This window comes from Euprymna scolopes, chromosome 46 (genome assembly GCF_053919585.1).
Source record: "Euprymna scolopes isolate OS-2025 chromosome 46, ASM5391958v1, whole genome shotgun sequence".
Taxonomy (NCBI): domain Eukaryota; kingdom Metazoa; phylum Mollusca; class Cephalopoda; order Sepiida; family Sepiolidae; genus Euprymna; species Euprymna scolopes.
This window is the reverse complement of record NC_136527.1, coordinates 51,127,554-51,199,642: the sequence shown is the minus strand read 5'-3', so window position 1 is coordinate 51,199,642 and position 72,089 is coordinate 51,127,554.

Genomic DNA, 72,089 nt, shown 5'->3' with positions numbered 1-72,089 from the left:
TCTTTTTATTTTTTATTTTGTTTTCTTTTTATTAGGCTTTTTCTGGGGAGGGGGCAGTGCGTTCTATTTAAGTAAACGAGACCACAGTTTGTAAAGCACCAGGCGCCATCTTTTTTTCTCTTTTGCCACCCAACACTTCCCTGCAGCAAGTCCACCCCTCCTCGATCATGGCACCGCTCACACACACATCTACACAATGCACAAATACGCGGGCGCTTGCTACTCTGGTGAGTATTACACTTCCACCTGATCTGATGATCACACAGAATGCACTGCAGGGTTGGCCTCCTAGTCCGTATTTTTATTTATTTATTTATTTTAGATTCCTGATTTTTTTTTTTTTAATTATTGTGTTTGAAACATTTAAGTCTAAAGTTAATCTGATGCTTGTGCAGTTTACCAAATACATTAAAAATAAAGATATTGGTGAACAATAGTTTATCATATTTTTTAATAGATTTCCTATTTTTTAATCATGTTAAATTTCTAATTCGTTGCACGTGCACTTTAATGGCGGAAACAGATAGGTGAACGTATTTTTGAAAGCATATCATATTTTTTTAATCGATTTCCGATTTTTTTTATCGTGTTTGAAAGATTAAAGCTTTAAGTTAATCGATAATCTTAAATGATTACTTACCATGGGCGTAATTCGGCGCAAGTGAATAATTTTCCACGAATTCCAATTAAGACAGCAAAACATTGAACCGGAAATGTAAATATGGAACGAAACGTTTCGTTTTTTTCTCCCATTTTTCTCAGTTTTTTATTAATAAAATGAAACGAAACAGATTTATTTTTATTTCATTTTTTTTTTGTCTCTTTTTGTTATCGAAATGAAATTTGTTTTGTTTTTCTTTTATTTTTTATTTTTGTTTTCTTTTTATTAGTTTTTTTTGGGGGGGGTGTTTCTATTTATGTAAACGTTGCAGCCTCAAATTTAAAATTACTAATACTGAGGTTTTTCTGGCCGCTGAAAACGAAAACAACGTTTAAAATTTCAGGAACCAAATAGTTTTTCAGACATGAAAAAATTATCGTGTGAAAATGAGGGAAGTCCCTTTTCTATATTAATTTAACGTAAAATGAGCACCCACTTTACGGCCACCTCTTACTCAAGCATTTTATGTAGTTGTTCACCCTGTCTAATTTCAGGTGTGCCCTCTGTTTTCTTGTGATCTCGCGATCTCGTGAGACCACCGTTTATAAAACACCAAGCGCCATCTTTTTTCACTTTTCCAACCCAACACTTCCCAGCAGCAAGTCCATCCCTCCTCCATCATGGTACTGTTCACACACACATCTACACAATGCACAAATACGTAGACGTTTGCTACTCTGGTGATTATTACACTTCCACCTGATCTGATGATCACACAGAATGCACTGCAGGGTTGGTCTCCTAGTCCGCTTACTTCTGCGAAGGGAAACATTCATAGGCTCTGGTTCTGATTCAGGTTCTGATTCAGATTCTGGTTTCGGGTCTGGTTCTGATTCTGTTTCCGCAGTGTCAGATGAACTATAATCATCACTCTCTGGTCTGTTGATTTCGTTCATCAGTAGCTCATCACTTGAGGATTCATTGTTCATCACTTGAGGATTCATTGCTCTCCTCTGTAGTCGTATGATGCACCTCAGAAGCCGGGCGAAGGTAATGCACATAGCGAGGGGTTCCATCAACTAGGACTAACTGCTGGCTGATCACCCCAGAGATTTGTCCTTGCTTGAATTTGGTGGTGCACCGGTTTCCAGGTGACCTCACCCAAGCTGGATCCCCTTTTGTCTAACACGCTATGTGTATATGGCATTAGCCGGCGCTGTTATAGGTAATTTCCCATTCTTTGGCGTGACGTTATACAAATACGTGGCCTCCATAATGGTACATTACTTTCTAACAGCAATTCTCTTAATGCTACAATGGCTCCTCTCAGCAATACCATTCCATGATGGCACATGAGCGCATTGTAACCATAGTCGGACGCCCCATTCATTTAACAGTTGCCGAACTTGTTAGTTGCAAAAAGCAGCATTGTTATCTGTCAAGATCTCTTCTGGCGCACCCTGCTCAAAAAAGATAAATGACAACACTTGCCGAGTCCTGTCTAATCATGTGTCGCCATACCACAAAACGTGTGGGTCAACAATCGATAAGAGTTATAAAAGGTTTACCACTGTAATGGGTAATGTCCATCACCACACGCTTCCACACCTTCTTGACGTCCAATCGTCCTTTTTGCCATTGTTCTGGTACAGGACCCATAAACTGACATCTGCCTTTCTCAGTGCTGGGTCCACATGCCTTACAAAATACAATGTTCTCTTGACACCTGGATGTCCGCTCTATGCATGAATCTTCTGTATTTGACATGGGCTAATCACATAAATTGCAACTGCACGAGATCAAGCAGTGTACCCCACGCCCATCTTCACAGTTCCATACCATCTGTGAGGTACACAGGTTAGTCGCAGCCAACATGCGTCTTCAAACACATTCACTTCTTGCTCTAATGCGACTCCCAATGCCAATGAACCAACATCGACCCACACATTTATGTGGGCTGCATCAACACACAATTTTCCACGGACCTTGCTGAGTTTCTCCAGGGTCTCAGTAACCATCAGAGTTAGAAGAGCATCGTCAAGCACATCGTTCGAACCTGTGGTTATCAAATTCTCTCTGTGTTTGATGACACCCACAGGTACACGGAGTCAGCGACAGGCTGGTAAGTGTCCAACAAGTTTCCCACACCATGATAAATAAGTCCACCTCATAACAACGTCAGGCATGCCTGGAATCCCACTGCCACGCCTCCATTGTAGGGTGCAGTCTTCCTCACAGATGTCTAATCCCAATACGCACGCTCCATTCCTCAGACGTTCAGGATTCTTGCACTGCAGACCAAACTGAGCCGATTTTTCTTGACACACGATACAGATTTTATGTCCTCATTGATGTCTTAACGGTCTTTTCTTGAGACAACACCGCATTTACAATGGTCTTCATGATCTGCAGTGCCACATTCAGAGCAAAGCCAAGTCATGTTAGGAAGTACCTCTGATATCGAAACCACACCGTCTAGAACGGCTACAGCGTCTCATCTACTCGCACCTGCAAATATGCCTCCTGCAGGTCTAATATCGACACATTAGAGCCCTTCTGGCACCATTCCCTAAGTTTGCTGGCGCACACGTCAGCATCGGCAGTGTAAGCCTCAATGTACTGGTTGAGCTCACGATAATCCAGCACTGGTCTTACTTTTGACTTGTTATGCTGGATAACCACCATTAAAGGTATCAGACCCTTGGGTGGCCCAAGCTTCTCGGGGTAGGGGATCAACTATCCATCTCTGCTCTATGCCTCAAGCTCTTCCTCGTACTCATCACGAGCCTAGTCAGGTATACGTTATGCTGCGACGCCATTCTTTAATTCAGTTGGTGCCCTTCCATGATGCAGTTCAGGCTTGCTGGCTATAGTCATAGCCCACCTTAAGGTCAGGGCGATCGCTGTGGATTGCAGCACACACCGGGTTTTTTTTAAAAAAGTGCACGCCCCCATCTCTTTTGCTGATCACTCCGCCCAGTGCCTTGATAGCATTGTAGCCTAGCAATACCTAGCAAATCCCCTAGCATCATAAACGCATTAATTTCCGCAGCCACACCAGATTCATGTGGACCTTCATAGTTCCGGCTCCACAGCTTGTGTCTCGCCGCCTATTGTGGTGATTTTAATGTTCCTTTTAGTCCAGGTCCGACACAATCTGGCACTCATGATTGTATGAGCAGCCAGAGTCGAGAAGAACTGAGCACTCGGTTCACGTACACAGTTATCGTAGGTTGCACATCATTTAGATCTTGTCTGGGGAGCAGGTTGGCACAGACATCCTGCCCCCTGACGCATTTCCTGCACAGTTTTGGGCTGGGTGCCCTATGCCGTCACATTGGAAACAACGAAGTGGCCCCCACCCTTTGTCAGTGCAGCTTCTCGCAAAATGACCTGGCTGACCACAGTGGTAACATCTTCCATTAGTTGTGGGGCTCACACTGGGAATCTCCCCGCCCTCCTTCTGGGCTGCCTTTGTCACCATCACAGCTGGTTCCCCCAGGTCCTCCTCATCTCTGCAGATAGCACGGGCACATTCCATCAAGTGCTTTATAGGCATTGCGGACACACTGGTAGAGGCTCTTAATAATTGCTTAACACGTGTGGAAAGGCCAGCCACAAACGAACATGCCAATGTCCTCTCCCACACTCCATTGTGGCAATTTTCTTCAATTCCGCAAAGAACCCATCAACGGTTTCTCCCGGCATGAGCTTCCTGGAGGCGAATCTTTCATAAGCCATGCAAGGATCCATTGCAAATGCCTTGTACAGCGCATTTTTATAGTGGTTACATCAGCCTTCGCGGTGGCACTAAGTTGCTGAAATACATTCAGAGCGCCCCCAGACAATCTCAGAGGAATCACAGTGTGCACTCTCTTTACCTCACAGAGATTGCAGGTCAACTCGACCCTCTCAACCCAGTCAACGACAGACGTGGACCCATCAACTTCTGGAATCAGTTTTAGATCAAACTTTTGAGTCGTTCATTTTTCACAGCAATAGCCGGAATAACTTGTATCGAATTAAACTTCAATCGTCACCAACGCTCGCAATAGTAAATCAAGAACCTCTTGAATGTAAACGACACTTCCTTCCTCTCACTCAAGCTTGATTTTTATGTAGTTTTCACCCTGTCTCATTTGCATGTGTGCCCTCTGTGATCTCGTGATCTCGCGAGACCACAGTTTATAAAACACCAGGTGCCATCTTTTTTTTCTCTTTTCCCACCCAATACTTCCCAGCAGCAAGTTCACCTATTCTCCATGACGGCACCGTTTGTACGCACATCTACACAATGCACAAATACGTGGTTGCTTGCTACTCTGGTTAGTATTACACTTACAACAATGACCACTATTAGGTGTATAAGAATTTGGGGGAATTTTTGACACCCCTACCACAACACTGCGAATAAAATATTTTTAAAAAACTCGTAATTTTTCTGTTTAAAGTGGTTTGTTTATTTTCTTTATGGAATATACTTCCAAAATAAACTAATAAAGTTGTTTAAAAAATAATAGTAATATTATTATTTTTTTAAACAGTGTTTACAAAGTGCCTGCGTGCGTTCAGCCAGTCATTTTTTCACGTAATGAAATCAATTGAATTTTACGAGTTAAATATTTTTCAATTGTTAAAATTTAAAAATCTATCAACATTTTTTTATTGGTTCAATTTTTACGATATTTTCAGGGTCAATGTGAAATTTTATGCTCTTTCCAAGAAACGAATATAATATTCTAGACAAGTTTTTTACCCCCCCTTTTTAAATGTCTATAACAATGCAAATAATTAATTTTCTCCTCTCGGATTTATATATCACAAATTGAAGACAAAAGATCAATAAATAAAATTATCTAATTTAAAACAAAAATGAATAGTTTTGTGAAATTTACCTGTAACGTCAAAAGTTTAAAACCTTTTTTAAACCACGTTGATTTGTTTAAACGTGAAACCTCACATTTTTAAAATATTGTCCTGAAAAAATTGAACACATGCAACAATGTTTTTTTTAGATTAAAAAAATTACTGCATAAAGAAGTAATAAAATATATTAAATCAAAAACTCGTGTATTTCTTTAATTGAATAAAAAAAATGGAAAATTGGTCGAGTGGATTTTATTTAAACGGCAAAAACTGATAAGGTAAATGTAATCATTTTGCAAGTACGGTGACCCATGTCTCACGCACAAGGCATGACGCCTCACGCATATGTGTTGTTTTTACGTTTTTGAAATTATCGCCCTGTTAGCAATCCGTATTTGAGAACTGCAAGAAAGCAACGAAACACCGCTTCGCTTCGCTAACACCGGGTAATAGCTTACAGAATGGCGATCTTTTCCAATGGTTGCTTTAAAATTCTTTTATTTAAGAAGTACACGGAATATAAAATATAAATATAGACAAATTCTTAGAAATTAAAAATAGAAGCACCCATTGATTAGTATTTTATATATGTAAGTGATTTTTTGAATTTATATATATATTTATTATATTTCGATTTAGATAAAATTTGTTGAATTTCGTGAAATTCTTTTTAAAGAAAACCGATTCAAAAAATATTGTATATTTTTCGATTAACACCTCCTTTTTAATTGCGACTTCTGACACTCCTAGAGCTTATATACAGCATTTGGTACAGATCCTTTTGTTGCATGGTAACAGTTGACTATCCGGCGACTATATTCCACTGAAACGGTGAGCGTTTACTTAGCTGATTTACGGAAGTTATCAGCACCGTTTAGTGATGTCAACGACAAAATGTTAAGCTTTGCCATTTTCGCTGGGCTGATCTAAGGATGTCAGTAGGCTTTTGCAAGCGTCATCACGTATTGACAGATTAACAACGGAAGCACCCATTGATTAGTATTTTATATAGGTAAGTAATTTTTTTTGAATTTATATATATTTATTTCGTTGAATTTCGTAAAATCTTTTTTAAAGAAAACCGATTTAAAAATATTGTATATTTTTTTTATTAAACCTTTTATGACTTTAAAATTTGCTCCTTGCTCCTTTTATTGAAAAAATAGGGTTTAAATTATATTATTCGAAAGGTAGTGAGTCTAATTAATACCTCCTGTTTAATGGCGACTTCTGACACTCCTAGAGCTTATATACAGCATTTGGTACAGCTCCTTTTGTTGCATGGCAACAGTTGACTATCCGGCGACTATATTCCAATGAAACGGTGGGCGTTTACTTAGCTGATTTACGGAAGTTATCAGCACCGTTTAGTGATGTCAACGACAAAATGTTAAGCTTTGCCATTTTCGCTGGGCTGATCTAAGGAGGTCAGTAGGCTTTTGCAAGATTAACAACGGTCGAGTAATTGGCCAAAACGCGAAACATCGTTAAGGAACCAGAACCAACTACAGCAGCAGCCGGCACTAGTCATGCAACATCTAAACCCATGGAGACAATATAGATTCCTTCCCAGCTTATGCGTGAGAACCCTGTCTGCTATAAATTTGGGGGCCCCAACCATTTTGCTAAAAGGGCCGGAGTCAAGGTTTATCCACAAGCACACAGAACACTACAATGTTTTCGCTGCATGTTCCCTGGGACTGTCACAATCTGCACTGAGAAAGGTATCACATCTGAAGTTGACGTCCTTGTGTTCGTTACAACTCTACTTTCAACCGAGTCGTTGTTTGGTTCGTTCACCACACTCTTTTCTTTTACCTCTTCTTTTACACACATCCGTTCGCTTTAGTGACGAAAAATCGTCTGTCCTTCCGCTTTCCTTTCCTCGCTATTTATGGAACCAAGGTACGAGATTCTCCGAGATTCCCCGAGATTCCACGACACTTTTTTCCCACATAAAAGCCTGCGGGCGCCATCTTGATTCTCAATTTGTGCTCTGCAGGCACAAATGCGCAGCCGGTTTAATGGTAAGCCACTACTTTCTCCACATGATGCAAGAAAATCCCTTGGATTCAACTTATTACTTGGATTTAACGCAATAAGAGCTCTAGGATGTGTCATGATTAGACCAGGCGGAGGTATATCGCTTGGTAGAGAGAAAGAAGTCTGTGCAGCTTTGTCTATTGAGGAAAAGGAGTTCTCTGCTGTGTTTGAACTGCGATGTGAAAATTGACCAATATCGAATCACCAGATCAGTTATGCAATACCATTCCAGAGTATGCCGTTACAACCAAGAATCGGGCTGCATCTGAAAAAGAACTCCACACGTGGATTTATAACTGTGATGTCCACAAGTAAAGGGACATAACCCTAAGAGTTATCTACCCCTAGATGCGCGCTCTCTAATAAAGTAAGCTCGAACAGCTGTTATCTGGCGACCGGTCTATTGTTAACATCTATGTACGTGTTGTCGTTCTTTTATGCTGTTTGATTCCCGCCAGACAGGAGCCACAACATTATATCTGGCGACGAGAGATTATTTTTCGTGACGAGCTAACGCTACATAATTTTCGGAATTTAATACAGTTTTAGCGTACATACGGACCAAACTACAACCGTCGTTCGTTGGAAAAAATGGATAGACAGGTTGGAGAATTATTTGTCGCTATGGACATTCACGACAATAAAAAAAGAAAGCAACACTTCTCCACTATGCAGGAGACGAAGTTTTCGATATTTTCCATGACGTCACAGACCAACAAAAGGGCATAGACGCAACCAACATTTTGGACAACGGCAAATGTAGTTTCAGGTGAAGATGAAACTACAAAAATTCATTGACAAATCATTTTACGCCGCAAAAGAACACGTCCCACGACATTTTCAAGTTTCGACAGGCCGTGAAAAACCCGGACGAAAGCTTCGACTCATACCATGCATGGCTACGGACTCTAGCTTCCACGTGCGATTTTGAAAATAAAGACAGAGAGATCCTAGCCCAAATTTTGCAGGGGTGCGCATCCTCTAAAGTCAGAAGGAAGGTGCTAAGGGACAACTCTACGCTAAAGCAAATCCTGGATGAAGCTAGGGCAATCGAATTGGCTTATATGCGTGCCACAGACATGGAATGTAATGAACTACACGCTCTTTACAGCAACGAGAACCGCACGCGTCTAACACGTGAAAATAACGAAAATTTCAACACCAACGGCAGTAAAGACATTTGTTGTGAACACGCGCAGCAAACGTGTCACTATTGTGGATACTCTTGTACACGCCCGACTTGTCCAGCCCGAGGGAAAGAATGCAAGAATTGCCACAAGAAAAACCACTTTGCGAGAGCATGCAAAGCAAAGCCGGTAAGAATAATTCGTTTCACCAATCCTCCTCCGGTATCCCCCTCTACGTCTAGTTACGAGTCTGTGTATTTGGTGAAATTTACACCGTCAATTAAGATACCAAAAGTTAACGCCTTTGTCAATAATTCCTCTGTAACCTTTGTGGTAGGCAGGGGTGCTAGTGCCAATATAATTGCTGGACACATATATGATGGTTTAAAACACAATCCACGCATAAACAAAACAACGACCCAGATATTTGCATACAGATCTAAACATGCCACACCCATCCGAGGATTTATTAATGCGAGCATAGAATTTTGTGATAAATCCTGTAGGGCTAAGATATTTGTAGTCGACAGCGACAGTCCTTTAGCTGGACTGCAGAACCTCTTGAGTGGTCATTCTGCTTAAGCACTGGGGATGATAACGTTTAACTTCACGTTCCATGTGATGATCCCAATTCAAGACGAGTTCCCCACACTTTTGTTTGATGGAAAGATAGGAAAAATTTCCGGAGTTATCATTAATCTCCACATTGACTCCTCGGTTTCCCCAGTAACACAGCGACACCGCAGGATACCTTTCCATGTGAGAAAAGACCTGGAGACGGTACTTAAACATCTCAGAGAAATAGATGTGATTGAAGAAGTCACTGGACTTGGTTAGTCCGGTTGTGGTAGTTCCCAAGAAAAATGGTAGCATATGAATTTGCATTGACATGAGAAAGGCAAATGAAGCCATTCAACGGATAAAACATCCAATGCCAAATGTAGACGACTTAATAGCAGACTTAAATGGGTGTAGAGTTTTCAGCAAACTAGACCTCTCCAATGCTTATCATCAACTAGAACTGGAAGAGTCCAGCAGATATATAACGACATTTGCCACACATGCAGGTTTATTTCGTTACAAGCGTCTAAGTTTTGAGGTGAATGCAGTCTCTGACCAGCCATCACATGACATCAGCTTGACGAACACCCTGAAACAAGAAGTAGGAGCCAAGCTGAACAAAGAAAATGCCTCTTTTTTGTACGGAAACTGACTTTCTTCAGACACATTTTCAGTGAGAATGGACTGTCCCCTGACCCAGAGAAAATCTCTGCTGTTACAAAATGCAAATCTCCAAGGAACGTCAGTGAAGTCAGATCATTCTTGGGCATGACACAGTATGTGGCTCGATTTATTCCACATTATGCCACTATTAGTGGAACCACTGAGACGGATCACAAAAAAGGATACTAATTGGAGATGGACAGAAGAAGAAGCAGCTGCAAACAAGGTAAAGGAAGCTTTGACTGGAGCTGAGATGATGGCGACTTCGACCCGAAGAAAGACACCGACATCCTGGTAAATACAAGCCCAGTTGGATTAGGTGCAGTTCTGACACAAGATGCGAAGGTTCTATGCTATGCCAGTCATGCCCTAACAGATGTAGAACAGCGATACTCTCAAACTGAGAGAGATGTTAGCCGTCATATATGGAGCTGAACATTTTCATCTCTATTTATATGGAGCGAGATTCAAAATCACCACCGACCATCGTCCTCTTCTTGGGATTGTGAAAAGTCTTAAACCAACACCAAGAATTGAACGCTGGCGCATTCGTCTCATGCCCTTCCAGTACAACCTGGTATACCGTCCCGGGAAAGATGACCAAAACCCTGCAGACTATCTGAGTTGTCACCCATAACACATACCATCTAAAGACAATGTAGCAAAAGCCAAAATTTGAATTTAAAAGAAAAAAAAAACGGAAGAAGTTTCGTTTCGTTTCTGTTCTTACATTAAGTTCCGCTTCTTGCTTGGCCTTCGGGACAAGATCAAAGTGTAGTATCTGTTCTTCAGATGCTGCACTTCTATTTCTTGTTCTCTTTCGTTGGAGGAGAAATCCTTCACGACTGAGACAATTTTTTATTTTCTCCACGTTAAAAAACGACCGTGGGGAGGCATAGTAAATAGGTACAACTTTAAAACGAACTATTTTTCGTGGCGGAAGCCGGTAAGAAACCTGTCAATTTACCTTTTATTTTATTAATTATCTTTGAAATAGACTCAGAAAACTAGCATTTATTCTTAATGGGAATTTTTGGGTTTTGCAAGGAATTTATTTAACTTATAAACTTTGATGAATTTGTCAGTTTCTTCCAACGTGATAACAGTTTTCATTATAACTTTTTTTTTCACCTGTAATTTTTTACATTAAATCTCTTCAATTAATTTTTTCTCGTATAGATTAACTTTAGATTAATCGGGTTTGTATTACTGCATAATAGATAAATCTTGTAAACACAATCGGAAATCTATATAAAAATAAATAAATAAAAGTACGAAATGGCGGCTTAAAAATCTACCAGTTTCCGCCATTAAATTGCACGTGCAACGAATTAAACAATTAATAAAGATGAAACTTGTAATCTGTTCTCTCTCATGTAAATATTAAAATGTTAAATAAAATAATACTAATTTTATCCGTGATATTCACTAAATAGATCGGCTCTATTTCGAAATGATTTATTTTTTATTTTTCCTCTTCAATTTTGTTTTCTGCGAACTTGCTCTTCCGTTCGTCATCTTGAATGTTAAGTTGAGCTTGTAAAGTCAATCACATTTGAAAAATCGTTTCCTTTATAAAAGCAGATAAAGTTAATCGAAAGCAGATTATAAAACAAAAACGTAAGTATTACTACATGGCGCAGTGGCGCACGTATGTGTATTTTTTATTTTCATCTTTTTTTCATCGGATTATTATCGAATGGTCACTAATCTATCAGATTTTGTTTTCAATACTGACTTAAACAGAAAAAAAAGGCCAATACGTAATTCTTTATGTTATCAGTGGTGGCCAATTCTGTATGTGTTTTCACGTACAGAATTGATAACCTTTTTCTTGATTTTTGTTTTTTAATGTCCTTATTGAAACATGGAATAAAAAAAGCGAATAATCCTAACGAAAATGTTGATTTATTGTTGAAAAGTTTTCGCTGTCGATTGTTTTTATTTTCAATATTGACTTAAAAAAAATAACTTCTTTATCGTTTACCAAAAATAAATAAATAAATAATTTTATAAATTTAATTTTATATGTTTTTAACGGTTTAACAAGTTTTTAAAAAGTCAAATATAAAAAAAGGTCAATGTCTAAAATCTTTAAAAATTACAAATATTCTTTACAATGACGACTTGTATAGGTTTTCAAGGATGCTGAAAATGAATAAATACTTCAAAAGTGGTGCAGAGAATTAGTTTTTATCACATGAGGAAATTATTTTTTCAAAAAGTCAGGATCACTTTTCTATATAAATTTAATGTGAAATGAGCACCCACTTTCTGGACACACGGTAATATCTGGGGGAGGGACTGCCTTAAAACCGTTTTGATAACTTGTTACTTTCTTTCAACCTTAACAGTCATCTTTACCATGACGAATTCTATAGGTTTTCGGGTATGCTAAAAACGAATATCACACTTAAAATTGTCGCAAACAAGGAGTTGTATGGATATTAAACTAAGTAATTCTTTATGTTATCAGTGGTGGCCACCAATCATAACATAAGGAATTACATTGCTTAATATTCGGAAAACTCGTTATTGTCTTGTTAACTCAATTTTTTCTTTCCAAGAATAAGTTTCTTTTTTTGTTGTTAAATGTCTTAATACGGTGAACACCCGATGCATGGTGAATATCATCTGATAATTTAAAATTAACATCGGTAGATAACACTTGATGCTTGAGTTTATAAACAAGGAAAAATTGATTTCTTTTGTCTTTCTCATAATCTTTTCTTTCATAACTCATTCCTAACGCTTCCCATTCTCTGTCTAAATGGTTAACCAAAATCATCTTCCAAAGTGGCACATATGTAACAAACCCCGAGAAAATAATATTTTTTTCAAAATAGAATATAGATCTTACCCAACCTAAACAATTCCCTCTCACTGGTTCCTCTTCCCCACTTCCAAACTCCAAGTCAACTCTAGATCTTTCCGAATGGATCGTATTATTTTGGTTGACAACACAATTAATGAAAATGGGAGATAACTGGTGTCCTAAATATTTGCAATTTTCGCTGTCATGATATGTCATGACTCTCTGTTCCATCAACAACCTTTCCCGTTGATGTTGACTTCTCCATATTGGGATATCAGTTTGTTCTGTGGCTCAATCACTATCCAACTCATTGGACTTTGCTTTATCAACGTTGCCAACAAATGTTCCACATGCGCCTTCTGGTGGTTCTTAAAAAAAAACAGATCTCCAATCTTAAAATCTACTGACTTTATTTTCTTATCCTTGTTCTCTATCAGTTTTTTCCTAACTTCCTGAATGTTATTCCTTACCAAAGTAAAAGATCGATGAATCTCTTTTAGAGCGATCTCGTGTTACTCATCACCATAGTATAATCTACAAGGCATTAATATATTATCTAATGGTAGGATCACGTCTCTATTGTAGAGTAAATAGTATGGTGATAATTTTGTCATTTGTTGTTTAGCTTACATGAGATCTGACAGCTGCCAACATTTCGTTTATATATATATATATATATATATATATATATATATATATATATATTGCTTAACTGTCATGCATCATCCTATGAAATCTTTCTATTTCTTTCTTTGTGTGATAATAAAATGTTGTCACATGATGTATGTTGAGGTCCTTCAATGCCTTCTTCATCACTTTGTTACCATTTTCCAGCCCATTATCTGTTAACAGCTGGGTTGGTGCCCAAATCTGGGGAGAATTTCATCCAACAACAGATGCACCACCATTTCTGGCTTCTTATTAGGAACCACAAAAGTCTCCAGCCAACCAATATACAATATCAATGAAATCACTATATATTGGTTACACGAAAATGTCTTTGGGCCTGAAAATATCCAATGCCAGTTTTGTGAAAGGAAAATGAGGCTGATTGCACTTCTGCATTTGAGGTTGTAGCTTCCTCTGATCTCTGGTTTTGCACATTTGATATATTTCCTACGTATTCATTCACCTCCTTAAATAAACACGACCAGAAATATTTTTGCATAATTGTGTGAAAAGTCTATAACCTTATCAATAGTTTGTTGTCGAGTTGGGACAAGTAATACACTATCTTGTCCATCACTATGAACTTTTTTGTTTTTCATCTTTGAATCTAAACATTTCATTATCTTCCTCTTGTTCCCTAATTTAATAAAACCCAACAACGTCGGATGGTCGGGCGATACTGATGAACCCTCAAGCTTCTTATATGTTGAAAACTATTTTGGCTCAAACAAAATGATACAATAATTGCTATCATCTATTTCCACCAGAATTCTCATTGCCTTGCGTAACACTAAGTTTATGTTTTTTTGTTTTTAACATCTTTACCCTCACTCACCTAGATCATTTGTGACAGACATGCCCCAAGCGCATCACTGAGGCATCTGTGTACAATCTGCAATCTTTCTCATGATCAGGGTAAGCCAGTGTAACCATATCTATGAGCTTTGGTTTTAGGCTATCAAAGGCAAAATGACATGTGACGTCACATTAAAACCCCACATATTTCATCATTAGATGAACTAACAGCTCTGCAATCTCAGAAAACTATTTCATAAATAGTCAATAATATGACGTTATACCAATGAAATAATATGACGTTATACCAATGAAATAATTTGACGTCATACCAATCCAAGCTCTGACTTTTCTCACACGAGTTGGAGATGGGATTTTATCGATTTGACTTTGTCCAGTTCTGGCTATATACCCCGTTCACTAATTTGAACCCCAAATTCTGTACTTCTCTTAAAACTCCACACTTATAGCTTTCACCCTGAGCTTGTACTTATGTAAACTGGCTAGTAGTATCCTATCTATGTGATCTAAGTGACTTTCCATCGTATCTTAGAATATTAAAATATCATCCAAATACGGTAATGCATAATCTTTCTGTCCCTGTAGAACTATGGACATTAATTTCAGGAAATTCCGGGAGTGTTTGCAAGTTCAAATGGTATCACATTAAAGTGAAATAAACCCCAGTGGCAAGTGAACAAAGTTTCCTCTTTATCGTTCTTACTCAATTTTACCTGTCTGCACCCTGACTTCAGATCTAAGTGTAGGAAGTATTTGGCTGACCCAAGTGGGGCTTATATGTCATCAATGACTGGTAACACTCGGGCATACTTCTTCGTGAGTTTATTTAAAGCCCTAAAATCTATGCAAAATCTTTTATTACTGCTAAGTGTTGAGACATTATGTTGAACAAAGATGGCGGTAGTAAATCAAATCGCAAAGAATCAATGCAGTCATGATCTCAAGTGTTGAGTATTTCTTAATAACAAAGCTTGTTCCTTTTAGATAACGAAGGACTTGTTTTGCATGAGTTAAGTCCTTAATTGTCAGTTTTGATAAGTTTTTGGATAGCTTTGTTACAGTGTAAAATATATCAGGCCTAGTGATGGTCATCAAATGAATTAGACTTTCAATAATTTCTCGTATAATCGATTGCCTGTTAATTTAGTTTCGATCTCTATATTCTTATTTATATCAATCTCAATGGTAGTGGTTTACAATCTCACATTCCAAACTTCAGCAGGATTTTTTCAATGTACTATGATTGGTTCATTGTTATAGTTTCATTTTCACAGATAAACTTTATATCAAGGAACTACGACAATTGTCGAAGATTAGTCATTTTAAACTTTTTGTTTAACTTATTTTTAACATATTTTAAAGTGTTGTCTCAAAATTGTTGTGAGTAATATATCCTTAATACAAAAAACAAAGTCAATCAGAGCATTTAAATAAACATTTATTTACATCCATTTGATGTATTTTTAAATTGTATTGAGCGGCAAGTTTCAATAAAATTCTAATTCTCGTTAAAGCTTGTTTCCTTCAATAACTACAAGAAACCTTCTGTACCACAAATAGCAATGGCCAACAAACATCTTTTTACTCATCTCCCTTCATAATGCCCCCGCAAATTATGTCCCTGATAGTATCCCCCTACTTCAAAGTGGCACTGTGCCTTGTTTGGGGTGAAAATTGAATAAAAAAAATTGTCATTGGTGAGAATGTGGCAAAATATTCGATTTGAAAGTTTTAATGCATTTGATGAGGTTTCTGCCCTTTTAATCGTCTTACATATTTTTTAGAGATGTTACTTTTTTATATAGAGATATCATTTTTGGTTTCCCTTTTGATTAATAATTTCTCTTAATATGTTCAACACTTTAAGTCAATCATCCAAGTCATCTCTTATAATCAGAGACAGACTTCTGTCGCCTAAGCATTGAATCACTTCTGCAAAAATAGTCACATACTTTTTGATAAATTCAGTGTCATTAGGATTCTCTTGTGAAGATTGAATAAGTTTGTGTAGTTTTCGTATCTTAAATATACCAGGAATTTCACTTCCCACATAATCTGTCAAGTGTTGAAACATTGACTACATTGATTCTTTGCCGATTTGATTTACTACTGCCATCTTTGTTCAACATAATGTTTCAACACTTTACAACTACCAGCCTTCTTTTCTACTTACACTATCGGAATACTCCATGGGATATTCAATCTTTCAATTACATCTGCCTGCATCATTTCAGCTTAATCGAAGTACATCCTCACCCCATTTTTCTTAAGTACTCGCAGCTTTTATCACACTTATGTTGAGATTCTCTACAACAAACACGTCATGGTGCAAAGACTGACTTTCTATCTTTACCCTTAATCGAGCAAGCCCTTCTGCAATTAATGGGGACTCATTAGCTGTTCTTAAATTTTTATCACATAATTCAGGTTCCTGTCTAAGTGCTTTAAAAACACTGCTATTTATTACTGACAACTCTGAGCCCATGTCCACCAGACTTCTATAATTCTTTCCCTCAATTCTAATCAAAACAGAATATGATGCGCCCATGTTATCAAGTATGGCATCGGTATACCCTTGTTCAGCTGGGTGGCATTGCATGAATGAAGCTCTCCTGGTTTCCCTGGATATGGTTCTTGCAGAATTTCTGTATGTTGCCCAGCTCAACAAAATAGTAACACCTAATTATCTATCTGCCTCTTTCCTTCTCTCTAGTTTTAAATCCTAGTCCCCTACTCTTTTATTTTCTCTTTCTCATACTGCATCATATGTGTGTGCCGAGCTAAAGATGGAGAGTGTGAACCGGGAGGTTGGTAGAGTAAACAATGCTTGTGCGGTGCTCATTCCTGGCTGACTGTAGGCCTCTCATCCTTTTCCTTTATCTATGTTTTATATATATGACATGCTTTTTGCAGATACTCTCACCTTCGACACTTGCATGCGTCAAATAGTGAGCCATGTTATTCACTAACAGTAAGGTTAAAAAAACATTGAAAAGCTGTAATATATAGAGAAATTGAAAAATCAGTTATGGTGGAATATATATGGATGGAAAAGGGCAACCCTCTACCATCTATAATACAAGGGATAAAAATCTGTTTAAATGTGTGTATGTATATATGTATGTCTCGCAAAAAAGTTCAAGAGCAACGGATTTTCTTTTCGATTGTCTAGCTTTAATTTATACCTATGTCACTTTCGATGGGCACAACATATAACACATTACATTTTTTTCACTTTCTTTTCCTCCTTCGCGGTACAGGTTTGCCTGCCTGCCTACTACCACTTTTTTGTGTTCACAATTTTCCTTTGTTTTTGTTTTTGCTCAACCAACACTTTTACACACACCTCAACTTTCTTTTCCACCTTTGCATCACCAGTCTGAGCCTGCCTGCCTACTACAACTTAATTTGTTTTGCTCAACGCACACCTACAAACACCGGGCAATGCTGGGTACCCAGGCTAGTTATGCAATAAAGAAGAAATTATAGATGGAGGTACACAATGAAGCATAATCTGCTTAAGGGAACAGTGCATATTCCGATGATCAACTACTAAGCATATCTAGTATAATATTTAACACGATATAGAAACCATTTATTATAAATACTGTTAATATATATATATATATATATATATTATAAATAATGTTAATATATATATATTAACATGTTTATATATATATATATATATATATATATATATATATATATATATATATATTAACATGTGTATGTATATATTTAGTAATAAGTAATAAAAAGTGTCTAGAAAAAAATAGTTCCGCAAATTCATACTAGGATTGTCTGCCAGGGCCATAGTGCTATTGTTAGAGTTCTAAGTAAATTCAGTTGTAAGTTACATACTCCTGAATGTTGAAGTTTCAATCCTCAGTGAGATTTAAGATAGAATTTAAAATTACTTAGGAATTTTTACCCAGTCATCACTAACAATCCAGGGGCATGCTAATCTCATATACTAAACAAAGGGTTCGATTCAGAATGATGTAAAGATTTCTTAGTTTAAGGGAAAGATTCGACAAAAAACACCTGAATAAGATGGAAGGTAAAATAGAAACATTATGAAAAAGATGAGAACATTATTCTGAAGAATCCAAATAATAGGAATAAAAATCTAACTTCACCCACAAAATGAAAAAAACGTGATTATTTTTAGTTAAATTAAAAAAAATAATTTTGTTAACTAACCAGTATTTAATAAAACTATACTCATTTTTAAAAAATTCATTAACAATAAATGTTTTGGACATTTTTATAAAAATCAACATAATACAATTTTACCACATGAAATGTATTTTTAAAAATTCATTTTATATTTCCAGAACTTACAACAATGAAAAGAAATCCATTAATGGATAAGAAGTACTTTTCTGCATTGATGATTTAAAAAGGTTTAAAACAATTATAAATTTCTTCATTAAATGTTTTTATGTTGAAAGTTATTAGCGTGCCTATCATCATACACTTCATTGGATTTTTACTTTTTGTGTAATCAGATGCAAGCAAACATGAGAGACACACCACATTCATGTAAAGTATGTGGTTCTTCTTTTGCATGGAAGTCACATTTGTTGAGTCATATGAAAACACATACGGGAGAGAAACCACATTCTTGTGAAGTATGTGGTTCTTCTTTTGCATGGAAGTCAAATTTGTTTAATCATATGAAAATACATACGGGAGAGAAACAACATTCTTGTGAAGTATGTGGTTCTTCTTTTGCACAGAAGGCACATATGTTGAGTCATATGAAAACACATACGGGAGATAAACCACATTTTTGTAAAGTATGTGGTTCTTCTTTTGCACAGAAGGCACATATGTTGAGTCATATGAAAACACATACGGGAGAGAAACCACATTCATGTGAAGTATGTGATTCTTCTTTTGCCCGGAAGTCAACTGTGTTGAGTCATATGAAAACACATACGGGAGAGAAACCACATTCTTGTGAAGTATGTGGTTCTTCTTTTGCATGGAAGTTAACTTTGTTGAGGCATATGAAAACACATACGGGAGAGAAACCACATTCTTGTGAAGTATGTGGTTATTCTTGTGCATGGAAGTCAAATTTGCTGAGTCATATGAAAACACATACGGGGGATAAACCACATTCTTGTGAAGTGTGTGGTTCTTCTTTTGCACAGAAGGCACATGTGTTGAGTCATATGAAAACACATACAGGAGAGAAACCACATTCATGTGAAGTATGTGATTCTTCTTTTGCCCGGAAGTCAACTTTGTTGAGTCATATGAAAACACATACGGGAGAGAAACCACATTCTTGTGAAGTATGTGGTTCTTCTTTTGCATGGAAGTCAACTTTGTTGAGTCATATGAAAACACATACGGGAGAGAAACCACATTCTTGTGAAGTATGTGGTTCTTCTTTTGCACTGAATTCAACTTTGTTGAGTCATATGAACACACATACGGGGGATAAACCACATTCTTGTGAAGTATGTGGTTCTTCTTTTGCACAGAAGGCACATATGTTGAGTCATATGAAAACACATACAGGAGAGAAACCACATTCTTGTAAAGTATGTAGTTCTTCTTTTGCAAAGAAGTCAACTTTGTTGGGTCATATGAACACACATACGGGAGAGAAACCACATTCATGTGAAGTATGTGGTTCTTTTTCATGGAAGTCACATTTTTTGCACCATATGAAAACACATACGGGAGACAAACCACATTCTTGTGAAATATGTGGTTCTTCTTTTGCACAGAAGTCAACTTTGTTGCATCATATGAAAATACATACAGATGAAAAGAAACTGGAACCTTTAAAAGATCTCTATCATTCCAGTAATTATAGGAGCAACCGGACTTATGAAAAAGAATTTTACAAACTATCTTACAAATATACCAGGTAAACCAAGTGCAAAGGAGATTCAAACAATTAGACTTAAAGGGACGGTTAGAATCTTAAAAAGATCTCTCGGTTGGAGTGTCTAAAATAGCAGGTGTATGTTTGGCATCTGGTAGGATGCCCCATCCCTGGCTTAAACAATATGATAAGAAAAATGAAAAAATAGAGACAAACCACATTATTGTGAAATATGCGGTTCTTCTTTTGCATGGAAATCAAATTTATTGAGTTCTATTAAGACACATACGGGAGAGAAACCACATTCTTGTGAGGTATGGGGTTTTTCCTTTGTACGGAAGTCAAATTTGTTGCGTCATATGAAAACACGCACAGACGGCAAACTATATTCTTTTTTAAGTATGTGATTGTTCTTTAGCATTGAAATAAAATTTGTTGCGTCATTCAAAAACAAATGGAGGAGAAACTACATACATGTAAATTTTTTTATCAAAATCACACAAAAATGTTGTTAAAAATATTCCATCACATAAAATTGGAAAAATAGGCCAAACAATATCGTGACAATTATTTTCTCGAGTCATTCGTCAAGTAAGGAAGGCTTAAAAGAGGATGTCTCCACTATGATCAGAACATAATCATAATAACTGCTAACGATCAAAATTTATGACCAATTTTTCTAAGATGAGTGATCTAAGCAATGACAAGTGCAGGTTGACCTACATGGAAATAGTGAGTGAATGATTTGACATCGAGCTGTCAGGTTCTTCTAGAGGAAATCTACTATACAATGGAATATAATGAAATGTGTAAATATCTCCACATGACGATCTGTAAAATGTTGAATATTGAATACTGATGATCGTTGGGATTTGATGTGATAAGAAAATATACCAAAAATTAGATTCCCATCTTGAACAGAAAATTTTAAAAATCGTGTAGAAAAATGCTGAAAAATCCTTCATTTTCATAGCATTTTTCACAACGCTGTAAATTTCACTATTTTTATAAAATATTCAATTAAAATTGATGTATTTATATGAAGTACATTGAAAGAAAACTAAATACATGAATTATAATTTTAATTATGAATCACAGCTTGCAAAATATCTCAACTTTTACTGCATTGATTAAACAAAAATTGTAAAAAAGCTAGTTAGCAACTAAGTTTTTTTAATTTCACAATTCTAAAAGATATGTGGAGATGTATTACACAATATAACAACTTGATACAAGTTACAGAACCATGTATTTTAATTTTTATTAGAGGCAATAATATAAACTTATAATAGAACTAAATTGTTCTGTACAATTTCCTTTTGAGGAAAATGAACGATGACTGTAATAATGTGTTTGTCTTGCTTCCTGCCCATATACAACGTTTTGAGAAAAACCAATCAAATTTGACCATTGTGTGGCTGCAAAATTGATAGCAGTAATCTTTTTCATTTTTTGAGTTGTTCAAAAATAACAATTATTTGAAAACACTTATTTTTTATATTTTTGCGATGTAATATGAATAAAACTAACTATTGTTTGGGTAAATTAAGCAAACTAATAAAATTTAATGGCTATTTATTTACCTAATGGACAAAATTGTTTGAATGCCCTCTTCCCTCACATCCAATTCATCTGAGTTTATCATCGATATTATATTTTCCGGAAGTAGTGCCAAAGCACTATATTTTGAACAGTTTAAAACAGTAATTTGGATTTCAGTTAACTGTTTTGTTCTCTGAATCATATTAAAATATACTGATGTTGGTTAAAAAAGTATTGTCGGTTTTGATCTCAAACCAACTAACTGCATACACTTAAACTATGATAAATTTGACCAAAATGTTTAATAATATCTTACACAATTGTTCATATAATGATAATAATATCTTACACAATTGTTCATATAATGATAATAATATCTTACACAATTGTTCATATAATGATAATAATATCTTACACAATTGTTCATATATATGTTCATATAACGCTTAGTTTTTGCTCACTTGTTTTGCATCTTCCAGCGATCAAGGTCTTTGTTTTATGGACGATTTAATTATTGCTATTGACTTGCCGTGATCTCCTGGTTGTTGAGGCCTGATCCTCATTTTGAATAAACTTAACAAACAAAAATTACTTTAAATAAACTTACTAAAATTATACGTGTAGTAAAACACAATGAAGATTTGCTGATTAAAAGAAGATACTTAAAAATAGTAATATTTTTAATAAGATTTTTACAGTGTAGGAAAATAATGAAAATGCGAGACCAAAAACGTGTTTGCATTATCGACGCTTTAAACAACATTTTTATGTAATTAGGTTCGGGCAACAATGGTGGAATAAAGATGGGGACATAGTTTTGAAAGCCGATTTATCATATTTGTTTTTTAGGTTTCCGACTACTTTTTGATTTGATTTGAAAGACTAATGACGAAAATTAATTTCCTAAAGGAAAAAAAATATTTGTACACCTGAAAAAAATTTTATCGGAAATGTTTTCATCGCAAGCTAACCAATTCAGCTAAATTTTAAAGTTAAATAAATTCATTGAAAAAATCATTTGAAAGATAAATATAAGTTTTCAATGATAATCAGTAAAGTCTTAAGACATTGAATTAAATAAAAACACTTTGTATGTACAAAAAACTGGCTTAATTAGCTCCCAAAAACAAGAGATTATCGCTTCACAGAATGTCAACAAAACTGAAGTCTCTGAAGATGGATGACATTAAAGCTCAAAATCTAAGACAGTCTAAACGTTGTTTGAAAATGATGGCAGGTAGTTAAAGGGAGGTAGGGGTGCTAGTTATCTTTATTCCAGCCGTACATTTATATCGTGAACGTTTGTATGATTTTTACCATTTTTTTAAATTTAATTATTATTTTTTATTTAATCATTTTTCTATGTTAAAAATGTTATTGCTTTTAAATTAAAATATTTTGATTTTATTTTTCAAGATTATATAAAAGTTATGTTATGGCGACAGTTTCACATTCATGCTAGCAAAGAAAATATTAGAATCGAACATATAAATATTATTCGAAACCTGTAATTTAAAAAAGTAGAAATATTTGTCCATGGCAGACCTGATTTTATGTCTGTTAGTGTATATTTCTTATAGCCTTTTCTTTATCAAGAAGTAAATCCTCATTTGCTGTGATGTGTCCTAGTAATGATGAAGATGTTAGTCACACATTAATGCTTTTGTTTTGCATTCTACATTCGCGACATCTCTACAACAGATTTCTGAGCTTCATATCATTATCCATCAATGTTTCTTCCATGGTTTTACCCTTTCCCATTGCCAGAGGATCCTCTGCTTTATTGACAACCCCTTTCAAGCCAGCCACATTTTTATATAGTACTGAAATATCAATGGAGTCAAAGCAATACCAAATGGTAACATCTTCCAATGAAACCAACCATATAAAGTAGCAAATGCTGTCAAGCTACTACTAGCTTCATCAAATTTTAGATGCCAAAACCCAGCTTAAGAATCGAGAAAACTCACGGCTACCAAGAGTAAGAAGAAGGTCAGTTAACTGAAAAATGTCTGCAGGCAATATAGGTAAGATTTGTCAGACTGTCAGTACTATATGAGGGTCATTTGCAAAATAGTAATATAACATTTTTAAAAAGAAAAAGGAGCACAGTTTGATTAATACTGAAACTGAACTTTATTCAATATCAAATATAAATATCTATGGAAGATTAAGTAATTTTAAAGCAATATACAATTTAATACTGATAAAACTGAATTATGAATTTAGGGAACAAACAATTAAAGAAACATTAAATACAAATATTGTTTGGCCTTTGCAAAAAGATCACAGTGTAGTATCTGTTTTGATGCTACTCCTTACCTTTTCTGTCCTCGGTCGGTTGGGGGAAATCTTTCATGACCAAGATTATTTTTGTTCGTATCCAGAGTGCCCCTTATTGTGAAGATGAATTTTGTCCACAAGATTATATGTTGAAATATTTAAATAACTATTACTTTAAATATAGAAATTATATTTAAAGTTTTGGTTTTCTGTTCTTCTATGCCCACTCCGCCCCCCCAGGTGTTTCATCAAAATATTTAGCATGTAAGTTGTCTCACAGGCCATCATCAGTGATCGCTCACTGGCAGTAACCTGTGGTGTTCCCTGGAAACCAAGTGACAACAAGTCTCTCCAGATTTCCAGTGTTCTCCACCTCGTGACCACTTGAGCAGATGATAGCATGTTATCGCAACAGCCGTTGTCAATGATTTTTCGTTGGCATCGGCCATTAGTGTTTCCTGCGGTTTGGGTGATAAAATGTCTCCCCAAGGCATCAGATTTGAACTGCACGCTTCCAGTGGAGATTTCGTTAGTACTCTCCAATCTTGGTCTTTCTATCCTCCCTGACCCTTCACAACTAGTTGGAGTGGCGCCAGTCGATGTCATCTACACCAGTTTTTTATATTATTATTACTATTATTATTATGATGATAATAATAAGGGTTCTTGTGCAGTGTATGCACGTGTATTTGAAGTATTATTTCCAAGTTTAATTCAATTTTGGGTTCGTAGTACTGTACACATAGATTCGAAAATAAATGTTATCAAAGGCAAGATAAGTTACTTTTCTACATATCTGGAAAGGGATTTTAGTGGTTTTATTCACTTTTTTAATCTATTTGTATAGTAAAACAAACCCGCCATCCAAATTATTTACAGTTAAAATGTTATAAAAAACAAAAACTTGAAGTTTTAAATATATTTCAAAGATATAAATTACGCCCGGTGCTAAAATATTGAAAATTCACTGATCCTAAAAAAAAAAGATTGCCGTGAAAAATGCTAACTATATTCGGAAATACTCAGTGAAAAGTTTTATTTATTATTAAAAGAATGAAGTGAAAATATATATAAATTGTTTGTTTTGCAGTACAAACAAAATAAATATAAATGAAATATTCGACTTTCTCCGATAGAAATTAAAGGTTCAAAACTAATTCACTTACTATATTTTGTTAGATTAAAATTCTCCTAATGTCCAATCATAATAATTATTATCAAATGTAGAAGTGTTCTTTCACTTTAGAACATACACGGACAATCGGTAACACATATTGGCAGCCATAGGCAATCGGTAGCCATATTTTTTCCCTGTTAACATGACCACGTGGTTGAATAGCGGAAGCTGTCTATACCTACAAGTTAACCAGGAAGTGACGTTACGCTGTGCATCGGCCTTCTTTACTCTTGGTAGCCATGGTGTAACTCCCCTGCCACTTTTACATGGTACAATAGCTCGTCCAGTCTCTGCCATGCAATTGCTTTCTTCCACTCTTTATTTATGTATCGTTTCATCCGCACTACATCTCCGGGATACAATGGGTGAAGTGGTTTGACTTTATGGTTGAAAGAACGTTCTTACCTTCTGCTGTCTCGACTCACCAATTTTTAAAAGATTTTTGGGCAATTCCGGCTTGAGTAAAACCTATCTAGTTGGGAGAATTGTTTTTGTTCTTGATATCAACTTCTGAACTGGTGATAGGAGACTTTTAGCTGGCGTATTCCTGTGATCCAACATTGCAAGGTATGGATCAGCCGTATCTTCCCTTGCTTTCCGGAAAAGAGCCTTTGCCATCTTTACTGCAGATTCCCCTTTGCCATTCGCCTTGCTATTGTACGGACTGAAGGATATGTGTTAAACACCACTTAGATTTCCACTTTTCTAAACCACCAGTGCGAATGCACTAACCCATGGTGTCGGCCCATTTACTGGTTCAATAACTTTATTTTCTACCAGTTTCTCTAACTCGACCCTTAGCTTGTCTTTATGTGCCACCCGTATTCTACCTCCTGCTGCAACATTTGGGTTTACTTCAGAATCCACCTCCAAATGAACCTCTCCCGGCAACCGACCCACTTCCTCCTGGAATACATCTGTGAATTCATTTTCCGAGTATTGGCTGCTGAACTCATCCACTTGGAAAATTTTGGCAACAATTTTGAACCTTTCATTGTTGACCATAATGAGTACCATCTTTTGGATGGCATTTGTCTCGAGTTAAAGATGGAAATCTTCTTTCACAATGACAAAATTGACTGTATATTTTGTCCAGTTTTGGAGTTCATCATTTTAACTCGGCGACTTAATCTCTGCTGGCTTCCACATGGCAAGAGTCTTTTTTGAATGTTCCAGTCTTTTTCTCATCACGTGCTTCTCATTTAGTATTTTTACTGATGTTCCATTGTCAAGCTGAAAGACAATTGGCTTTCCTATCATTTTACTGATGTTCCATTGTCAAGCTGAAAGACAATTGGCTTTCCTATCACCATCATTCTCGCTTTTATCACCTCTTCACTTACAGTATAAACCTTTTCCTTAATTGTTACGCTGTCTATATGTCCATTATCTGAACAACTATTACTCTCGTTTTCATGGTCATATTGTTGTGTTTTGACAATCTGCACTTTTTTAACAGCTGAGTGTTTTTTCCCCGTTACATTTATAACATGTCTTACCAAATGCAGGACATTACTCTTAACTCGACCAATGTCGCAGTGCACACACACACACACACACACACACACACACACACACACACACACACACACACTCTCTCTCTCTCTCTCTCTCTCTCTCTCTCAGTGTGTGCCGATGTCTTTCTCTTGGGTTTGAAATCAATTTGGTTCACTCCCTCCCGCCTTAAGATTCTGGACTGTACTGTAGCTTTTTCAGACAGCTTACAAATGCCAATGCACTCCATCTCCAACTGTCTTATTTTTAATAACTCAGCTTGTGTCTGGGAATTGTGTATTCCCAGAACTGCCTGATCTCTGATGAAAAGCAATTGTCACAAAAGTTGCACGTTTTTATTAACATCTGATGCGCTGTAATAAAAATTCCACCGTCTCTGAATCTCCTTGCTTTCTTGTGTGAAACATGTACGGCCCATACATTTCATTTGTTTCCCCTATGGCGTATTTATCAAATACCTGAATTATTTTAGTGGATGTCATTTTAATTTCTCGTCAAATACGTAATAATATAATAGTTATGCCATGTCAGTTTAAACAACTTCCGGTTCACCGATAAATTATCCTCCAATACATAGGGGTGGTAGTGGTCTTATACCACCGGTCTATTATTTTCTTCCGCGCCGACTTCCGACATTTTTTCTCTGCGTGACGTCATACAAATTACTTGAAATACGAAATAAGCATTACTTATCTATTTTGCAATGGTTTTTTGTTTTCTTACATAAGCATCACCACATATCAAGGCCAAGAGGCCACTCGAGGATAGAGATTAAAGTGTGTACAGTAGAACTTAGACAATATATTAATCGTTAGTAATGGAAATTCGGTAAGTTTGTTAACAAGTGGAACGGCTCATCAAGAACTTGTTTACGTTAGACTTGAAGACAACCATATTGTAGTCAGCTAGAAAGCAGGAAAACGGAAGACAATTCCACAGGCGTGCAGTTCTAAGAAAGAAGCTTTGTTCCTGAAATCTACGTTTAGGTTAAGGCACAGATAAAGAGTGGGGGGAATTATTGATAGAGTTTTCAGCTAGACGAGTGTTTCTTGTGAAAGTTTGGCGAGTGGGGACCATAGACTGAAGCTCAGTCGAACACTTTCCATGAAAATAACGATACAACAAAGACAAACTCGCATCATTTCTTCTGTGAGACAGAGGTTGCAGGGAAGAGAAAATGGTATCTCCAAGGAGGCTACGAAGTCTATTTTGACCTCTATCAAGGCAGGACAAGTCCTTTCTAGCAGCTCCTGTCCAGATGTGGCAACAGTACTCCATCTTTGGACGTACTTGGCTCTGATATAGATAGAGAATACATCAACAGTGAAATATCTACTGGATCGATAGAAAGATCCCATCATTTTTCCAGCGGTCTTGGCAACAGATTTCATGTACGTGTTCCATTTAAGATCAGGAGTAAAGGTGAAGCCCAGAAGCTTGTCAAAACTTAAGGCCACCTCAAGAGAGCCATTCATTTCAATTGATGCCATATGGGAATCAGAACGTTGATGATGTAAAAAGAGAAGTTTGGTTTTAGCTGCATTAAATGTAACAAGCCACCTCTTTCCCCATTGTACCACGTGCTTAAGATCAGAGAAAAGAGAATCGGAGAGAACTTGGTCGTTTACTGTCTTAGATGTGCTATCATAGATGGTAGTATAATCAGCATAAATGTTTACAAATAATGTAAAGATGTGATTTGGAAGATGATTAATGTAGATCAGGAAAAGAGTTGGGCCCAGGATGGACCCGTCAGGGACTCCAGCATTAATATTGTGAGCTTCTGATTTTTACCCATCAACTACTACTCTTATGAACCTATCAGAAAGAAATGATTTAATTTAATAATTGAGAAGACATTTCCAGCTATACCATATCTAGAATCTCGTGAAGTAAACCTTTATGCCATACCCTATCAAAGATATATAAAGAGCAAGAATGTTTTTCTTTTTCCTCTTTATTGCACATCCTTTTATATCATCGCTGCCACCATGTATCATGATATGTACTTAGCGTGCAAGCAGATTAAATACAACACAATAACCGATATGCTTCGACATAGTAGCGTATTTATTTTTTCATTGCTCACAAGTCACTGCCAAGGGCCCTAACTCTTAACAGTGAAAAACCTGGTTTAGTTCCTCTCTTTGCTATTAATTTTAAAATGACAAAACAAGAAAAGTGTGAGTAAATGTTCATAAAAAAAATAACTGTATTGGATTATTTGTTGATAAGTTGGGGGATCAGTTCATTCAATCGTGATGGTAAACCTTCAAATTTAGTTGCACCTTTAATACGAGTTGAAACTCCAGTGTTTTTTTATTAACAAATCTGCAAAAAAATTGGTCAAGTGTTACTCATTTATTCATTCATTTTCCGACAAAATTTATGACAATTTTTCATAGATTATCTTCTCAGCTATATTTTGAAGAAAAAATTAATTTTCGTTCAGTTACACAAGTTATTAAAAATAAAATTACTGTTCCAAAATTCTCAGAATTTATAAGGAATGAGGAAACAATTTTTTTCTGATTGGCTGTTGGTTGGTGATGACGTAAGAAGATATTAAAACAAAAACTGTTGCTAATAATTCATCATTGTCCCGATCTATCAAATGCTAACTGACCTCTAGCCTTGGCAAAAATTGACTGCTGAATAAACACACAACCCAGAGAGAGAGAGAGAGAGAGAGAGAGAGAGAGAGAGAGAGAGAGAGAGAGAGAGAGAGTAATACGTGAAACAGAAAGAAAATATTGTTTCAAAGCAAAGTCTGGAAAAATCATGGATTACATAGAAAAATGTGGGCAGCGCAGCTGTGCTCAAATGCTAACTGATCTTTGCCTTTGATAAATCTAACTGCTGAATGAACGGCATAATCCAGAGAAAGAGAGAGAGAGAGAGAGAGAGAGAGAGAGAGAGGGGGTAATAAGTGAAACAGGAAGAAAATATTATTTCAAAGTAAAGCCTGGAAAATCATGGATTACATAGAAAATGCGAGCATGAAAAGTAATATGGTTAAGATTAAAATTAGAAAAGTAACAGGACTAGTTGTTAAAACTTTAAATAAAAAACAAGATATTCTAGTAAAAATATAATAAATTTATGACTTAAAATATTACAGCATAAGGAATTGATTATATAATGTTAAATTGAATTTTAATAAAATCCCTAATGCTGCAATATTTAAAGTCATAAATTTATTATATTTCTTATTAGAATATCTTTTCTTTTTCTTTTCCAGTTTTAACAACTAGTCCTTTTATTTCCATGTTCAATCTTAACCGTATTAATTTTTGTTCGCATTTTCTATCAGTGCGGCTATATATATATATATATATATATATATATATATATATATATATATATATGGGTTTGTATTACTGTACACATAGATTCGAAAAAGTTGTCAAAAAACAAATATATAACAAATAAATGTTATCAAAGGCAAGGTAAGTTACTTTTCTACCTAACTGGATATATTTTTTGTGTTTTTATTCAATGTAACATGTTTATTCAGCTCGAAAAACATGCAGTGTTTACCGATGTATTGGAAAATTCAAAATGGCGGCCGACTGTCTCTTTAACACGGTAAGTTTGGGAAAAGATGTTATAAATAATAAACTAGACAAAATACTATTAAAACCCAACCGAATATATGTCAACGTATGTCACGGTAAGATATATTGAGCGAATTTCTAAGAGTATTTTGTCTAGTTTATTATTTATAATACCTTTTCCCAAACTTACCCTCTCCGAGAGAGAGTCGGCCGCCATTTTTAATTTTCCAATACATCGGTAAACACTGCATGTTTTTCGAGCTGAATAAACATGTTACACTGAATAAAAACACAAAAAATATATCCAGTTAGGTAGAAAAGTAACTTATCTTGCTTTTGATAACATTTATTTGCCATATATTTGTTTTTTGACAACTTTTTCGAATCTATGTGTACAGTAATACAAACCTATATAGATATATATATATATATATATATATATATATATATATATATATATATATATATATATATATATATATATATATATAGCCGCACTGATGAGCTACGAAACAGTAATGTATGTGGGTGGCAATATATATATATATATCAGAAATGCACGAATATTTTTTAAGTGGAAATAAAGTTCGAAAATCGATTCAATTAAAAGTAGTTTACTTAACAAAACAGCAGAGTTAAGTTTCAATATTAACTCTTAAATTGTTTTTTTTTTTCAGTGAAAAAAAGAATACCTTAAAATGTAAATAAATTACAATAGTTATAACAGTTTTTTTCTTTTTTCTTTTTTAAATAGTTGTGTATTTTGCATGTGTTATCTCTTAGTTTAGTTCCTTCAACATTTAACTTTCTTTGGCCGGGCATTTTTCTTATAGAGCTTCCCCTGACTCGACACCGGCAGGTTGACCGGTGTTTTATTCCCTAATTGTACCTATTTACTATGCCTCCCCACGGGACAGAGTTAGACACCAGGATCGTTTTTTAACGTAGTCAGCAGTCTTTTTAGCCGCACGGCGCACCTCTGTCTTTTATCTTCTGTTTTCGTTCGTCGTTTTAAACCATATTTCCGGTAAGAAACATTATATATCTCCTTCTTAAAAACACTTTTTAATATTTTTAATGTAATTTTTTTTAAATATTATTTCATCTTAACTACGAACTTTTTTTAAATTTTCTTTACCCACATGTCCGACACCTTTTAGCTTCCAATCTTTTTTTTTTTTTTTGTATTCTCAACAATGTGTTTTGTTTTGTTTCTTTCATTTTATTTATTTTTTACCGTATCTACTCTCAATTTTATTTTGCTAAATATATATCTATATATGCGTTTGTTAATTAAAAGGATTAAAAATAACAAATCGAATTTACTAGGGGAGATAATAACTTCCGGTTCCGGTGAATGCCGAAAAATATCCAATAAATAAAACGCTGTTTAGTAAGTCGTTATTTGTATTTTAAACTAATTATTTTATCGTGGTCTATTTTTTGTTTATTTATTTATTTATTTATTTATTATTATTATTATTATTATTATTATTATTATTATTTTGTCATTTCATTTAACTTGATATGAAAATGGATGATAAACTTTGGCACTTATAAATGAATTTTTTTTTTTTTGTCATTTCATTTAACTTGATATGAAAATGGATGATAAACTTTGGCACTTATAAATGCAATTGTTTTTCGGAGATCTTCAGTCCAAAACGTATACGCACAAATTCGCACAATATAAACTTTTTTTCAATATTTTCATTTTTGAATGTCTTCATTAAACTGTACAAGTACCAAAATAACTTTTGGCTTAAAAAATCAACGACAATAAATGCCGCTTTACTTGTGTATTTATTGAAACATGAAATCAGAAAAAAAAACAACTTTTGGCTAAAAAAAAATATGCCCGCCTCACTAGGTGGCTATAAAGTGGGTGCTCATTGTACATTAAATTTATAATGAAAAGTAATCGCTACATTTTGAAAAATTAAATTTTTCATATCAAAACTTTTTCTCTGTGCCACTATTGAAGTATATATTCGTTTTTAGCACCCTTGAAAAACTTAAAAGTCGTCATTGTAAAGATTTGGGGAGGGGGCGTATTCTTGACATGAATCAAAACAACTTATTTATCATTTACTAAAAAAAAAATCAATATTTACCATTTTTTAGGAGTGCTCTTTTTCTAATACAGCGTTCTAGTATATCGATCCCCCATTTTGGAAACATCGGCCTTTTCAGCTAAATTTCAGAAATTTAGCCTTTTTTTTTAGCCGTTTTGACATTTAATTCTTGTTTTAATTAAATGTTTGTATTCTAGTCGATTGGTTTCAATATGAGGAATCAATGTATTAGAAACTGTTTACACACGTAAGTATACCAGAGAGTTTTCCTTTTAATTTATTTGGAAATGAAGTTATCAAATTTTCTGTTCGTTTGTTTAAAGAATGCTGATAATTAAAGAAACTTATGTTTTAGTTTAAAGTTTTTTAAAAAAAATATTAAAAAAAACTTTACATTAGCGTTGACTAAATTTTAAAAATATATAATCGTGATTCTTAAACAAATTACAATATTACGGTTGTGTTGAGATTTTCTGCAACAAAGACTGGTAGACTGACTTCCTATCCCTAATATTGATCGAGCAAACCCTTTTTTCAATTAATGTGGACCCACTAGCTGTACTTAAACGAACTGTTTTATCATATATTCAGGTTCCTGTCTCTGTTTTAAAAACATTATTACTGACACATCTGCTCCCTTATTACCAGAGTTGTATAATTCTTTCCCTTTGTTCTAATTGAAAAAACTTTGATGTGCCCATGTTACCGACTATGTTCATCAGTATGCTCTTGTTCTATTTGTCCGTCATCGCACGAATGGAGCAAATCATTTCTCTGGATACGCTTCTTGCAGAATCTTTGTATGTAATGCACCCCACTACAACAGTAATACATAACTATTTACAACAGTAACTCGTGATTATTTACCTGCCTCTTTCCTTTCTCTCTAGTTTTAAATACTAGTCTCCTACTCCCTACTTGGTTTCCTCTTTTACCTCTGTTTCCATATGTTTGGGGACTGAATGGACCCATAGCCTGGGGTCACCGTCTTTTCTATTTCCCAAGAACACTATTTTCCTTAGAAGAGATTCCCTTCTGATCAGTCTTGTTACTGACCTTACTGCCTAGTTCAATTATATATATATATATATATATATATATATATATATATATATATATATATATATATAATCAGTTTTTTTAGCAGAAACACGAGGGTAAAACAATCGAATACCACCGACCTTATTGCCTTGTTTTTTGTTTGTTTTCTGTAAGATTAAAAGACCCTTCTATATCGTGTGTTCACAGTTCATCCAAGCTCCTTTATTCTTTGTTAGAAAACTTGAGAAAAATCGGCACCAAATGAGACATGTTGCACAGTCGATTTTTTGTTAGCAAAAAACTAGTATGCTTCGTTTTTGTAAAAAGAAATATAAAAACAGTTTTTGTTTCTCTACTTTCTCATATGTGTGAGCCCAGCCAGAGATAGAGAGTGTAGACCGGGAGATGAGCAGGTGGAGCCATGCTTGTGCGATGTTGACAGCAAGCTGAATTGTCTTTTGCTCTTTTCTCTTTATATGTGACCTGTTTTTGCAGATATGACAACAAGTAATTTTAGTCTGTCTCTTTTACTTTCCAAGTCATGTGATTCCACATGTGGTTAACATCATTAAAAGACTCTCATAACACCCAAAATATTTCTTGATATCTTTAAAGAAAGTGACAGTCTGTTTCCTACAACACAGAGCAAAAGCAATATGTACTGCAAAAAATCATGACTTAGAGATTCCATGTAAATGTGGAAAATCATAGAAATGTGAGCCACGTCATTCATTAAAATTATAAAAACAGTGAGAATGGTTGTGATATGTGGAGAGATTGAAAAATCAATTATGGCAGAGTGATGAATGGAAAAGGAAAATCAGCTACCCTTATCCGATGAAGTAAGAATTATAGATGGAGAACAGTGGAGAGTAAAATGTCTTAAAGGAACAATGCATCAACTACTAAGAATTCATTGTATAATGTTTAACACAATATGGGACCCATTAATGATAAATAATAGATTATATATATATATATATATATATATATATATATATATATATATATATATATAGGGTGTCCACAAAGTCTGGCTACATAATCTACACGGTGCCCACAAAGTCTGGCTACATAATCTACACGGTGCCCACAAAGTCTGACTACATAATCTACAGGGTGTCCACAAAGTCTGGCTACATAATGTATCCAGACTTTGTGGACACCCTATATATATATATAGATATATAGATATATATATACCCTTTTATCTATTTACCTGTCTTATAATCTTATTAATATTTATTATTAATAGTTTATTTTTTAATGTATTAATATAGACGGAAACTGTATTGTTTCTACATTTTGTTATTGCAGACGTAGTACTTTCCACTGGAGAGACATACATTTTATAGCTGTCCTGCTTTTAAATCTCTATGTGCTGCTATCGTTAGAGTACTTGGTACAATCCAGTTATAAGTTGAAGTTTCAATCCTCAGTGAGATTGAAAATATAATTTCAAATTAGGAATTTGTACCCAGTCATCGCTAACAACATGCAAATCTCATGTACTAAATAGATTATATAATTCAGAATTTTTTATAGATTTTTAAGTTCAAGAGAAATGTTCCCAAGTTCGAGAAAATACATCTGAATAAAATCTGAGATAAATGTTGTAAAATGACAGTCAAGATGAGAACAGTATTCTGAAGAATTCAAACAATATTAATAATCCTTATCCCTTAAATCGAGAAACGTTAGAATTTTAGTAAAACATTTGGCAAAAAAAGATAAATTAATTCTGTTAACAAATCTTTATTTCAAAAACTATTCTCATTTTTAATTTCATTAATAATCAATGTTTTTGATAATTTTAATAAAAATCACCATAATTCAATTTTCTCACATATAACGTATTTTTTCAAATTTATTTTATTTCCAGATTTTGCAACAATAAAAGAAACTTATTAATGGATAGGAGGGGCATATCTTCATTGATAATTTTAAAAGGTTTAAAATAATTATCAATTTCTTCATATAAATTTTCTAAAGTGGAAACTTATCAGTGTACCTATCATCATACACGCCATTGCATATAATTTTGTGGAGTCAGATGCAAGCAAACATGGGAGACAAACAGCATTCTTGTGAAGTATGTGGTTCTTCTTTTGCACGAAAGTTACATCTGTTGAGGCATATGGTAATACATACGGGAGAGAAACCATATTCTTGTGAAGTATGTGGCTCTTCTTTTGCATGGAAGTCAAGTTTGTTGGCTCATACGAAAACACATACGGGAGAGAAACCACATTCTTGTGAAGTATGTGGTTCTTTATTTGCACGGAAGTCAGGTTTGTTGAACCATGTGAAAACACATGCAGAAGAGAAACCACATTCTTGTGAGATATGTGGTTTTTCTTTTGCACAGAAGTCAATTTTGTTGCGTCATATAAAGACGCATACAGGAGATAAACCACATTCTTGTGATGTATGTGGATCTTCTTTTGCACGGAAGTCGCATTTGTTGAGTCATATTAAAATACATACGGGAGACAAACCACACTCTTGTGAACTATGTGGGTCTTCTTTTGCACGGAAGTCAACTTTATTGTGTCACATGAAAATACATACTGGAGAGAAACCACATTCATGTGAAGTATGTGGTTCTTTTTTTGCACACAAGTCGACTTTGTTGTATCATATAAAAACACATACAGGAGAGAAACCATATTCTTGTGGAGTGTGTGGTTTGTCTTTTGCACAGAAGTCAGATTTGTTGCGTCATATGAAAAGACATATTGGGGGAGAAACCTCATTATTGTGATGTATGTGGTTCCTCTTTTGCACAGAAGTCGAATTTGTTGACTCATATAAAACACATACGGGAGAGAAACAACATACTTGTGAAGTACATGGTTCTTTTGTGCAGAAGTCATATTCGTGGAGTCATATTAAAATACAGATGGGAGAGCAACCACACTATTGTGAAGTTTGTGGTTATTATTTTGAATGTAAGGCAGCTTTATTGAGTCATATGGAAACACATATGACAGAAAAAACAAATTCTTGTAAAGTATGTGGTTCTTTCTTAACTTGAAAGTCAGATTAGCCTAATCACCATTTTTGTGAAGAATGTGTCTTTTCTTTTGAAAAGTCCAATTAGTTGACTCATATGAAAACACATAGAGGAGGGACGGTTAGAATTTAAAAAAAGATCTCTCGGTTTGACTAACTAAACTGATGGGAGAATGTTTGACATCCGGTAGAATGCCCCATCCCCAGAAAAAATAAAGTGATAAGAAAATTAAAACAAAAGAGAGAAACCACATTCTTGCGAAATATCTGGTTCCTTTGAACCAAAGTCAGTTTTTTTGCACAGAAATCAATTTTGTGGAGTCATATCAAAACAGACACGGAAGTCAAATCTGAGTCATATTAAGACACACATGGGACACAAAAGTCAACTTTGACACATACAGTTTACAATATCTGACGATCTTCTAAAATGACTCATATAAAAACATACAGGAGGGACGGTTAGAATCTTTAAATGATCTCTCAGTTGGAGGAATTAAACTAATGGGAGAATGTTTGGTATCCGGTAGAATGTCCCATCCCCAGGAAAAACAAAGTGATAAGAAAATTAAAACAAAAGAGAAAAAAAATTCTTGTGAAATATCCGGTTTCTTTAGACCAATGTAAGTTTTTTTGCACAGTAATCAATTTTTTGGAGTCATATCAAAACACATACGGAAGTCAAATCTGAGTCATATCAAGACACACATGGGATACAAAAGTCAACTTTGACACATACAATTTACAATATCTGATAATCTTCTAAAATGCAAAACCACAAAATGGTATACTAACATCACAAAACAAGAGCCATCAGGACAACCTTTATCACAAAACCGGCCGTTCATTTTCTATCCAAAAACCATTGATTTTTTTACAAATATGGTAGAATTAGAAAAGAAGATTGTTTCACTATGATCAGAACAAAATTTGGGCAAACAATAGGGTTACAGGTATTTACTGTATTTATTCACTCGTAAGGAAGGTTTAAAAGAGGATAGTTTCCCTATGATCAGAACAAAATTATAATGATTGTTCACGATCAAATTTTGATAACCAATGAAGATTGGAATACAATGGAATATCTTCATGATAATCTGTAAAATGTTGAATATTTAATGCTTCAGTAAGTCATGCGAAGAACAGATTCACTGTAAAACGGATCTATTAAATGTAACATTTTGATATGGAAAAAGATGAAGAATGAAACAACCTTCATGTCTTCAATAATGCTGGGTTAAACAGAGTGAGAGAAAAAATAACGAAATACCAACATGTACGACATAGAAAAGAAACTGGGATATTTGAACAATCTCTATTCTAGTAATTTTAAGAGCAACTGAAATTAGTTAAAATAATTTTAAAAACTTCCTGACAAATATACTTGGTGAACCAAGTTGGATTCAAACCATCCTATGTCTGGAATCTGGTAGGATGCGCCATTACCAGCTTATATGCAAAAACATACAGAAGCGAAATGAACTGTAATAGAACATTCAGATATCTATGTATCTCATATAGAGTAAGGGTGAGCCACAGGTAGGGATCCCCTTTATTTCTGAGAACTTCGAGTTAAGTAAATTAAAATAAAAAAGACAAAAGTATATGAAATATACTAACTTGATCTAATGAAAAATCCTAAGAAATATTTAGACAGAACGTTTACAAGACCAAACTTTAGAAATGACGTGATAACAAGGATAATAACTACCCTTAAATTTGCCTCGGATATGAATTCATATCATAAATATAATCAACTATAAATACCAGGAAGATCTCTTCAAACTAACTTAAGTATATGGTTAAACTAACAATTTATCAGGTAGATTCAACACTCTCTTGTTAAAACGTTCAAATACACAACCAGACAAAAATGCTGTCAAAACTGTTAACTCAATAACTCTACATTCTTTTGTCAAATCTTCCAACTCTAGAACTCGACAATCTTTCAAGTTCATTGCACATGACTACATATGTAGCACGCCTTCTTCGTAAATATACTCTATTCGCTTCACATTTGTTATTATTCACCTGTCTCATTTGCATAGAAATGGCGACATTCTACATCGCTTTTCCGACCGTTACCCATAAAACCAACTTTAACTTTTTTTAGTCTTTCATCCTATTTTTTGTTAAACGACCAACCCGTAGATGCATGCACACATGCTAACCAAGTAAGATTGATTTTCTCTACAAAGTAAAATAAAAAAAAATTGAAAAGTCATATTTTTGTCATGTATGTAGTTGTTCTATTTTCATAAAATCAGCTTTAGACAAACATGCGAACACACACTTGTACTGTTTGAGATATTCTGACATCTGGTATACTTAATCCACAACAAGAACTAAAATAAAAAAATAAGAACATTCAACCTTTATGCCAAAGTCATGTCGTAACTTTGATAAATTTAATACATTTCAATAAAACGTCTATTTTAATCAAGTATTCATGCCTAAATGTCTATTTAAAGTTTTAATCTTTTATCATTGTTTTCATAAAAATGTTTATTGCACAAGATTTTAAATTACAAGGGACGTTCAATAAGTAATGGCCTTGACCCACTTCCGTTTGTCTTATCTAGTAGAAATGTTGCTTATGCAATGATTTATATCTCTATATGTTATGTGGCAAATTACAACTCTGAACTAATTATAAATTTCAAGATGTCATGAAATCTATAGCAGCAGCAACAAGATCTGGTTGGTCTCCACCTGTAATTGGTGAAGCCATCTTTTTTGAAGATCCATGTTTGACTATTGGTCAAATCACTTACGGCCACAATTTGCAGGAGCTATTGGCAACATCATGTTCGTATTTTTCTATAACCAGAATGGAGATGGGAGATATTCTGGCAAATTTTACCACAATTACAGGACCTTACACCATCCAATTTTAACATCTTGAAACCAGAAAGTTGTTTTAGAAAGGAAAGCATTTTCCAGGTGGTGCAGCTTTGATTCTGAATTTTCACATCTACAAAATGTGTCCCAAGATATGCATAAAACGATGCAATAAATTTGTAACTCTCTGATGTTCTATGTGCCATTGTTCGTTGTTCTACTTATATGAGAAATTAGACCAGGGCATCACGTATCATTTACTGTTGCCGCATGAAGATATCGATAAAAATTCAACAACTATAAACTGATTAGCAATATACAATCTCCGTGTAGATAGTAAGTTGTATAGCAGTTATAGTTTGTCGGGTTGTTTTTATATTTATGTGAACAAATCCTTCTACTGATATAAAATTTGGTGTTAAATCGTTTCTTAACTTCTTCCTAAATAAATTTAACAAAATGTCAGAAAAGACATTTTCAATAACTTTGGATTAAAAAGATTTTTCTGCATGTGCGTGAGATGAAGGCATGTATGTGAGTTATTTAAGATTAATTTTTGCCTCTTAGCCTCCTCCGACCAAAGACAGACAGAATTGTTGTTTAGCACGCGTTCTTGATCATGTTGGCCTAAGAAGATTGAGAAATTTGAAGAAATTCTATTTTGTCACCCAAAACACATGTTATACAGGCTTTGTTAATTTAACTTAATGTAACATTTTAATGTTCAACAAAATTTAATACACGGCTTTTCATAAATGCATAACTTTTTCTCACTTGCATTTTTGACTTCTAGCGATCAAGATTTTTGTTTTATAGTCGATTTAATTATTATTCCTTATTTGCTGTGACCTCTTTGTGGTTGTTGACTCTTAGCCCTCACTTTACTAAACTTAATGAACACAAATTTCACATGTAGTAAAACACAATTAAGATTTGCTGGTTTTCAAATTTTTTATTTAAAAAAAATTGTTGATTGAAGGAAAGACCAATATCTAATTAATTACTTTTTAATCAATTTTTACAACGTTAGTCTTATCGATGGGAATTGAGAGACACAGACGACCAGACATCAAGGTTACAACTCTCTCTACATTTTCAGACGCATCTTGCCTATCATGCTTCCCCAAAAAAACTTCCTTCTTGCCCATATGTGACACTTGCACCACCTGCAACATACATCCATACACACAAAAACAAATTTCATCAGCCTAAGAAAATCCTTGGTAATAAATTTTTGGTGGATGGTGATTCATTGTCTATAGATTATATATAATAAAAACCTTTTGCACAAACAACATGCAAAAATTTAATTCTATGCCCAAATATACATTTGTTCATATGCCTCACAGTGTGGCAAGTTCATTTTATTATCAGAATCTAGTTTTCTAAAAAGTAAACAATAATACTGTGATGTAAAAGAAACATTCGGCCTCTGCCAGAAATTTTTACCTGCGAGTAGATCCAAACACTACTCTGAAATACTATCACAAAAGTCTGACTTGTTTATATTTTATAGCATGAGTTAGACACAAGGTCAATTCAGATTCAGAATTAAGATCTCAAAAATGTCAAATTAATTTAGCTGCAAACAGCCCTCTTAGTTCTATCACCATCATTCACGCAATAATAATTTAATATTTGGTATCCAAAATAAGTAGATAATGCCTGAGATAATGGATTCATTAAATAAAACATGTACTTGACTTTGGCCTTCACTGATTGCTTATTATAATAATTGCTAATACCTGAGAATACGGACAGGGCTTTCCAGGCATGTATGTCAGGCTAGTGTACTCTTACATTTGGGCGCTGACTCTTCAAATCCCCCTTCCGACTCTTGTGTCCCATACTTGACTTTGACCTTCACTAATCGTTTATTATAATTTTTGAGAATGCGGATGGGCTTCCCTCTTTCTGACTCTTGTGTCCCATTAACCTGCCATGGGAAAGAGGATAAGGTGAAGAGCTCCATTCAAGTTTCTTTCACTGTCACAAGCATTTTCATTGGCTCAACCGGTAGAGTGCTATGTGCCAATACTTGAAGTTTTGCCATTTCATCTATGTACACAAAGTCACACGTGATACTTAGATATGACGAAACATGTGCCCATGAATATCTAACAGAATAAAGACATCTTATATATATATATATATATATATATATATATATATATATATATATATATATATATATATATATATACATAAAACATAGCCGTGCGTGTTTTTATATGTCCAGCAAAGCCTTTTTTCGCCGGGGTTCACGGGAGGAGTACTATATTTTAGAACTTTTTCTATACTCTCTAGATTGTAATATCTATGATTTGCGCACGATCGTCGTCTCTACATTTATTTTGAGCGAGTTTTTTTAACTGGTTTTCAGTGTTTGTCTTTTTCGTATAAATAAACCAAAACTGAATTGAATCAAATCAGCTAGCTGACCTTCGTGGCCGGCACGTCTTAAAGCCATCATATCAGAAAATTGCTGTTCATTTAAGAGCTCCCCTTTTTTAGTGGAGCTTGGTTTCCCCCAACATCGTGAGAAAGCAAATAAATGAAAAAATGGAACGCTGAACTGGCCTACAGCCGACCTTCATTTCTGCACCTGCGTATTCACTCAGCAAGTCAAAGTTTTGATTAACATTGCTAACTTTGAATGCATCACGTGTTTGAGTCTGCCTAACTACTGACACTTTTTTTCTTATACACCTTCGAACACTCAGGCGACGCCGGGTACCTCCGCTAGTTTAATTGAAATTATTGTCATAGCCTGGATGGTACTGTCGGCACTCCCCTTAACCTGACAGCAACTAAGGCGATAAGACGCAAAGACATCCACTCTCAGATGTGATACTTGTTAATTTTTCGTATGAAGAATAGAGCCAAAATGTGGAGCGAGTTTTAGTAGCTTTATTAAGAATGAGAGCTAGGCCGGTAATGTTTACATTAAATGAGAAGAGGTGAATATTTTGTGCAATACCATAACATTAGTTCTGTGTGTTTCTTGTTTTTTTTTTTTTTGGTATGTTATGTCCTTGCTTCATAGTGTGGGGTCAGTCCTGATACCCTGAGGGTGTGTTTATAGTTATCTCAGATATAGAAGGAAGTAGGCCATAGCTGTTTTTGTCTGGTAGAGATGTGTTTATGTTGGGGTTCATGATTTCGTCCCCGACCGTCTGATTTGGTTGTATTAGATATGGTATCTGGTTTGCAGATAAAAATTGATCTTAGTCGCTGGGAAAGCTATGGCACATAGACGGGTTCAGTTGTGGTGGAGTCTTGTGCCATTTGGCATTTCTACTATGTAGTTCTAAGGTCCATCGTAATTTCCGATGATGGTTTCAGAATGCTATGTGTCGTTTGGCTTGTTTAGTGTCCATACGCACTGACCTGGGTATAGTGCTGGTAGTTGTCGAGTTACGCTGTGGCGGTCATGTTGGGTCTTCATGTTCGATGATTTCGCATGTAACTCGTCGCAGTGGTCTTCCTTGTCTGGTTCTGATCAGCTGAGTAGGCTAGTTGGTATCTATCTGCCAAATAATATTTCAGTTGCTGATGAGAGTTTGCTGTCTAGTGGTAGTACCCTGACCTGCAAATCTTCATTGTTTGTTATATTTTAAAATATTAAAATATTGCGATGAATAAAAAAATAATTTCACACGTAAAATTAACCAAAAATATCGCATCCATCAAAAACGACTCTTAAAATTGTGCTTCTTTCAATTTTTTGCGAACTAGTTCTCTCGTAGCAATTTTGTAAACTCGTCACATCGATGAACAAAAAACAACATATAAGTAAGTATTCTATTATTATTTGTTGTTTCTTTAAAAGATATTTGATGATTCTTGTTTTTTATAATTATGAATGTACACACTTTCTCTGATGAGTCTGCATTTTTCACTATGCCTTGATGGGCGTGGAGCTGCTGGAGAATTTCCTCTCTCGTGGTATCGAGGATGAATACATTGGCACTTGAACAAGATTCCAGATTCGGCGGCAAGTTCCTCATAGGACCAATATGGACAGATCTCTGTGGGTATATCCCGAATGTTGTCAGGCCATCCCTGGTGTATGACTTCCTGGATGAGATTTATGGTTGGGCCTTTTACCATCTTAATATGTATTAAAATCTGCTTTTCAAAGAAGTTGATAGTTGTGTTGATTTGGTCCTTATTGACCTCATTATTTCTGCTGTCCAAATTCTCATTCAACTCGATTGGAATGTTGTTCCTGGGCTTAGGTTAGGTTAGAGTCTCAGCAAAGATTATTTCGCTGCTTCTCTCTAGCTGATTCGGTATAAGAAGCCATGGATTTTTAGCAACATTCACTGCAGCCAGTATCGTGCTGACTGCAGTTGTTTAGCGCATATTGTTGCTTATGTTTCTTGATGATGAAGAAGGTTTTTCCGTATAGGTATGTGTGTTTTCGATGAATATCATGCACTACAGTCAAATCTCTCGTTCGATGTTGCTGTATCTGGTTTGGTTAATGTTTTGGATCCAAACGCAATTGGTTTGCTACCTTGGATAAGTGCCACTCTCAGGCTCTTCCACGAAGCAACCACTTCGAGCGTTATAGGCTTGTTTTGGTCATAGTATGACAGGCATGAGTCATGGGAGATCATTTCCCTGAGCTGGTCATAGCATTTTAGGTGGTAAGGGTCACAAACCTATGGTGCTTGGGATTAAAGAAGACCGTGCAGTGGAGGAGCTTTTTCAGCAAAGTTTAAAAAAATATATCGGGACAGGTAATTCAACAAACTCAAAAAATGTTGTAATCCTTATTTTGTAGATTTGGCATTTTCTTTATGTCGAGCACCTTATCTGATTGGTTCCGTTAGGGGTGTAAACATTCCCCAAAAAGATATGCTGGGTTGCTTTATCAAGCATTTTTTTGCTGTTATTAATGAGCCATGTTTCGGTGACTCAAGCCATGATATTATGCAAGTTTTTATCATAGTCCTCTGCCTGTTACCTCATCGGTAGGTGTGTCAGAAATTTTGTGAAAATAGTGAATAATTCCACCCCATCTTTCCAAGCTTATAACCCCTCGAAAAATGTAATTCAAGCCCCATGACAAGGTGTCATTAAAAAACAAAAAACAACAACGTGATTTTAAGGTAAATTTCTAAAAAAAAAAACAGTACATTTTTTATTTTAAATTTGAATATATTACTTATTGACCTTTTCTCTTCAATTTGTGATAATATATCACAAATTGAAGAGAAAAGGTCAATAAGTAATATATTCAAATTTAAAACAAAAAAATGTACTGACTTTGTAAGACTTTGGTACAAACATTAATTATTTACTTTTTAATAGACATTTCAAAATGGGAGGCGTGAATTATTCAACCCCCTGTCTTTCCAAGCTTATAACTCATCGAAAACTGTAATTCAAGCCCCATTTTTTTTTTCAATTAAAGGATCAAGGACCAGGTTTCATAAAAAAAAAACAACAAATAACGTGGTTTAAAAAAAGGTTTTTAACTTCAAACTTTACAGGTAAAATTCTAAAAAACACTACGTTTTTTGTTTTAAATTTGAATATATCATTTATTGACCTTTTCTCTTCAATTTGTGAGTAAATTAATTATTTACTTTTCGGTGAGTAAATTAATTATTTACTTTTTAATAGACACTTGAAAATGGGGGGGCATGAATTAAAAAAAACGTTTGTCTAAAATATTATATTCGGTTTATTGGAAAGAACATAAAATTTCCCATTGATCCTGAAAATATTGTAAAAATAGAATCAATAGAAAAATTTTGATAGATTTTTAAAGTTAACAATTGAAAAATATTGAGTTCGGAAAATTTATTACTGTTTAAAAAAAATAAAAATATTTCTATTACTTTTAAAACAACTTTAATAGTTTATTTTGGAAGTATAATCCATAAAGAAAATAAACAGCCCACTTTTCACAGAGAAATTACGAGATTTTTATATTTTATTCGCAGTTTCGTGTTAGGGGTGTCAAAAATTCCTACAAAAATTCTGATACACCTACCTCATCGGCAAGGCTGGCCACACCATTTAGACCTTACAGGGTTTGGTCCATTTTTGCTTTGAAGATACCTTGTGAGACGTTAAGGCCAAGCAGTAGACGTTTCCAGCATATTTATCTAAATGGTTCCTGTAGGTTGTCAATAGCTGTGATTCCTCATCCAGATGGATCGACCAGTATTCCGCCTTGGTGTCAAGTTTGCTTAACACCTTGGCTTTTGCAAAGACTGCGTTCAGTTCCTCCAATATAAGTAGTTTACGTTGGCATCTTTTGAGGCTGGCGTTGAGTTTCTGTGGGTCTGCATATTCGGAAGGGCGCATCTTTCTTTGTACTGTATGCCAGGTTGGAGCACCCATCTGGATGTTCCTCATCCTTCCGGAGCACATCTTTGTCGATGAGCCTGTTAATTTCCTCCTTTATTTTGTATTTAAGGTGGATGCGGCATTTGTATGGAGGGGAAATGAAGGGTTCTGAGCTTTCTTTGAGTAGGAGTTTGACAGTCTCACTAAAGTTCCCAATTCTATCGAACTGATTGGCGTATTTTGACATGATGGAGGAGATAGGCGCAGTTGAACATCTTCTAAGGATATCCACACAGATTGTGATTAGCTTTAGTATCTGCACGTCCTGGTACTTCTATCACATAGAATGTTGTGTTAGCCCATTTCGAGTCTTTATACTGGCATGGGAAGCTGATGGTTCCCAGACATCTAATTCGATCGCCTCTGTATGAGGTGAGTTTCACGTGTGGACAGGGTTATAGGACGAAGAGGGCTTCTTGAAATGTTCCGTACATCTTATGGAATATCTTAGGGGAAGTGCTTTGCTTGATGTCCCGGAATCGATTTTCATGTGGAGAGTATCGTGTGTTCGGTATTTCAGGTGGATGGCCTGATGTTCAGGGTCGTGTAAGCCTCATCCCTGGGTTTCTTAGTTATACTGTTCCTGCATTTGACAGTGATTGAGTGGAAGTGTTGTAGGTATGCATTTTCATGACTATCAATATCGATATGGTCGATATTTTCTCCATAATTTCTGCATTCGATTCTCTTTGGGGTTTGGTGCCAAGGATTACGAAACTTGCTTCTTTGTTTACCTTTTTTCTGTGTTGCTTATTTTTAGACATTCTGTAGCATCTCACTCAGTGTCGCTTGTTTCCACATGCGAAACATTCATCGTTGTATGCTGGGAATTGTTTGCTATAGAGCTCGTTACAGAAGGCACCATAGGGTGTTAAGAATATGATAAGCTCTATTATTCTCTCGCTCAAGGTATCGTCGGTAAAGTCGCACTTTTGTGCTAGTGTCCTGGCTTGTGTGATGAAGTCGTCTAGTGACTTCTTTTGTTTTTGACTTCTTTACTGCATCAGGTGGAGTCTGTGAATTCTGAAGTTGAATCACTCTAATCTGGCTTTCGAAGAAATTCCAGGGGTGTTCTGGTGATTTCTTTTGTTTTTCAGTGAAGCCATTGGTATTTAGACCTCCAAGGCTTTGTTCACCTATAATCCGCCAGATTTTTCTGGCTTGTTTGGGTTCTTCAATTATTTCTTCATCTTCTATGTATAGGTTCATTTTCTGTTTGAAAACGGCTATGGCGTCGCTTTGGTCGGTCTGATCAGTTCATTGTTGCTAGAAGATGTGTCATATTTATTTATTCATGTGTTAGTTGTTAGTTGTTAGTTGTTGGTATGAAGAATAGAGCTGAACTGCAGATCGATTTGTTGCGAGGTTATATAAAGCATGTTCACAACTTAGCAATACAGAAAGCCATTATACCAGTAAATATATATATATATATATATATATATATATATATATATAATTACATTATTTATTTAAAACAAAACACAGTTTATACATTAGTGCAATAATTGGGTAGTCACGTAGGGACATGTGTTTGTGGCTTGTACGTGTTGACTTCTGTGGAAGTGTGCACAAGTAGAGGTTATAGTTCATACTTTACACGAGCTATATATTATATATAGCTTAATTATAACAATCTGAATTGTTCATATCGCATTAGTTCTATATGTAAGCATCTTACAGGTAACAATCCATATGAAAAATATATTTACACCAAAAAATATGCAACCCTACCTCATGTTTCTGTTGTCGCTCTCTGGGAGCATGCTTATGACGCGCGTGGTTTATACGTGTGCATGGCTTGGCGTCCAACGAAAAAGAGAGAGAAAAAGGAGGTAAACAGAAGGTTTGTCAAAGATCACCGGAAGCCGTGTGATGCCTGCACGTGCTCCGCTCCATGCGTGTGTGCTATTGCACACAGCTTGTTCTGTGTCTGTGTGTTCGATGTAGACAAAGCAAGTTTGGCAGATGTTGTGGACCAGGATATAAAATACCCTAACTCACTACAAGAAAAAATGATGAAACGAATTGAATGAAGGAAACAAAAGAACTCGAATGCTGGAATTAAATAAACATGTCGTTTATTTTCTGTTGAGAAATGAAAGTCTTGGGTGTACACGTGTTCATTCAGCCGTTGACGACTACACGCGTAGAAGGAAAGGGGGAATGCAATAGAGAAATGCGGTGGCAAGCCGTCTGTACAAAGAAAGGGTTAAGCTCAGTAGAACATCATGCACATGTCTGTGTCGATGGGCCAAGACGAAAGGTGAGATAGAGTTAGAGGCACGGTCAGTTCGTTGACTCAACAGGTCGAGAGCTAGTCCATACGAAAAAGGGAAGTTAACAGGTTTTGTTGACTTTTATACTGGGGTCAGTGTTCTGACTGTGCATGTCTGGCTTTCAGGAAGTGACGTTTCGCATGTGTGCGTACTTGAGTGTACGTTAGCATGTGTGTGTGTGTGTGTGTGCGCGTGAATGTGAGTGTATATACGTGAACGTGAGTATATGTACGTGTCTGTGCGTATGTGCGTGCATACATGTGTGTGTATGAGGATGTGTGTGTGTGCGCGCGTACGTGTGGGTGTGTATATGTGTGGGAAAACATGTTCAAACACAGGTCTAAACGGCTCACTATAATATTCCCCCCAGATAGCTGGAAGCTAAAAGGAAAGAAAAATGGAAAAGAGCGTGTAGATGTATGTGGATCAAGAGTATTGGAATGAAGAGAAAAAAAAATTCTTAAGTTTTTAGTATGAAGAATTGAGCTGAACTGCAGATCAAGTTTTAGTCGCTTTATTAACAAGAAAGCTAGGCCGGTAATGTTTTCATCCGGGTCTCAACGAGAAGAGGTGAATATTTTGTGCGGTACTATAACACTCTCTAAAAGAAGGATGCAATACCCGGAAGTAAAGACCATACAACGTTATTTAAAGCAAGATGACAACGGCCGTTTTACAAAATTAATTAATTCTATTTCAAGCAAATAATCGTAATGAAAATGACGATTTATTGTTGAAAATGTTTCGCTGTCGATTGTTTTTTCTTGTTTTCAATACTGAATTAACAACAACAAAACAACCTCTTTATCGTTTACCAAAAAAAAAAGAATATTTTATAAATTTTAAATGTTTTTAACTGTTCCAAAAGTTTAAAGTTAAAAAAATGCTCGGTGTACGTATAAAAGCCTTCTTACAAGAAACTAAAATATGCAGAAGAAAATGGGACAGAAGCTGTGTTACACCGGTAGTAAGAATGCCACTTGATTGGATAGTGATATATGCGCTATATTATAAAGAAAATGAAATACTGAAATCGACAATATTAGAAAACAATATTTTTTATTACATAATTTTTATTAAATACAGGAATTAAAAAAAAAGAAGATTTTTAACAGTTTAGTTTTATTGAATCACTTCCGCATAATCTCGAAATATATTGAAATTGCAACATATAATAATTTTTTGTTTTTGCTTTTATTTTTTTTTCACAATAAGATTGTATAAAATATATCAAATATAATTTTAAAACATGAAACATTGATATCGGTTTAAGAATATTTTTTACACAAAGTTTTTTTTCACACTAAACAAATATCAAAATATAATTTTTGGTTTGTCAGAATATAATTTTAATATAGAATTATTTATTTATGTGTTTATAAAAAATTATAGAAAATTTTTATATTTTTTTTCAATGAGTGACACGATTTATCAACACCTGTACGACTGACACACTCCCTCTATCGACCGTTCTTGAAACTAAAATACACTCATTCGCCTCATGGCACTGTCATGCAGAAGTGCCAAAAATCGTTTTATGGATAACTCATTTTTTCAATGACTTTTTTTAAAGATATTTTTTCAATGAACTAAAGAAACTGTTTTACAAATAAATCTTTTTTTTGTTCAATGATATTTTCTAAAGATATTTTTTCAATGAATTAAAAAATTTAGTTTTAAAATTCCTTAGAAAATCGTTTTTTACAAAAGTCATTTTCCTATACACCGGTTGGACGGTGTGCTTGTTTTCATACGGTGTTTTTTTTTTTACAGTATTTTATACACAAAAGTACATTCAACAATAAAAACACTGTAAAAAAAACACTGTACGAAAACAACACTAGCAAATAAATACTGGGAACTCAAGGAAAGCAGACATTCGCCGGTAGTCAAATGGAAAACAATAAGACAAGCTATCACATGTAGAGACCTAGACGACCCATGTAGATTATGCCTTCACGAAAAATTTGCTATCCTGTACTTTAAAGAACCTCAACATTTATTAAAGAGTGTAAAAGAGAAATAGCGAACAACTGTGTTCACAGGTTAAAATTTACTCTAGGATAGCGATACAAAATGATTTTGAAACTAACAAAAACAATAGAAAATAAACAAATAAATAAATTAAATTACCATGAATATGCATAAACTATCACGCATATATATATATATATATATATATATATATATATATATATATATATATATATATATATATATAACATTTATAAAACCCTAACCTAGATTAAAAACAGGTCAAGAAACTAGATATCCAGGCTAAATAGAGCACACACAAAGGAACAGGTCAACCAGAGGTCAAATAGATACTAGAAAGCTAATTGGCTAACTAAAATCTCAATAGAAGGTGCGTATATAAAAACGACAGACAACCACAAAATTCGGGCATAAGCATAAAGAGTCCTAGAGTGGATGAAACGCGGAATATTCAGTGTAGCTTAATCGCCATATATATTTTATAACTTACTAACTAGCTCTACATACGTATTGAGCACTTTTGAAGTAAATACTTAAAGTTTATGCATAAATTTATACTTTCGTATATTAATTTTATGTGAGTAAATGAAGCAGTTATATATATATATGTATATATATATATATATATATATATATATATATATATATATATCAGAAATACACGAATATCTTTAAGTGAAAATAAAGTTTGAAATCGATTTAATTAAAAGTATTGCGTACTTAACAAAACAGTCAAGTTTCAAGATTAACTCTTAAACCGTCTTTTCAATTGAAAAAATAACAACATTTTCAAAAATATAAACAAATAATTACAAATGTTTTTTTTTTTATATATATATACTTGCCTATTTTGCATTATGTTCCTTAGTTTAGTCTCTTCAACAGTTCTCTCCTTTGGCCGGACATTTTTCTTACAGAGTCTACCCTGAATCGACATCGGCAGGTTGACCGGTGTTCCGTTACCTAATTGTAGTCAGCGGCCTTTCTAACCCGACTATCTCTGTCTTTTATCTTCTGTTGTTCTTCGCTGTTTTAAGTCATATCCGGTAAGAAACATTATATATCTCCTTCTTAAAGACACTTTTAAATAATTTGACGGTTTTTTGTTTTGTTTTTAATAATATTTCATCTTAACTATGAACTTTGTTTATTTCCTTTACCGGCAGATTTGCCGTTTAGTTGTACAAAGAGTCTTTTTACCTCCACGTCTCTGTCTTTTATCTTCTGTTGTCCTTCGCCGTTTTAAGCCATCTCCGGTAAGAAACATTACATATCTCCTTCTTAAAGACACTTTTTAATAATTTTAACGTTATTTGTTTTAAATATTATTTCATTTTAACTACAAACTTTGTTTTTTTTTCTTTACCCACATGCCCGACCCCCTTACTTACGACTCTCCATTCAGCCATTTATAACTTTTCGATTCTTATTTTTTTCTCTTTGTGTTCTCAACGATGTTTTTTATTTTATTTCTTTCAGTTTTTTTTTACAATTTTTTTTGTTTTTTTACCATATCTTTTTTCTTTGTGATTTCAACAACGTTTTTTTTTCTTTTCTTTCATTTTTTTTACCGTATCTACTTTATAACTTCTCGTTTCTTATCTTTTTCTTTTTGTGTTCTCAACAATTTTTTTCGTTTGTTTCTTTATTTGAGTTTTTTAACTGAATCTACTCTCAATATGCGTTTACTGTATTTACTCTCAGTGTTTATGGGATTTCCTTTCTTGATTGTCGGTATGAATTTAATGCTAACTGTTCGAGGATTGTATGTTTATTATCAAACACGTATCACGGGGACAATATATGTTAATTAAAAAGGGGTAATCTCCAAAGTAATCGTGATGATTATCTTTTGTAAAAAATAATTCTGTGTCGGCAATAAAAAATTTTTTTTAAATATTATGACATGAAGAGTCATTCCGACTTGAAAATTTTTTTAAAGAATTTTAAGTGGATAAAACCACATGTTATTATAAAATTACAGAAGAGATTTATTCAATTTGATATTCGTTCAAAATGACTGAGTAGTGTGTTAGGGGAAACAGCCAATCATTTATTATCATTTTCATGCATTGCTACATGTGAAACGTATGTTGCACAGTCGATTTTTCATCATCCAGAAAAAAAAACTTGTGCACTTCGTTTTTCTATAAAGATATAAAAAAATATTGTATGTTATTTATTGCCTTATAGGCGTGCACCCAGCTAGACACATGGATGTGGACCGGGAGATGGGTGGATTGAACCATGCATAAAACAAATCTCCAATCTTAAAATCTAGAGATTTTTTTTTTTTTTTTTTATCCAAGTCCTCTATCAGTTTTTTCTAACTTTCCAAATGTTATCCCTTACCAGAGCGATCTATTGTTGCTCATCACCATAGTGAGGCTTTATGAGGCATTAATATATTATTTAATGGAAGGATCACGTATGTGTTGTGGAGCAAGTAGTATGGTGATAATTTGTCATTTCACTCACATGGAATCTGACAGCTGCCAACATTTAGTTAATGTATATAACCTATGACTGATTATTGTTCCCAACCTTTTGCTTAATGGTATAAAAATTCTTTCAACTCCCATGTGACCATTATTGTCATTGTGCTGCACTAACACTCTTTTCCTAAGTTAAAACAGTACATATAGCCTTATCAATGGTTCGTTGTTGGGTTGCAATAATACATTTCATCACTATGAACTTTTTTGTTCCAGTTTGGATGATTTACCGTTCTTCATTCACATCTTTAAATCTAAAAGATTCCTTATCGGCCTTTTGTTCCCTAATTAAATCTAAACCCGATAACGTAAAACCTTTATGCAATTCTGATGAGCCCTCAACCTGCTTATATGACGCAAAGGATTTGAGTTTCTTGCACCTACTGAGTAATTCCTACCATCTATTACTGACAGGGAACGTCATTATCTCGGTTCCAATCCACGGTACATGGCAAGAAATCAACACACTGTCCTCCTCCTTCGTGTACTGTATAGTGCAGTTATAGCCAGCCATACTCAAAGCCAACGTTAGTATTTTTCTATTCTGTATAGGTGAGTTTAATAAATATTCATGGGATCTGTGGTCGGTATAGATGGTGAACTTTGCACTATGCAAATAGTGATTCAACTTATTAATTGCATAGTGTATATCGTCTGCATATCACTAAGTTTATGGGATAAGAAGTAAATTGCTTTTTCAACCTCTTTATGCTCCCTCTGATCATATGATAGAAATGCCTCAATCATGTACAGTCGGTAGTCTTTTTCAGGATTGGGATAAGCCAGCATTACCATATCTGCAACAGACTGAAATGTGTCGTTTCATTGAAAAATAACATATTTCCTCATCAGGCAAACTAATGGCTCGGTGGTTTCTGAATTTTGTTTTATTAATTATAGATAATATGCCGTAATACTTAATTTAATCTGCCAGTACTCTGACTTTAGATCTAAATTTGACAAGTGTTTGCTGACCCAAGGGATGCTAATATATCATCAATGACAGGTAATGAACACAAGCAAACTTCCACGCCAGTGGAACTCTCTACTGCTTGCCTGTTTCCCACCTGACTACAACTTGGACGTCTTCAAGTCCAACATAAACAAACTCCTGACAAACCGCCCCCTTAGGTAAAACCACCAATACTAATGATTACTACAATACTATCTCATTGATTATTGTACACACAATAACCTTTATCCCTGAGTGGCCTTCGAGCCTTGATAAGTGGTGCCCCCCATGTAAAAAAGAATTAAAGCCATAAAATCTATGCATGATCTTTTACTATGATCCTTCTTTTCTAGTAAAAATTCTCTGGTCTATTGGATCTCTCGATTACACCTACCCACATCATTTCCCCTGTTGCCAAGTCTGCCAACTGCTTTAGTGATGTTCGATACTCATGCATTTCAGTATCGATACACATCTCCACTGTATCAGTTCAGCCGTAGTCCTTATCCTCCATAATGAACAAATCTCGATTATGTTTTAGCAACATATCAAATTCCAACTTGAATTCTTCAGGTACTTTTATTCCCTTCAAATTATTCTCAGGAATTTCATTCTTTTGTTCATCAAGCATGGTAATCTTGTAATGTTACAAGTCACACTACACTTAGCTATTTGGCAGCCCTTTCTCAAGGTGACTGGTTGATGTTGTACATTATAAGCAATGGAAACTTATGAGACCCTTTAGCCTTTAACCCTACATTAGCTACTGATACTCTGCTAAGATTTCTAATGAATCCACTGATTATTTGTTCTATTTCATATTCTAATCTTTGACCATTTCTAAAACCCCGCATGAGCTATGCATGTATGTAGATGCTGGTGTTTTAACATAATTTTCTGTGCTAACCTAACTATTGATGAAATATAGGCATCTTCTCTTAAAGCTATATACTTGTCAAATAATCTTATTGACCTAAATTAAAGTACATCCTCACCTCATTCTTCTTAAGCAAGTTGCGGTTTAGTATCTGACTTGTATAAAGATTTTCTGCAACGAAGAAATCCTGATGGGTAGACTGACTTTCTATCCTTACTCTCTATCGAACAAGCTCTTCTAAAAATTAATGGGGATGCATTAGCTTTTCTTAAACAAACTTTTTATCACATAGTTTAGGTCCCTGTGTGAGTGCTTTAAAAACACAATTACTGATACCTCTGCTTCTCTATCCACAAGAGTTCTCTAATTCTTTCCCTCAATTCTAATAAAAAAATTTGATGCACCAATGTTACCACCATGCATTAGTATGCCGATGTTCAGTAACACCTAATTTTTCGTACTCTAGTTTTCAATACTAGTCCTCTATTCTCTACTTTATTTCTTCTTTTACGTCTATTTCCGCATCTTGGGGAACTGGACACTTAGCCTCAACTAGAATCTGCAGTCTTGTGAGAAAACTTCCATGAAACACTCAATAAAGAAGACCAGTATTTAACGTCTGCTCGGGTTTTCTGATAAATTGCTTGAAGATCTTATTCTCTTAATCCCTGAAACACTCTATAAAGTAGACCAGTACCTGTTTTCTGACTAGCCGCTTCTCTGGCCTTTTGCTGATATATCTTTTGCATATAGTCCTTTATCCCTTCTAGCATAATCTTCTCATGTTCGCTAATTTGACTATATGTTTCTCATGGTTTGCAGCAATCCCATATTAGTCCTCTAGGGACTTCTTCAATTCTGCCCAATTAAAAATCATATTGTTTTACATGAGTGTTTATAAAATATCTGACTGGACCCTTTTGTGGTTAGGAGAGCGACCTGATATTTTCCCTTATTTCGCTGCTCTGGTCACCCTAAAATACTACTCTACATCATCCACTTAACTCCTGTAAACTTATCTGATATTTTCCCTTATTTCACTGCTCTGGTCACCCTAAAATACTACTCTACATCATCCACTCAACTCTTGTAAACTTATTGATCTTTTTGCTTTTATTTTTTGGAATTTCATTAGCAATAGGTGTTTTGGATATGTTTAATAAAAATCAATATAAGAAATTAAATTTTACCACATGAAATATATTTTTTCAAATTTATTTTATATTTCCAGGATTTGCAGTAATGAAAAGAAATTCATTAATTGATAAGAAGGACATTTCTTCATTGGTGATTAAAAAAAGGGTAAATATCTTCATATGAATGTTCTAAATTAAAATTTACATGCCTTTCTCTCATCATACACCATACTGAAAATATATTTTCTGAAATAAGATGCAATCACACATGGCGGACAAACCATATTCTTGTGAAGTATGTGGTTCTTCTTTTGCATGGAAGTCAAATTTGTTGCGTCATATGAGAATACATACGGGAGAGAAACCACATTCTTGTGAAGCATGTGGTTCTTCTTTTGCAGCAAAAACAAATTTGTTGAATCATATGAAAACCCATACGGGAGAGAAACCACATTCTTGTGAAGTATGTGGTTCTTCTTTTGCACAGAAGTCACATTTGTTGAGTCATATGAAAACACATACAGGAGAAAAACCACATTCCTGTGAAGTATGTGGTTCTTCTTTTGCATGGAAGTCACATTTGTTGAATCATATAGCAATACATACAGGAGAGAAACCACATTCTTGTGAAGTATGTGGTTCTTCCTTTGTATTGAAGTCACATTTGTTGAGACATATGCAAACACATACGGGAGAGAAACCACATTCTTGTGAGGTATGTGGTTTTCATTTTGCACGGAAGTCAACTTTGCTGGATCATATAGCAATACATACTGGAAACAAACCACATTCTTGTGAAGTATGTGGATCTTCTTTTGTACGGAAGTCACATTTGTTGAGACATCTGCAAACACATACAGGAGAAAAACCTCATTCTTGTGAAGTATGTGGTTCTTCTTTTACACTGAAGTCAAATTTGCTGAATCATATAGCAATACATACAGGAGAGAAACCACATTCTTGTGAAGTATGTGGTTCTTCTTTTGTACGAAAGTCACATTTGTTAAGACATATGCAAACACATACAGGATGATATGAAACGAAATTGGAAATTAAAAGACGTTTCAATTATACCAGTCATCATAGGAGCAACTGGGCTTATGAAAAAGAACTTTAAAAAGTACATAGCAAGCATACCCGGGGAACCAAGTGCAAGTGAAATACAAACGATTGCACTGAAAGGGACGGCTTGAATCCTGAAAAGATCTCTTGGTTGGACTCACTAAAATAGGGGTAAATGTCAGACATCTGGTTGGATGTCCCATCCCCTAGAAGAAAAAGTTTAAGAAAAATGAAAAAAAAAAGTGAGAAAAACCACATTCTAGTGAAATATGTGGTTCTTCTTTTACACAGAAGTCAAATTTGCTGGATCATATAACAACACATACGGGAGACAAACCACATTCTTGTGAAATATGTGCTTCTTCTCTTGCAGCAAAAAACAACTTTGTTGCGTCATATGAAGACCCATATGGGAGAGTAACCACATTCATGCCAAGTATGTGGTTCTTCTTTTGCATGGAAGTCATATTTGTTGACTCATATGACAACACATACTTCAGGAAGGAAATAACCCAAATAAAACAATTCCTTGCAGATCTCTCGGTACAGGGGCGTCTTCAGACCACCATTAGAACACTTTGTACTATATATCTCCAAAAGAACATTGAGGGTGTTGCATAATACAACGAGGGAGTTGGGGGGGAAATACCAGCACTTGCTCAGAGGATTAAAAATCAGGAGAACATGATGAACTCCCAAATTCAAAACAGGCAGTTTAAAACAAACTAAAGGACTTTTTACAGGCAGCTTATAAGGAACACCATTACTGTAGATAGTCCACCTGCAGTGCAAGACCTGAAAAACTACTGGAGACCTCTGTTTTAAACAGAAGGCAAATATCATCAAAAAAGCCCAGTGGATTGAAGACATTATTAGGCTCAACGAAACTAAGCCTAAGATGCCAGAACCAGTCATGATTCCTGGTACGATAACAAGTAAACTGGCACAATTATCCAACCACAAAGCACCTGGCATCGACTATATCCAAAATTTTAGGCTGAAACAATTGACTGCACTCTATCACCACTACAGTGATTGTTTCAGCATGATACTAAGAGGTTAAGAAGCAACACCACCCTGGCTGACAGAAGGGGACACCAGCCTCATACCCAAGACAAACGAGACACAACGCCCAAACGAATACAGGTAAATATGCTGTCTAACAACTTTTTACAAGCTTTTCATTGATCTGGTAGCCGACTATATATATATATGACCAACGATCTTCTGGGACCTAGCTTGAAAAAGAGCAGACAGGATGCAGAAGAAAACGCCTTGGTACCAAAGACCAGCTATTGATCAATCTTAAAAGACGGTAGCAAGAGGCAAAGAAACCTGAGCATAACATGGATCGATTACCAGAAGGCATTTTAAAGTGTGCCACACTCATGGTTACTTCAGTGCCTTTAATTATACAATATCAACCCGATAATTAGAAAAACACTAGCGGCTCATCTTCAGATGTGGAAAACTACAATATCATTAAGTCACAATGGAGAAAAGACCATCATCCCTCAAGTAATAATTAAGAGGGAAATATTTCAAGATGACAGTTTATCTCCCTTACTCTTCTGTATTGCAATAGACCCATTTAGCAAGCTCCTGAATAACAATCCGGGTGCCTACAATTTGTGCCAAGGATGCCATCGAGATCGAAGCAAGAGAGTAAACAATCTACTCTTCATAGATGACGTTAAGCTGTATGCCAGCTCTGACACGGATCTGCACCTGCTTTTGCAGGTAGTACACACATTCTCCAATGACATCGGAATGAAGTTTGACCGGGATAAATGTGCCAAGTGTACACTCAGAGCTGGGAAGAAGACCCACATAGAAAATATGCAGCTTAATTAAGACATTGACATCAGGGATCTAGAAGAGCATGATTCTTATAAATACCTTGGAATTGAGGAAAAAGAGAATATACAGTATGCCAAGATGAGAGAGAAGATTAGTAAAGAATATGTACGCCGTATTAGGAAAATATGCAAAACACAGCTTACAAATAGAAATAAAATTACTGCCATCAACCAGCTTGCTATGCCAGTAATAACATACAGTATTGTTATCATTGACTGGACACAAAAATACATCAACCGGCTAGATGTAAAGCCATGGAAACTACTAAGGCTTCATAAAATAATATATAGAAATGAGTGTCTTCAAAGACTGTTTTTGCCCAGGGAAGGAGGAGGTCTGGAACTCTCAGAGATCAATCATCAACATAGAGAGAAGCTCCCAGAACCACGCCCTCTCAATAGTATACGAACATCAAGAGACAAGAGCCAGCAAAACAATATCAGTCATTCAACTGGCCAAGCATTTTGGTCAGGGCTGTCTCTCAGATGAGGACGAAGCACCAAACAAGTGTGCCAAAGAAATAGCAAGAAAGAAACGGCAGAAATATACAGAGACCTTCTAAAGAATGAACCCTTAAGAATGGGACCAACATCAGCGTGCAAAGTATTTTTCAAGGGAACTCTATCAGGAATACATAGATAAAGAAGGTTCCTTGGACTGGCTCAAAAGGGGATCCCTACAAAATTACAAATACAGTGTAGCAGCAAGTCGTGGGAACATCAACCTGAAAGAACAGTTGTAAATGACTTATATGCCATACATTACATGTAATCCTTTCAGCCACCGACCTTGAAAATGCAGCTGTGAAACCTGACATAGTTATATGGAATAAATAAGAAAGAGTTGCAACCTTGTTTGAAATACGTGTCCCTAATGATGGTGGTCTGAACAGAGCTGAAAGAGAGAAGCAGACCAAATACCAAAGTATCATGTATTATATGAAAAGAAACTGGAATTTTTAGAAGATATCAATTATACCAGTTATTATAGTTACGATAGGGCTTATGAAAAAGAATCTGAAGTCCTACTTAACTAATATTCCTGGTGAACCAAGTGCAAAGGAGGGTTGCACTTAATGATACTAAAAAACTCTCGGTTGGTTTTAATAAAAAAAACAGGGCAATGTTGGAAGCTGGTGTGGCTGCCCCATACCCAGCATTACAATCCTCAAAGAAAATTTTAAAGAAAGAAAAACACTAGTCATTTTAATATGTGGTTCTTCATTTGCACAGAAGTCACAAAGGAAGAAACAAAAAAGAAACATTATCTAATTATCTTCCAAAATCCATACCTCAATTGTATACCAGTCTCATGAATCAAGAGGAAGATCTCTATCACGTAAATAGCCAACCATTTTAATCAAGTCTGTTTTACAAATATGACAGAATAAGAAAACAAGTCTGATATGGAAATCACTGACAACCATTGTTTAAAATACTCCAGAACTCTAATTACAGAAAATTGGAAAAATAAGTTAAACAATATCATCACAAGTATTTTCTGGATTCAGTCATCAAGGACTATAGAAGGAAGGTTTTATTAACTGGCTTCAAAGAGAATGTCTACACAATGATCAGGACAGAATTATAATGAATTGTTACGATCAAAGTTTATGGCAAATACTTCTAAAATGATGAGTGATCTCAGCAATGAGAAGTGCACTTTTTACCACACTAAATAGTGTGAACCATTTGATATTGGGTTCTTCTAGAGGATGGTTACTATACAATATAATGTGTAAATATATCTACATGACGATCTTAAAAAAGATGCAAACCACATTTCTGAAATATATGTAGATCATTGCATAGAAGGCACATTTGTTGTGTCATATGCAAAAACATGGAAGACAAAAGAACTTTAATCGAACATTCAAATATCTATGTGTTGTATACAGAGTTTAAGTGTGAGCCCAAGCAAGGGGGCCCATTGATTTACGAGAACTTTTACTGAAGAAAATGAAACAAAAAGACAAAAGTATATGAAATATACAAACTGGCTTAATGAAAAATCCTAAGAAATATTTAGACACAGTTCCTAGAAACCAAACTTTAGCAATGAAACGATAACAGGGATAATAACTATCCATAAATGTAACCTCGGATATGAATTCATATCGTAATAAAATTATTTGTAAGTTCCAGAAGGATTTCTTCAAACTTAAAAGTATGGGTACACAAACAATTTATACGGTAATTCTGTCGTCAAATCTTCAAACTTCAAAACTCAACTTTCAAGTTGAATTGCACACGTCTACGTATGTAGCATGCCTTCTTACACATCCATCCACAACGAGAACTAAAATCATAAAAAAATTAAAGTTAAAAGCAATATTTTTGTTATGTGCGTGAGTATTCTTGTGTAAAAAAACTGATTTTCTGATGCAGAAACTTGAGAAAAGAATATGATGCTTGATTATGTATATATTCTCGTGTAATTTTTTAAAGCAATTTGAAAGCGCATTTTTATGCCGAGGTCACGTTTTAAGAGGTTTTTTTACTTGTTTTTTAAAATTAAATACATCTCAATAATGGGCAACAATTTTAGTTTTTCTGTTTTTTGTTACCCGACTAATCAAAACCGATAATCACGCACACATGCGAGACATGTAAGTTTCGATTTTCCTTACAAAGAAAAACTGTAAATATTTTCGTTATGTAGCTCTTCTGTTTTATCGTTTTGTTTTTATGAAATCAGCTTTAGACAAACGTGCAAACACAAAATTGTACTGTTTGAGATTTTGTGAATTTGGCATCCGGTAGTATGCTCCATTTGATATGGAAACTAAATTGATAGAATTTTGAAAAAGGTAAAAACCATATTCTTGTTTAAAAAGTCTGTTTCTGACTCATGCAAAAACGGTAGAAAATATTTTGATTCTTTGATTATGTTAATAATTGTCTTTTAAAAACAAAGTTTTTATTCTCATGTAAATCTTTTAAAAACCATCCAAAAGAACATACAACCTTTATGCAGAGGTCATATTTTAACAGTTTTTTACTTTTATTTTTAAATTCAATAAATAAATACAACATCTATTTTATATCGAATATTCATATCTGAATGTCTATTAAAGGTGTTAGCCTTTTATCATTGTTGTTTTCATAAAAATGTTTATTGTGAAAAATATTTTAAATACGAGGGACGTTCAATAATGGCTTTTGCCCAACTTCCGTTTGTCTGATAGAGTAAAAATGTTGCATATGCAATGATTTATATCGCTATGGGTCATGTGGCAAATTACAACTCTGAACTAATTGTTGTTCTTGATTTATAAGTGTTTGGAAATAGTTGAATGTGTAATGGACCCCTTCAAGTACCATGCCTGTTAATGTTAAAGACGATCCCATCCACATGTGTTGGTGATTGAGAATAAAGTAAAGAGACGAAACATATCGATATATGATAGTGAATAAAGGTAGATTTATTTACATAAATATTTATATGACGAAGTGAATAGAGTTCGTTGAGAAAATAAGAAATAATTAAGTAACGTTACTTATGAAGTATTTTGATGAGAGACTAGGCTGGTTAGTCAGGAAGGCTGGTTGGCTGGCCATGCAAACTGGAGAGCGTTTTGTCACATGTTGACTGGTAGAGGGTCCAGCAAAAAGATATAGAAATGTACAGAACAGCAAGTGATGTGGCTGTATTGCTCTCGGGCGCCAAAGATAAAGGGCGATGATAGAGTTAACCTGGGGGTTTCAATTCCCACAAGTTAAAAGCAACAATGTCACATCATATTATTCTTGTAAAACGTTGCCATTGTGAATTCCAGTATGCCATTGATGAGGCAACTATGGAAAGGTTACCTTTTGTGAAGATCCATACTTGACTATTCGCCAAATCACTAAAAGGTCATGATGATTACAGGATCTGTTTAAACTATCTGATGGATTCCTAGGTTGCTGACAACTTTTCAGAAGCAAAAATGCATTGAGTACCATACTGTACCGAAGTAAGATTCACTCGAGATGTGTTAAACCGGCTTTCACAATTTACAGGAGCTTGTTATGATTTAATTATCAGGAAATTATATAAAGATATCAAAATCAAGAGGTCTGATCAGCAAATATTCACCTGAAAGATATCACTTCCATCCACAACATGAAACGATGCTAGAAATATGAAACTCTGTGATGTTCTTATCTAGAAATGAAACTAATGACTGTGCTTATTATCGTTGTTCTACTCATATGAGAAATTAGAGCAGGGCATTACAACATCAACAAAACCGGCCATGTCACAACATTTGGTGTTAAATCATTTCTTAACTTCATTTTTTTGTTAAACGAGAGAAAACATGAAATAAAGTTAAAATGTTAGAATAGACGTTTCCATTAATTTAACTTTGGATTAAATAGTTTTAATCTGCATTTAAAAAAATTTTTTTCATGTAAGTTGGCATTAAAATTGTTTCATTTTTGTAAGGACCGTTGCTAGATTCCTTGAGGAAAAATACATTGTGACGTGCATATTTATTATAAAGGAAATAATTTGAGCATCAATGCATATAAAGGCCACGAGTTAGTAAATGCTAATTAAAAAATAAACAGAATTTTTTTAATGAAAAATTGAGGAAAACGAAATTTTATAACAAAGATGTTTATATCTTAAATTTTAAAAGGATATCATAGTTATTTTCAATCAGTCGTGTTTGGTACAAATTAATCACAAAGCTTAGATATGTATGAGTCAATATGTTCATAGTGTGAATAATATGCAAATGTAAGTAATATATGTATATGAGTGCATGACACTGTGTGTTGATTTACCTTGTTTTTTTTAGTTCGTGTATAGCTGTGTGTTGCTATTGTTTCTGTTCCTACAAACTTTTATTAATGTATAACAATATGTGCATGACATGAAGATATGTATGTGAGTTATTGAAGATTCCTTTTCGCCTCTTTGCCTCCTCCAGCCAAGTGCAAGGAGAGGATTGTTGTTAGGCACACGTTCTTGGGTATTTCGGCCTTACAAATTTGGAGAAATCTGATTGGTTCCCTCTATCAAGTTAGAAGACTACTCACATCTGAGAGTATCCTATACCTTGTCAAGGCAACCATTCCCCCATGCATGGAGTACTGCTGCCACATCTGGGTTGGTTCACCTACTACTAGTTTCTCCCTTTTAGATAGGGTCCAAAAAAGCGTTGCCAATCTAATCAATTCGACTTTATTAACTCAGCTCCAGCCCCTGTCCCATAACCGCAATGTTGCATCACTGTGCCTGTTTTACAAATATTTTAATAGAATGTGTTCTGATGAACTCGTTACACTTGTACCCCCTCGACGTACATATCCCCGACAAACCTGCTTAGCAATAAGATCTAACCCATTCACTGTTGATGTCCCTAAATGCCAGAAAGCTTTCTATTCTAATAGTTTCTACCCTCGAACAGCTAGATTTTGTAATTCCCTTCCTACTGGCTGCTTTCCTGGCTGTAATTATATGCAGAAGTTTAAATGTAACATAAAGAAATATCTTGTTAATCTTTCATAGACATGGCCCCAAATAGTGGCTCCTTGCGTCCAAATGGTGATATGCCTTGTAAGGGGTCAACGTAACTAAAAAAAACAGTTTTTTCTCACTTGCGTTTTCACCTTTAAGCGATTAATATCTTTTTTCTTATAGTCGATTTGATTATTGTCCCTGATTTGCCATTATATTTTCGTGGTTGTTTCCGCCTGGCCTTCGTGTAACTAAAATAGGTTGTTGAACAAAAACTACATGTGTAGCAGACACAAATAGACCCTTTTCTTCTCGCGCATTCGCTTCCTCTGAGTGAGTGATGTGGCTTTAAACTGTCCAATCTGAGGACTTGCACATGAATACGAGTTAACCCCTAGGGACCAGGCAGCTTCCGGTCCCAGAAGAAAACTCTCGCTCTTACGCTACCAGCCTTCGACGGTGCTAGCCGTCTGTTCGCTTCGCTGCCCCTACTAAAGGTATTGACGACATCCACTGGCTGTAACTACCTCGTAAGGCAGTGGAGACCCGACTCTACGTTCTTCCTTCCTTTCTTTCTAAAGTACGCTTTGCGAATAAACCTATCCCTTGTTAAGTTGAAGAAGTTGTTTGTCATTTGTTCATAGAATTGTGTTATTTTATTTTATTAGGGAAATTCCCTAAACATGTATAGTAATGTATAGTAAAGATTTACTGGTTTCAAAGGTTTTATTTAAAGAGAAATTGTTCGTGGGAAGAAAAGACAATATTTCATTAACTAATTACTTAATCAGTTTTTTTAAGTTAGCCTTAAGGACAGGAATCGAGACACCTAGACAACCAGACATCTTGTCTGTCTCGCTCTATAATACTGGCTGCCTGGAAACTCTCTTCTATCCTAAAACACACGAAATACTTCTTTGACATATCATGTGAAAATTTCATTTCTGATGCGTTTATCTAGGTAACGAAACTTTAAATCACGCCGCTTGTAAAACAGCAGATTTCATTTGTCGACAGGTTATCCTTGCATGTATGACTGTAACTCTTGCAAAAATGTATACAAATTAACAAAATTGTTATGGAGGTACGGTTCCAATATATAACAATTGGAGTGTAATTTTTCTAGTTTAAAACAATTGTCGGATGTTATGAATATTTTGAGTTAACATGTTCTTGTGAGAACTAACATACAATACAAATTATTCACCGCTACAAAGTATATGTAGCTAGTACGATAATTTCTTCAATCGTCAAATATAGCACGTCCATCCATACAGCAAATAAAATTTAATTACCCTAACAAACACATTTGTAATAATTTTATGGTGGAGTGTGATTCATCGTATGCAGCTAATATATAGTCAAAACCTTCTAGCTTTCAAAAAAGGACAGAACACACACTGCACTGAAATACTTCCACAAAAGTATGATTTTTTATATGCATTCTACAGCATAAGTTAAACACAAGATCAATTCATATTCAGAATAACAAAGCTTTCAAAAATTAAGCTCTCAAAAATGTCAAATTAATCCAGCTGCAAACAGTTCTATCCTCATACTTCACGCAATAAATAATATAAAATGTGCGATCCGTAATAAGTAGATAATGCCTGGGATAATGGATTTATAAAAGAAAACATATACTCGACTTTCACATTCACTAATCGCTTATTATAATTATTGCTAATATATTGAGAAACCTCTACCGTGGAATGTGGACGGGGCTTCACAGGCATGTTTTGCAGACTAGCATGCTCTTCCACTTGGGCGCTGACTCTTTAAATCCCTCTTTCCAACTCACGTATCTCATTAACCCGTCGTGTGAATGAGGATAATACGAAAGCTTCAATCAAGTTTCTCTCACTGTCACAAACAGTTTCATTGGCTCAACTGGTTGAGCACTATGTACCAACAACTGAAGTTTCAGTCTTTAATCTATTTATGCTTAGTCACACCTAAGACTTGGAGGTGATAAAACATGTGTCCGTGGAGATCTAACAGGATAAAGACATTTAATCAAAATGAAAAGACAAATTCCCTTAAAATATAACTACTACAGATGAATTTATATCTTTAATCCTAGTTATATTTTAGTTAGAGATGTTTCTTCTCTTAATACAATTACTTGTTTTGATTTTCTAATTAATATTTTTATAATCTTATTCAATTTATATTTCGATCCATGAATATGAGAATTGCCAATTTCACACAAATATGTTATCATAGCCTGGATGGTATTGTCGGCACTCCCTTAAACCTGACAGCAACTAAGATGATAAGACGCAAAGACACGCACTCTCCAAAAGAATTATGCAATACCCGGAAGTAAAGACCATACGACATCTAAAGCAAGATGAAAACGGCCATTTTACAAAATTAATTAATTCTATTCAAAAGGTTTTTAGGACGATAAATGATAAGAAAGAAAGTTTTCGGATGACACAATAATTGTTTGATGACACAATAATTGTTTATTGGCACAATAATTGTTTGAACGCTTGATAACGTCTCCATACGTTCCAAACACAAGCATGCACATGTAAAACAAAGTAATAACTCGGGTGCAATATAAAATAATAGAGCAGTTCTGGCGACAGAACGAAGATCGGATTTTTTTACACATGTCTACCACACCAGCAATATTAGACTCAATTTCAAATTGTATTAAAAAAGTTGCCCTCTAATCTGATTCCGCGAAAGGGGACAATCTGTTCTAATTTCGCACATAACCTGGTCGGAAATCTTAGTAGTTCTTCAAAACCGATAGCTATTAAGGTTAAAGGAAATATATATTCGCCAGCCAGCTATCTTACAGCTGCTGCTTATTTTCTCACACGTGCTCTGTTACACTGCTCCAGAAAAAGGTTTTCCTTTTGTTTTAATATTTTGTAAAATGAAAACAAACACAAAAAGATATACATATACATACATATAAAAATATATACATATGCATACACATATAAAATATATACATATGAATACATATGAAAATATATACATATGCATACATATAAAAAATATATACATATGCATACATATAAAAAATATATACATATGCATACATATAAAAAATATACATATGAATACAAATAAAAATATATACATATGCATACATATAAAAATATATACATATGCATACATATAAAAAATATATACATATGCATACATATAAAAAATATATACATATGCATACATATAAAAATATATACATATGCATACATATAAAAAATATATACATATGCATACATATAAAAATATATACATATGCATACATATAAAAAATATATACATATGCAGACATATAAAAAAATATATACACATGCATACATATAAAAAATATATACATATGCATGCATATAAAAATATATAAACTTAATAGAATATTTTTTTCAATTGAAAGCAATGGTAGTTTTTTTCAGAACTCATTGTGTTCCTTAGAAAATTAAAAATTCTTTTCTAGGTTGAAGATTAGTCTTTTTATCTGATGTAGTCATATGAAATTTCAAGATTTTCAAGAAGATTTTCATCAGTTTTGTAATTTCACTATAATAAATATATATATAATTATAGCACTCTAATGACCTTGTAAGGGATTTTGTAACCCAACATCCGGTTTACGACTTTAAGTTGCGCATGCGTACATTAACAAATAATCAACACGACAATAAAATGTATTGTTTTACTGTGTATGTTTTCAGCGTCCCAATTGATTTTTTACGTTTATATTATTCAAATAAACAATTGTTAATACTTTCTGCATTTGTTTTATATCGTTCCTTTCCGTATTACGTTTGAGTTATTTTAACGCAATTTTCATACAAAGAAATCTACTTTAGACGTTGACAACCATAAGACCATTTTAGAACGGCGATTAACCCACAGCTTTCCTTTTTTTAATTTATTCTCCATTTTTTAATCCACCTTTCTTAAAAAATATTCATACATTTTCTTCTACACTACCAACATAAATAACTAGCGGTGTCAGATGTCGCCATTAAAAATAAGTGATAAAAATCTGAATAATCAGACTTGCTATTCACAATCTTTCGAAGCTTATAACAACATGAATAATGTAATTTAATTTAAAATAATGAAAGTTTTAATACAAAAATATGCTATAGTTTTTTTTAAATCGGTTTTCTTTAAAAAAGATTTTTTAAAATTCAATGAATTTTAACTTATTCAAATTATAATAAATATATATACATTCCAAAAAATCACTTACCTATAAACAAATATTAATGAATGGGTGCTTCCATTCTTCATTTAAAAGAATTTGTCCATATTTATATTTTATATACCATGTACTTTTTAAATAAAATAATTTTTAAGTAACCATTCGAAAAGACAGCGAGTTTCAAATCTCATAACATGTGGTCAGAAAGCGGAGTTGCCTCCCTTTCTTCCAGTTTACAAATATGGAGGCTAAAAAACACCATATATAATTATTTCACAAACGTAAAAACAACACATTAGACCAAATATATTTCCCGGTAGTATCTATATAAGGAAACAAACATTTGAAGTGCTAATATGTGTATTATCTTCCCTTTGAATGTTGCTATATGGTTACTGTAAACAATCAAATTAGTCAAGTATGGGTCACTGTATTTGAAAAAAAATTATCACATTTCACTCATCAAATTTTACTTTAAAAAAACGCCGAAAACATTTCCATTTTTTATTCTCTTAAAGAATTATGAGTTTTTGATTTAAAATATTTTATTTCTTCTTTATGCAATGATTCTTTTTTTAATCTAAAAAAAGAATCAACGTTTTTTTTTATAAAAAGGTTTTAACTTTTGACTTTACAGGTAAATGTTCACATAACTATTTTTTGTTTTTCTTTTAAATTAGATTATTTTATTTATTGATCTTTTATCTTCAATTTTTGATATATAAACCTTAGGTGAGAAAATTAGTTATTTCCTTATTAATAGACATTTGAAAATCGGAGGGTGAATTTAAAAAAAAACGTTCGTCTAGAATATTATATTCGGTTTATTGGAAAGACCATCAAATTTCACATTAAAGTTGAAAATATCTTTAAAATTGAACCAATAGAAAAATTTTGATAGATTTTAAAATTGAGAAAATTGAAACAATTAAAATCGTAAAATTCAATTCATATCATTACATAGAAAAAAAGGCTGCATGAGCGCGCGTATGCACTTTGTAAACACTTTTTTGAAAAAATAAAAATAAATCTTTCTATTATTTAAAAAAAAACTTTAATAGTTTATTTTGGAAGTATATTCTATAAAGAAATTAAACAACCCACTTAAAAAAAACGAGTTTAGTATATTTTATTCGCAGTTTTGTGTTAAGGGTGTCAAAAATTTCCCCCAAATTCTGACACACCTAATAAATAACCCCGAATATATATATATATATATATATATATATATATATATATATATATATATATATATATATATATTAATTTGCCTTATGAATAAATAATCAACGAGACATTAAAACTTATTGTTTTACTGTGTACGTTTTCAGTATCCCAATTGTTTTTTCGCATTTAAATTAAAAGATATATAAAAATTTGAAGTTAACTTTAAGTATTATAGTATCTGTTCAGTGCAAATGTACCTACAAGTACGACAAACCACTTATAATTCAATGATTGTAAGTTTCATTTTTTAAATTTTTTTTCAAACATAACAATTATAAACAGAACGACTCATAGAAATGTATATTCTTTTTTCATTTTAATATACTTTCATAGAAATGTTTCTGTTATATCACAAAAACTATTTTCTTTATGTCACACACACACACACACACATATATATATATATAATATATATATATATATATATATATATATATATATATATATATATATATATATATATATATATATAAGGAGTGGAGTATATGGAGTGTTCAGTAAAAAGAGACAAACAAAATATGAGGGGGAGCCTAAAAATGCTTAATATTGTGCAATACTATTTTCAAATTGGTTTTAATCTGGCGATAAAACAGCTGACAAGAGTCATGTTTATATTAAAACTTAATATTAAATAAAAATTAAACACAATAAATTAAAAATCTATGTTGTAACGGAACATTTTGAAATAATGGAATTTTAATCGTTTTAATTTTTTAAAAATTAATGTTTATGAAGTTTCTTTTTTTTTTGGCAATTCAGCTGATTATAGTATATATTAATTCGAAAAAACGCTATTAAAAAGAAACATAATAATATTAAGTTTATATCAATGTTCTAATTGCAACTTCACGATAGATTTTTGTTCAATATGTGTATTTAAATTTTTTAAAAAATAAATATTTTTACTTATTTGAACTCTTACGTTTCATAATAAATAGAAATTTCGATAGATTTAGATATATTTTGTTCGAATTTCGAAAAAGTAAATAGGGGGGATCACGCACTAAAAAAATATTTCCCCTCATATATTTTACAAAAACTGCATTTTATATGTAATTTCATTTTGAAATGGATAAGTATCGAAAAATTCACGAAAATCTGACCATTAGTTGATATTTGCTAGATTTATTAAATACGGGTATCTTTTCACGTTCGGAATGTCTACTACATGGGAACGTTATTTTAAAGCGCCAATTATGTAAACACGATGTTCGTCTCGTAATTTCATTATTTTCGTTCAATTACATTTTTTTTAAAATTATTACTGGTTTATTTATTGGATGGGATAGGGTAGAGGAAGATTGAGGTGTTTTTTGTGTGTGTGTGTGTGTGTGTGTGTGTGTGTGTGTGTGTGTGTGTGTGTAGATGTTACAGTAAATGTATGGGACAAATGGTTATACTTAGTGTAGAATTTTTCACTACACATGTATATATTTATACATATGTGTATATATACATATGTACACACAGACAGGCAGACAGACAGACACACACACACACACACACACACACATATATATATATATATATATATATATATATATATATATATATATATATATCTTTATATCTTGTTCGGGATTTAATCATCTTTCTTATTAGGTTTCTACAATATCTTATTTCAATCATAAATACACGATATTTTAAAGTGAAAATAAATTTCGAAATCGATTAAATTAAAAGTAGTTTACTTAACAAAACAGTAGAGTTAAGTTGCAAGATAAACTCTTTTGAATAAAAAAAACAACACATTTTTTTTAAATATAAATAAATTACAATAAATATAAAAAGCTTTCTTTTTAAAATTGTTGTCTATTTTCCATGTATTATCTCCCTTTTACAGTTATCTCCCTTGGCTGGACATTTTTCTTTTAGAGTTTCCTCTGACTCGACACCTAGTCAGCGGCCTTTCTAACCCCACGTGTCGCTGTCTTTTATCTTCTGTTGTCCTTCGCTGTTTTAAGCCATCTCCGGTAAGAAACATTATATATCTCCTTTTTAAAGACACTTTTTAATAATTTTAACGTTATTTTTTAAATATTATTTCATCTTAACTACGAACTTTGTTTATTTTCTTTACCCACATGTCCGACCCCCTTACTTCTTGTTGTGTTGTTTATTTCCTTACGCATACGACTCCCCATTCAGCGCTTTATAACTCTGGCTTCTTACCGTTTCTCTCTCTTTTTTTTTTTCGTTTTGTTTATTTCAGTTTTTTTTTTTTTTTTTTTTTTTTAACCGTATCTACTCTCATTATGCATGTGCTAATTAAAAGGTTAAAAGTATAAATATAAAAATAAATACAAACACATCGGCCTTATTAGGGAAGATAATGCCGGAAAAATATCTAGTAAATAAAACTTCGTAAAGTCGTTATTTGTATTTTTAAACTAAATATTTTATTGTGGTTTATTTATTTATTTTTTGTGTCATTTGATTTAACTTAATATGAAAATGGATAATAAACTTTAAAATATCAATTATTGAATGGAATTTATTATTTCCTTTTCTTTAAAAACTCAGTTTTATTTTTATGGATACATGTGGCCAGTGACACCGAAAATCGCAAATTATTGTCTTTTTAAATTAAAAATAACGCATGGATTTCTGTTTGCTTTTTTATATAAAAATAAAACATTTTGGGTTTGTATTACTGTACACATAGATTCGAAAAAGTTGTCAAAAAACAAATATATAACAAATAAATGTTATCAAAGGCAAGATAAATTACTTTTCTACCTAACTGGATATAATTTTCGTGTTTTTATTCAATTTAACATGTTTATTCAGCTCGAAAAGCATACAGTGTTTACCGATGTATTGGAAAATTCAAAATGGCGGCCGACTCTCTCTTTAACACGGTAATTTCGGGAAAAGGGTATTATAAATAATAAACTAGACAAAATGCTATTAAAAAAACACCGAATATATGTCAAGTTATGTCACGGTAACATATATTGAGCGAATTTCTAACAGTATTAAAATTTCGCTTACATGATTTAATGACTATTTTCCTCTCAGAAAATAATCAGATTCATTTCAACTGACACTCTGTTCATAAAAGTAATCTTAAATGCTATTCTCACGAGATCCTCATTTAACCAAGCCTGCATAATGAACACTCGTTAAAAGAAAACATTTACGTTTGAAC